Source organism: Prorops nasuta, unplaced genomic scaffold (assembly GCF_024137725.1).
Source record: "Prorops nasuta isolate Cenicafe-Biocafe unplaced genomic scaffold, Cenicafe_Pnas_1.2 PNAS00030, whole genome shotgun sequence".
In the NCBI taxonomy this organism is placed as follows: Eukaryota; Metazoa; Arthropoda; class Insecta; order Hymenoptera; family Bethylidae; genus Prorops; species Prorops nasuta.
In genome coordinates this window covers 1,173,244-1,226,956 of record NW_027116827.1, presented here as the reverse complement: position 1 = coordinate 1,226,956, position 53,713 = coordinate 1,173,244, and the positions used below count along the sequence as shown (strand labels likewise).

Here is a 53,713-nt window from a genome sequence, read left to right as displayed (position 1 = left end):
AAACGTGAGTAAGATATCAATCAAGAATAGTACAGTAGAAGTATTTCATTAGTGCAATACAACAGTAGGATCATTGGTTAAGGAACTGCTCTAGGTGCTAATATTTAGTATTATTAAAATTGATCACATAACATTACTTGCTAAGTTATACAGATTTCCTATATACTTTAGAAATTTGTCTTTATTAATAAAATATATTTCTTTACATTGAATCGTTCAACTTAAGATAAACACAAAGTATGTTATTGAGTAGAAAGTCAGCCGATAATAGTTTCTATAGTTATTGGGTTGCTTATAAATATAGCGAAAAATAACAGTGATATATTAGTGCTTCATTTGTCAAAGGACAAATTTTTTCTTGAGACTTTAAATATATTTGTATTTCGTAATTAGGACTAAATCTCTAAGACAGTAAGGGAGCTGCAGCCAAAGCACTTTCGTTTGTCAGACAAGACTGCTCCTAGGAAAGTGCTCACACAACAAACACATGCAACACACAAACGAGCGCGCGTACGGACGATCAAAATGAAAGCGGTATTTGAAAATCTACCTGTTTATACGCGCAGATGTTCAATTACAATAAATATTTATACTGTAATTAAGAAAAATTATAAGTACGACAGCAAGGATTTTATTTAAATTATCATATACACAGTACGAAAAATATACTAAACGTTTAACAAAAATTTTGGAGAAAATAAATTAATAAACCTTTAATACATTATCAAGGTGTCGAATAACAAATATTAAGTCTTATAGGAATAAAATAAATATTAATAATGATTGACTCTATTAAACGAGTTTGAATTATTATAGTTATTAAAAGACCAAACGTGATTTACTGAAAAGAAGAAAAACCAGTAAGATAAATCGTATGATGATTGTATTATGTGTGTAACATAAGGAGGTCTAGTTATTGGTCACGTAAGTAAGGAGGATAATCGCGGAGTAGTCTCAATGGAAATATGTCATTTGTCAAATACGAAATGACCCTTATCTCACGCCTTTACCGCTACTTGTTTAACAATTATAAAACACGATTCATTAAGAACCCTCGTTTAGAAGCCATTAATGATCTGATCACGATAAATACGTGACCTTTAATTTCAAATTACGAGTAAATGTTGACAGATATAATCTGCTCGATTATTTGATTTTTAAATTTATCAAATATAGATTTCAAGATTAGAGATTACTAATATCGCGTGCGTTATTAAGTTTTTTTTTTATTATAATATTTATTATCAGAGATAATTACCACTCATGAAAAAAGTTATGATACTCTTTTGTTACTCATTTGCAAGTAAACGCGTGGATAATTCCAATTCTCATAAACTTAGATACCTGTTAACGAGTGAGAGTCCCTTGTACACAATTCAGGCGATGCATTTTAGGAGCCGGTTTATGGTAGCTAGGTTGAAATGGCGGTGTGTGTGCATGTGTGTATGTGTGGTGTATGCGTGAATATATATAGTGAATAGTCAGTGAATTGCTGCATCAAGCTGCACCTTCTACGATGATAGTCAATTGAAATTTTTACAAAAAAAGACTTTTTCGATTATTTTATTTTCATGTTATTTACAAAAAATACACAATTCTTTTTAAAACAAGTTTTTGATACTATTTTAAAAACTCTAAATTGTTTTATTCTCTTGAAGATACAGCAATATTCATGAAGTGAATCGACTCACAATATATTAAAAGATCCTTAAACCGTGATAAACGTAAAGATTATTTGACCGATTATCGTTCGTCACGTTACAGGAATTCTTTCATTTTTCCGCATCTTAGGAGTATTCTACAAACGGAAATACAGGAACATGGAAAAATAATTTAGAAATACCCGTAGTTTTCTATGATAGGTAAAAAGAATTAGGAAAAATATAATCGATAAGGAAAAAAATTACAATCATTCAGAAATGACAGATAACTCGATTGGATGATGAAGCAGCTGGAAAACAGATTGAAGTGCAGGAGCAGCTTTGGACTTCCCCGTTTGGTCAAAGAGATACAGAGAGTTTAGTGGTATAAGTGGATTCAGGTGAGTTCTTGTATGGGCTTGGTATGCCTGTGCGTCCAGCGAAGCGTGTATACGTGCGTTCGCTTTGCGTGTGTTGCTCAACCTTACCTGATTCGTCCCTCAGCCTCAGGTACCAGTGCGAGGCGAGAAACACGTTCAGCTCGAGACGAGACGACTCGCTCGGGTGTTCGCAGTCCGTATCCGATCTGATCCGAGCACTCTCCGTTTGCTTGCTTGATCTGTCTGATCCAAGCATTCTGGTCCACCGCACCGCCTCCTTCGCCTTTGCAAGGCAACGCACGGGCTCACACATATTTACGTCTCTCTCTCTCTCTCTCTCTTTCACGCACACACACATACACACGCACACACACACCTGGAAAATAAAGTTAAAGAGTGCGCCACCTAGTAGTTTGTGTTTTACGTGCCACCAACCTGCGATTATAATTGAATCATCCCGCCGAAAAACTAATCAAACGGATACGCGTTAAGTTACTACCACAGGGAAACTCTTGACGAATCACCAGGTTTGTATATATATACGAAATTACTATTTGCTCAGCTTCACTCTACCTTATTGCATTTCCATTGATATTTGACACTTCTGCGCAACACCTTTCACATTGACAGCAGCTCGATTCATTTCGCTTCGTTTCCCCCCGATTTCATCGTTACCAACCGTTCGCCAAAGATCATGCTCTTGGTCAGGAATTTTTATTAGTTTTAAATTGATGGATGTAAAATCCTCTACTTTAAAACGAGCGAATTTTTTTGTTTACAAACTATAGGTACGTTTCCTTAATAAGTCAATTTCTTTTTATATCAAGTAAATCAGATTTTGCGTTACGAATAAAAATTTTTACCCAAATGTAAATAAAGGATACGAATTACTCATCGAGTCGCTGGTTTCCACGAGTTTCAATTACGGTATTACTGAGTAAATCAAAGAATTCTCTCCCGTGTAGCCTTCAAGGTTCTTGCCTCGCGAACAAAGTACAAATGCTTTGGATATAATTACTACGACACAACACAACGTTTCACTGATTATTTTTTCCTCAATTTTTTCAAATCCTCATTATAAATCGTTAATTATATTGAAAGATCGGTCTCGAAACTGTTGCAAGGTTTTTTTAGAATGTAGAATATTGGAGCAATATTGCTTACCGAGATTTATTGGAGAATCAACTTGGTATAGATTTGTGCCAGTTTTCAAAACGAGTTTTTAGTGACCTATAAACACCTTTGTATGATACAGATCAGGATTTTTAACGATGCGTATACTTACACAATATAGTTGTGTACAGATCGAATCTTTAATATATTCGGGAAGAGACGATTCGCTGAAAAACTCGAATATAGAGTCAATCCTGTATCATCGAGTGAACATAACGGGTATCAAGCTGGACGAAACGAAAGGTGCCAAAAATTCTCAGTTCGTAACGATTCAGCGATCGAACGGTATTTTGTTGAAATTCTTGACCCGTTTTGACATTCTCCCTTCATGGCTTTTTGCTCCGTTCAACCAAAAGTCAGCTGATCGATAATATAATAGACACGCGCGTTATCGACATGTTTCTCTGTTCCCGCATTAGCTATTTTGTTTACCACGTATTCACTGTTTACTGTATTTACTTCACCTGCAATGGCCCCAAGAACTCATAGAGTTATGTACACACCTAGCCTTAAGGAAAACGTCAACTGAGCAATTTTGCAATATTTCAAAAGTGAAAATTGGTTCCTTTTCAAACTCACTTCTGTTCAACCTGTATAGATGGTCAACAAAACGCACATTACACACCAGCTAAATTAACAAGAGAATTAGGAAATTTAAATAAAATACTCTTTTTTATTATCACAATTTGAATACATTATTGTATAGTTTTACAACAATTATTAAAGTTTCGATTAGGTTAAAGCATTCAATTTATTTTAAATTGTATTAAACATTCGAGGAAACAGTAGAGTTTGTTACATATAACGTACTTGTATAATTGTCTTTAAATCAAGTTAAAATCATCTATTATTCGTGAAATTTATTGTTTTCGATGTTTTCCCCTTAAATTCAAACTAATTGAGTTAAAGTGTATAGTAATCAAACGTTCCAATTGGCCAATTTTATTGTAATTGCTATGCATCGCGCTTTCTTCGTAACAATCTTGAGCGTAGATAGACGTTTTGTGTGCCCAGGATACATTTAATGTACATGTGCTTATGTATTGCATATTTGTGATGGTTTCACTTTCCGTCGTGCACGTAATAAGGCTTTATTTCTTCCAATCAGTCGTGATGCGATATTTTAAACAAGCCATGCAACTCCTTTAAAAACGCATACTTCAATCAAGAGCTGATACCATCGAAATGCAATGCTATGATATAATGTTTAATAAGAAATCTTGCAATAGTTGCATCCGAGAAGTCTCGTGCAGATTTTTATGTAACCCCGTTACAGTAGCGTTGTAACGAAGCTTTGACAATTTTCTTTTCATATTTGAATAACAGTAAAGAGGATGTAATTAAAACGTAGTCCATGTTATATTTCAGTGACGAGTGCAGGAAAACAAATCACTGGGGATTTCCGTTGTAAGAAACTACAAAAAATATGCCGTTTTTTTAAGGCAGTGGAAATAAAACCGGGCAGAATTTTACTATAAACATTGAATATTTATAAACAAATCGATTGGCAATGGATTCTATCAAGGACGATCCAAAACAGATGGAGAAGATTAAAAAGATGTTCAGTTGGAGTACCGGGCTTGCTGCAGGGTAAGTTTCCTTTTTATTGAACTTTTTACTTGGCTTTCATATTGCTTCCACTCGTGATCACGATGCCTTTGGTATTTGGAACTATTCGTAATTATTTGTTTATAAAAGGGGAGCTAAATTTCCAAATTTGTAGGGAGCGAAAGATTTATAGGCGTTGCTCGAAAAAGAGATGAGACTTTTAGTGCATTCTAGGGTTGTCGTCCAAGGTTTTGTAACCTATTATTATAGGAAAGTGCGCGCGATGAGGAATCCACAAATCCGCCTTGAATACAGATCGGTATTTTATGGTAAACAGCATTCTCAGTCAGCTTCTGCAACAGATATATTAATAGTCTTCAGCATTCGATAACTGGAAACTTTAAGCTGAGTGCTTGGTTGCAGAACATAACTGAGGAACTCGAGTAAAGATGGAATCTAATCGTGTGCCGTTGAATGAGCGAATTAAACGAATAGCAGTATTTATAGAAACATTATAACGGTAGTTTATAAAAAATGAAAATATATAACATACGCGTAAAAATATGGTAAAGTGCAGGAAGATGACGGTGTGAAAAAATTTGAAAGTCGGTCGCTTCACGCGTGTGCAAGATCAGGAAAACGTGGAAGTCAAATTTTGCAAGATCTCGCATCAGAGTTGAGTTCGAAACAGTGCGTGAAAGTGGTCAGCATTGGCCAGTAGCTACCAGCCATTCAGTGGTCTGCACTTTACTCGGCTATGCAATATTGGACGATGCAAAATCGTCTTTAAACATAACATTGTGTTTATTTCGTTTTAACAAAATTCCAGGAACGTCTTTTATATACGTACAAAATTCACGAACATAATTTCTTTTAATGCGAAGCGCATCTGAATTTAAAATTTAAAAAGTGAACTCTTCCTGAAAGTATACATAAAATTTACATATCAAAGTATAGTTTGATATCGAAGAAAACAAAACGATATTTAACAATTATACATAAAACACCATATTTAAAACTGACAGTTTGTAGAGGGGGGTTTGACTTTTGTTAAAACTCCTTAGAAACTATTAGAGATCGTAACTGAATTAAAATCTTTTTGACTGTGATATGAAGATAAAATTAATACCAAATTCTTCCAATAATTTGCTTAATTTTGTTTACCATGGAGTAGCATTATCATTCATCGATAGGTCACTGCTTACCATTTCTCTCTTTTAAAGAAACTGTTGAGTAGTTATCGAGAGATGGCACCACGTTTGTTCATCTACTACTCAAATCCGTAAAAACCAACTTAACGAAGATATTCATATATAGGGGCTAAGCTAGTCACAGTCAATTGAATAGTTTATTTAAATTTTACCTGTCATAAGTCAAAATTACAACTGATTTAGATTTTATTAAACTTTTGTACAAATTTTTAACTGAAAATTCTCAAATTATTACAAAAGCATCTAAAGAGTCAGTCAATATTGGATTTGAACATTTCTTTTATATATTCGTCTGCCCTTAATTTATTTTTCAAAGGTAGCAATGAAAAAGAATTTTTTATACAAATTGATCTGCACTTACGAAAGATACTATAATTGAACTCTGAAAATTTACACTAATTAATTTATCTTAACTGACCTAGTAGTTTCGAATATAAGATTTTTTAGGAACAAAAGTTATATAGGTTTTAAATAATTGAACAAAATTTTAAAATTGACAGATATTAATATCTCCGTAGAAAATTTGGTAATTTTGAGATCTTTGGGACTAATTTTGCTGCTGGGGTATTTTTCATTCACTTTTACTCTTAACAAGAACCTTTCTCGTTTGTTTATTCTAACCAGTGATTGAATAACATATCTTTCTATTACTATATGTTCCTCGCAAGATGACTGGATTAGATAAACTTCCGTAATGCTGAATTCTGCAATTCTTTGTTAAATAAGAGGCTGGTATATGGTATAACACAAGCAACCTGTTGTGGCTTTCTGAAAGATGAAAATTAAAATAATATATGTATTTTGCGATTTAGTTGGAGAAAAGTCAATGGTCTGGAAATGTCGTAAGTGACAATTCTGTGTAACTGGAACAAGGCTGCAGGGTTTCAAGTCAATAAAAAATGGGAAGGGGGGCTCTTTGAATATCAATATCGCGAATCGACAAAGCTCCGATCGCTCTTCCTGGGCTTTACATAACCCAGCAGCCGGATTGACCGCTTTCACGTTTATACCATATCTTCGACCTCCTTTGCTCAGATGTTACCCATAATTAGCTAGCTCCTTTGATAAGAATTATTCACCTGTATCCTATTCATAACAAATAAATCCCTATGTTATCTCAACGAAAATGACAAAGACATTTGAAAGAATTTTCAAAAATTTATTTTAGGGTTTTGTTCCAAGTGTTCATTGGCTTTCCTTTAAACCAATTTTAAAAAAGTATTTATGGGAGAAGAGTAGGAGACGGTGTATGGTTTAAAATGATAAATTTCTTCGTGAAATACTCAAAGATTTTTCATCTCTTGTACATATGTGCACACATTCATAAGTATCGCCGACACTTTCGCTTTTACTTAAAAGACTTGTTTCGCTAAATCTCATATAGGTGGAGACCATTTCAAATCATTGATGTGGTAAGTGTAAATTTTATCGATCATCCTAGCCAAATTGATGTCTTGCCCTCTATTAATTGTACTTCAATAATCCGTTTGACACTTTACATAATTCATTTACATTCGAACATCAATTCTAAAATAAAATCGAAGGTTTTCTTCATTTCGCATTAAATCACACTTTCTTGTTTGGTGATACACTGAAAAAAATTGTCCATTATTTTTCAACCAGTTAACAATTATTCGTGATGTCAATAAACTACATTTATTAATATTATGAATATCTCAATAAATAATTAATTATTCATTATATTAATAAAATTAATTTAATGATATCACGAATAACTGTTGATAGGCTGAAAAATAATGAAAAATTTTTTTCGGAGTAGTTGCTATCAATTACATTAATAATTGTATGCCAACTATGGATGCCTTTGTTTTCTTTAAATATATACTATATAAGAGAACATACAAAGTATAGCATAACTACGATTGATTTGATTATGATAAATTTGACTTTAGAATATGTATAAAACTTAAAATTATCTAGCAAATGACATTATGTTAAGGGAGAGTCATTTGTAACATTTCGTTCAAAGTTGTTATCACTCGATATATTCCTAATTCTATTAAGTTAATTAGTATAATGAAGGCTTAATTACCTATCCTACTTAAATCAATTGAACACTATTAGTGTCCGTAGTGACCGTACACTAATCGCAAGGTTCTGATCTTTGTCTATAACTCGAAATAAGTAATAATAGTTCGGTTACTGTAAGTCTTTCTTATATTTCTTAAAGTAAGACTTTCGCTTTTACTACAACATCGTACAACATAAAACCCCCAATACTCTCTGCTGGACCTTGAAGACGCAATTTGTTGCTGAAAATTGAGCACTGGCATTTGTCCCGGTAGTTTTGCAACAATCGCCATCTTTAAAAAAGATTTTACTCATTTTCGCAGCACCTAAATACTCTATACGCTATAATTCAGTGTGCATAGCCTGTTATGTTTAACTTAATGATATTATGATAGTCGTTTATTAAAATTACATAATTGCTACGTGTACATATATAAGTGTTTTAGCTTTCATTGCGTCATCAATTAGATGAGTTTCTTAGGTGGGACGTTGGGAAAAATTGATATTGTTAATACTATTATCCGAATTATATTTAATAGAATTAGCAGGGACCACATTAATGTATCGAAAAATAGGATTTTTAAGTTATTGAATCTCTGTAAAGGTGGCAACTAAATGTTTGGCAAAAAGAACAATGTATACTATTGTCTTTACGGCTAGCCATGAGGTAAGTCAATTACATTTACCTTGCCACCGTCTCGCATATAAGTTTTTACCAGGCTTGTTTAAACTTCTAAGATCTTTCAAGGTTCCAATTTTTGTCGCACCTTTCGTTTCGCCAAACTACACATTTCTTATGTTAGCCAAGGAGCGATTGAGTCATCCGATCAGAAATCTCCAATAGCAACCTCAAGTTATCTGTGTTTTAGTGAAAGTCGGATTTATCTTTCTCAAGTACACGTTATATGGACGCTCCATTTATATTCACATACTATACCTAAAAGTTTTACTTATCAATGCAAGCTCCTAGCTTATATACTGTTACAATTGGATGTGTTTTTTTTTAATGTGCTATAATATTGTTTAACGACGACCATGATGCTTTGACGCAATACTTACATTAATTTAACACACTGATGAGGACAGATTCTAAGTAAGCTAACTAATGGATAAGACGCGTAATGCGATCCACATTCATTATACATATATGCAAATAAACCTTTCTGACTGACTACTGTATTCTATAGAATGTAATATCTAGATACGACGCAGAGAATTTATCATTCAGTGTTTCTTGTTGCTGCTTTATAGCTTCAATTTTTTGGTTACATGCTCTATTGTTAATGTTTTAATTAATTTTTAATTTGCTTCTTCATAAAAACTTGAGTTTTCTCTAAGATTAGGAATTAACAGTCCATTATAAGTTAAATGATTTAGTTATAGAATAAGTATAATGAATCAGTGGAGAAAAAAAAACTGAAGAGTTTAAGAGATTAGATGCAAGGAATAATGAAATGCAAGTGGCAATTATGCAGCAGTTCGCCTTATATGAATGAGAATGTCGACAGAGGAAATCGGTCTATCGACAGCTGAGACGGCTCCTCAGGGTCGAAAACTATCGAAACTCTTCGCGAGAATCACTTTCACTTTCCGGCGCGCGTCGTTAAATGAAAAATTCTACAAACCAATGTGAAATCTTTGAAAGATAATATACCGAAAAGTTAAGGTACCTTACGAAGTTGTTTACGTTCCAACATTTTAAACACCCGATGCATGTGCACGGCAATTCTACTGAACTGACAAGCTATCTGAAACATCATTTTTAGTTGGAGCAGCCGAATGTTTAGCAGAACGATAACCAGTCTTTCTGCCAGATAAGTTTTTTATTTAAATTTCAATTTCTGCAGTAAAAATCCCTGGTTAAAACAAGAAATCGTAAAATAGCTTCCTTATTGCTGCTGCTTTCACAAAACATTTGCTATGAATAATTAATAAATAATTATTATCGTTCTAAATAATTTTTGAATAAGTTAAAGTGATCGTGTTAGCTTACTTTGACAGATAATTTGTTTACAACCTGTTGTGGTAGATAATATTATAATTTAGTCGTGGCATCTATACTTACTGCATTATAATGCATTGATTAATAAAAATAATTGCAAAGACAATGAATAAAAAGGCATGGGAAAATTTGACGCATGAGAAACAAAATTAATCAATAATTCCGATTTTTTTATACGAAATGCCACGTGGCAAGGAAATAAATTTTTTAAAGACAGCTTCAATTTTTTAAGTAAATCAGAAACACACGTGTGTAAGATTACTATACTATTTAAAGGAAGTCATTTATTCAATTCATATTTTTCTGCATTAGTATTAAAATCTAACGGTTTCTTAAACTGGAATAAAGCGTTACATAGCCTGTTTTTTTTTTTTTGAGATAAAGCCGATAACATTGCTGTAAGAAGGACGCTGATAGAAAAAAAAACTACAGCTGGTTTACAAAATTCAGAAGAGTAATAAAAGATACGCGATATGGATGCAAAATTAATTCTAGGTCCATTCAGAGTGTTTACTCGAGCTTTTAATCTTTCGGGCGCAATGTACACCAGCAAAAATATCGTTTTGCAAATTTGCCTTTGTTCACAGATTCTCAGAGCCTAAAACCTCCAGCGGTCATAATATGTACATGCGCCTATTGTCAGCATCAGCCATGATATAGACTCTTGGTAATAATTATTGAAATGGTATAGAGCAAGGGTTACTAAAAATTAACAAGATTATTTTATCTTGGATGCTATTTATTTTATTTAATATTAAAGCTTTTATCTTTTATGTGCCTTCATAAATTTGGTTCATTTTGAATTTCTATCAACCAAAGATTGCATGTATTTTAAAATTTATTTCTGCTTCTTCGAGCTTCATGCATTTTTTGCCTGAATAAGCATATAATAAAAAATTACATAATACTACATATATTATTGCACTATTTGAACACAGAATATTATAAAGGATCTAGGTGCTTTTGTATATTTTTTCGGGAAAAAAATAAAGCTATGTCAACTCAAATGGTAATGGCATATATTAAAAATGCTACAAGCAGTTTTAAATCAGTTTAAAACTTTGAACGTTCTCAAGGCTATTATATAGGCATGGTATGTATAATCTATTTGAGAGAAAATGGCATTTTTGTCGAAATTGGCACTTGGAATCTTTGGAGAATTTCCATTCTTCCTATTCATTTAATTTTAGCGTTTTTACTTCAAATTTTACAGAACGAGACAGAATGACTAAAGAGATCTATGCGACATTTGCAATGGTAGAAACGGGCTAATTTGATTTATTTTTATTTTGAAGAGATGCATAATTTTGCGTTATTTAATCGAGCTCACATTACGTCAACGGCTGTATAGCCTTCTTGCGCAATGCTAGGGAAAGTGCAGACCGTCCTGACCGCTGTTATGGTGGCCATTTCTCGACCCAAAGCAAGATTATTATACGATTTGTCTTCAATCATCGGAAACGATCTACATTAAAGTTTCCACTTTTCCGCAATTGTGTCACCTGAAAGCTAGGCAATTATAATCAAAAAGACTTGGATGATTGGAAAGACACGAAACACTTTTCAATGGAATTATTATTTTGCCAAGTCATCTTAAATTTATATAAGTACATTCGTTTCAGTTGTTCGGTCAGCTAATATTAATAATAGGTACGTGATTTTTCCATTTACACTGATGCTTATTCAGTGCATATTTATTTTTATTAGAACGATCAATATATTGAGCACATATTGAAATTGATTTCTGCATTTTTAGTTTTCTATGTATCGTACAAATTTTTTATTTTAGCCAAGTTTTCTTTTTCTCTATTGTTCAGAATTTTGTAAATGATTACTAATAAAGGTACACGATCAACGTTCGTTAGATAAGCAAAAAGTGGCTAAAATTATCTTCAAAAAAGTCCTGAATGTTATACGCGAGATAAGCAAACATAAAATAAGGTACAAAGTGTAGAATGATATAATGTGTCATGCATATGATGATTTTTCTGCAAGGGTTTTTGTTATCGATATAGATATTCCTAAATACCATTTAGGTATTTACATCATTAACGATTTTGGCTCAGTTTGGCATTACTTATTCAGTTTTGGCAAATGACGAATTCATAGATAAAGCTTTGGCTGGAAATCTATATTGCAGATGAACCAAAAAACCTGAAGGCAATATTCATTAATATTAATTGAATGGATAATCAGCTACGCTTCCATCGTACGTTATTATGATCAGGAACACTAAAGTCTATATAATTGATCAAATATATTATAATAAACGAACAAAACAATCACATTTGACAATTTTTGCCCTACTTTTATATTATAACAAAATTTTTTAGGTATTAAGCTTAATTGTATTTGGGCGTACTTGATTTATTCTAAAGTTTATGTTTTCTAACAATAGGGGACGCACACATGTTTTCATTGTTCACGAAACATTGCGATTTATAATACACAAAATGTAAAGAAAAATATATATGGTCTTTAAGAAAAGATCTATAAACTTATTTTGTGAAACACGATAGTTTGTTTTAAATATTTTTTTTTGATACACGTGCATAAATTGATTAATGGAAAATATAAGAGCAATTTATGGATGATGAACGAAGTTTCGCGGAAGTTATAATGGAAAGATTTTTATTATTCCGGCTTCTTGTATCGATTACCGTAAAGTGACATTTCGCAAAAACGTGACGCGTAGCGTTTCCTTCACCTTCGTAACCTTGCCAACAAAAAAAAGGAGCAGAAGGCTGCGAAGGATGCTAATGCCTCGAAAGCAGCGTGGAAAAATGCCGGCGGCTTCGCGCAGAGTCGAACAACTTTTCATCTCTAAAATAGGAGTCATATGTGACCCCTTTAAATAAATTCTTCCTTGAAATTTGCTTATCCTTCATAATAGTATAATACAAGAGTAATATATATATATATATATATATATTTAGCTATGAAAAAGGTAGCGAAAAATAATCAATCGATCAAACATCTTTAATCGTTCGTTGGTTTTTTAATTATTCAGGTACTTTAAAACGTCAATGAACCAAAGCATATAATTTAAAGTGATACGTCGTCATCCATACAGGATGACTATTTTTTTTATTCTAAACTTATTATTAAGTAATTATATGTTGTTAAACTCGAAAAAAGTGTGCTCGTTATTTTTAGCATTTAATCGTTGTATAAAAACCAAAAACTTTTCGAACATCTTAAACAAATAATACATTATTAAATACTGATAATTCTTTTAACACCCTTCGATTCAGAAAAACACCATATTTAATTGTTTTTATATTACAATACTCGCTAAACATTCTAACTTTATATTAAAAATATTTTCCAATAACACAAATTGAAATATTTGTTTCTGTTTGCCTCCAAATATTGTTCTTGATTTTAATAATATCCTCTCATAAAAGCAATATAATTAGCTAAGCATTTATTTATCGATTCGTCAAGCGTTTACTCCTGAGGATGGCAATTGAATAGTAACGTGACAACTTAGCGTAAGTACCGGAAGAAGTCGAATTTAGCAAAACCCCTCTATTAAATTCATTGACATTAAAAACAAATACTCCTTCCCATAGTAATAATCTCGGCTAATGATTACCGCTTTTTATATATTTTCGAAACAATTATGATAATGATCAGGCATTTTTTTAGCAGCTTCAAAATTAACACGAGGCAAATCAGTATGAGCGGGTTTTGTATTCAAATTTCTTATATGATGCGAACATAAATTTTTTTATCCATGGCCTGCAGTAATCAAATTTTCCATCATCGGGGAGTTGTACCGTCCAAGTTTTTCTCAAGCAACTCATTCTATCGCTATTCATTAATCTTAAACTCTTCTTACACCTTCGTAATTAATGCAAAACGGAAAATTAGTAAAGAAATATATGCCTTATCTATGAAATAATAATCGCTATATAGCATTAAAATACTATAAAAGACAGAAGATTATTTGTGTATTTATATCGACTAAAGAATAAAGTATTTTAGGAACATATTGAGAGACTTACGCAGTGCCGGTGGTTCATTTTACTGTCTGTGTGACGTTCAGCAAGGTAAACCTGTCTCATGCTCCAGTACTTTTTTAAAGTCGAAGCGGTACTGAAAAAGAAACAGTGACTAAAATAACTGAGCAGCATCAATTGCTGCTTGAATTCACAGTGCATCGCATGCACTGTAAAGAATAGAAAAAAAATGAAGAATAATTTACAACCATGGCGCAGGACCGATTGAAAAGATCAAAAGTCGACAGGCAGAATAGATCAATCAATTGGTTCGAAGGTCGAATCATTGATGGTCGTAGTGAAACTAATGCTTAGAATTAATATATTTTAATGAATGGTCCGCACGGAACATGATGTTAATAAGAAGAACGAGAGAGTCCAGACTGAAGTAAATTTCACTGGTTAGGCATGATGTGGCACCGCAGTGACATTTCTCGTTGCGCGAGACAAAAAGAGAAGAAAGAATACAGAAGGATAGCCAGGAGAGACGCAATGGGAAATCCACATCCACCTGACTCACAGCTGCTTGGCAGCAAGGTGAACACGATTGGTATATAACGCATGGACCGCACAGACCGCGCGCGCACCAAGTAAGCACGGGTAAAAAGGAAGAAATATGCTCGATGGAAGACAAAGAAAATATGAAGAACGAGGAATGGTAAAAAGTCGGGCAAAACGGAAGGGGGCACGAAGAGTCGAGAGTCACAGACAATGGATAAAAACGAAAATTGGAAGATTGGTAAATTACGAGTAGCAAATTAACGCAATGACAGTGGATCTTCCTGCGGTGGAGAACAAAGTACGCCTGTGTACGAAAGTTTCGAATGTACATGCACATTTATGTTCGTGGTACGAGTGTACAGGTGAGCAGAAGAGAAAGAGAGAGAGGGGAAGCAAAAGAGTTGGTGGGAGGGGTAGAGAGAACGTCTGTCTTAGGAATGGTAGGGGGGTAGAAAGAGAGTTTTGTCTTGGAGGAAGGGGGAGAGAGAGAGAGAGAGAGAGAGTAAGTATACAGGTGGGGAATGTGAGTAAGCAGGACGAAGACGGACAGTGACTTACAAGTCTCTCGCTCGTAACTGATTCTGCTTGTGCTGGTCGGGTCGGAGCTGTTTAGTCTTGCGGCAGGACTCGAAAGTCGTGGTGGGCTCAGTCAGCGGCTTCGACCGAAATCCGCTTTTTTCCCTCTCTCTCTCTCTCTCTCTCTCTCTCTCTCTCTCTCCCCTTTCTCTCTTCCTCTCTTTTCCTTTCTTCCTCCTCTGTCTCTCGATCACTTGTTACGCGACGTGCTGTGTGTGCTGTGGTGACCCGTTATATTTCCGTTGACGTTAGTTTATCATTGGTGCCGAGGAAAACACATCGCTCCCGGATATTTTAGCACTCTATTTCAGCACCCATGGTGCCGATTTTACCTCGCGACCGTTCCACAACGTTCGCGATCATCTGTGATTACACCTAGCCCCTTTGCAGAAGCCGCTTCGCAGACTTCGCAGGAACTTAAGTTTCACTCCGTTAGCCGAGCACCCGGACATCTTCAAGGTATTTCATTCGAGTGGATTATTCTTTAACTCGACGACTCTTTCCTCTCTTTCTCTCCTTCATCCCCTCTAACTGTCTCTCTCTCTCTCTTTCCCTCCCTCCCACCCTCTCGCTCTCCCTATTTCACTCTATGTGAAATTCCGCACAAGTGAAACCCACACGCGCTAACTGACTTTGACAGATCCTATCCTAAAAGTACCGATCGTTCTTCGCTTCGTACATGTAGGTCCTAAATGAATCTTTTCTCCTCTTTCTCTCTCACACACACGCACAAACACGCGCGTACGCAGACCCGTCCTTCCGATTATTATCGAAACACAATTTAATTTGGAGCAAACTGCTGAGATTCGACATTACATCTCCCTTTCTGCATTCCTCTTATTATTCCAATCTCCAATCTATATTTAGCTTGCGTTTACTTAAAATAAACTTTGAGTTATACGTAAATTTAAGAATTTTGTATAATACTGCCTAACAGAGCGGGATTTATACTGTAGACAATTCGAAAGCTACGATGGCAAAGTATCATGGAATAGAGCCACGTGTTCGCTTAGATATTGCTCCGTTGGCTTTATTGCGACTTGAAAACTTGCTAAATGTATGAAAATTATCTTACAGATTTTATTTAGGACTCTGGGTTCCTTTCCACGACAAAATATGATTTTGATGCTCGAATGAGATTTTCAAGTAACTACAAAGCTTAAAGTTGCGCGATGCAATTCTTCGCTATATTATAATGCCTTTCTGACAATTGCAAAACGCTACGTTAGTGAAATCGAATGTAGCGAGGCACACGGCCAATTATTGCACCCAATTGCACGCTGCTGCGAACATTTTCCATTTCGTTTCGTATGAATTACATATTAATGTTTCACCGGCAAAGCAGGATTAAATTGTACGCATGAGAAATTCTTCGTGAAAACTAGGCCATTTAATGGTATCACGAATGAACATCGCGTCATTGAATCATTGGAATTCCTTGAAGGAGAGAACTCTTAAGGATAAATCGTCGCGATAGTCTAACGTGAATAGAAACGAGTGCTCGAAACATCCTGTTCCAATGGTTGGATGAAAACCAGTGAAAGGTTAATTACTCGTCCTCTTTGAGAACTTCCGAGCTTGGGACAAAAGCTCCTTTTTAAATTAGCTCCGGTATTATGTATTATCAATGCATCAATCTTCTTCCCGTATATACGATGAAAGATCGCCTGCTATAAAAATACTGAAAAGTCGCGTGACACAAAAAACATGCAGTATTCTTAACGAGAACGATGATATAGAAAAGACAAAGTTTCGTTTCTTTTGGAATTTTCCTTCCATTTCTCCTTCTTCCACTGCAAATTAATCGAGGTTGATGCTTCGCACGATGATCATCGACATTTTATTACCATTCGAGATGTACGATTGACTTTTATCACTAGGCAACGTCGCTAACAATGAGTTTTTTTTACACCGATCGTTGCCAGCTTTGACTTGCGACGGTGTAGGAGACGAGACTGCAGTGGATAGGCGCAATTACGATCTTCTCCGGTACATACACCTATACAGTGCATTTTCGCTCGTAAGAAATCGCATGACGCTGCTGACCGTCTGCGATGTGAAAGACCGGGAGAAATATACTTTCTCGACGGTACAAAAGAAAATGCAAGTTGACTGGTAGCGTCCGCAAAACTATTGTCTCGGTCATTGCTAGACTTCGGGATCTCCTTAGAAATTTCTCTGCCTTTGGCGTCAGCTAAACTCCAGTAGCCGCCATCGTCTTAAATTTTAAATAATCAAGTTAAACGTATGTATATGCCCCTTCTTGGTGCATGTACGAGCCTACTTAACCGATCGTTCTACAAAATGCCATCATATACCGTAAAATATAGGATAATGGAAGAAAAGAATGGCTGAAGCTACAAACACATGAGATTTTGATGCAGCTGGAAACATGTGAATCGTAATCGGTCTAGAAAGTGAAATAATACGTTGATCGACGCACCAAAATAAAACGAGAGTGCGTTACATACACAGAAACGCGTACGCATTGCAGGAATATTTTTGTTGTATAATAAAAATATCTTTCGAAATAATTCACATTGGCTACCCACTATCCCTTAATTAATGGTCTCTGATTGTTTCCACGCAAACATTTATTCACTTTCTAACACGAATTATCAATACATTCTTCACTTCCTCAATACATTAGATTAAACTCTTTTGTGCGCAATTCTATCTATAGAATAATTGAATCATTATTTCCATTAGTTTATGCAAAAATTTACTCTCCAGTTGTGCTCTTTCTCAGATAAACTTAAATAAGTGTACATTACAGTACACGTAATGCTTTCTAGGAAAAGGATATGAGACGGGACTATTAGTGGGACTATGACAATATTAAGAGAGGGTGTATGTCTATTCACTGTCAACTGAAAAATCAGAAAATATCGAAGAAATATGATAATTCGATGGCAGCAGTGCATTACGGTAGAAAAATAGGATATTTAATTAAAAGGGTCATTCAAGAAAATTCGTACGAACTGCTCCTCGATAATCGAAACAACGAATTCCAAGCGTCATCGTAAAACTTCAAACAAGGCATATATACTTCGTACGATTAATAAGCATTTTTCTCAATCGCCTTGCACGTATCGACAAAAGCGATGAATTTTGACTTACGTAATTCTCATATTACATCGGATCTTTCGTTTATCTGGCCTGCAGCAGGGAAACTAAACTTTCCATGGATTATTCTTGCGACACAAATCATTAAATTTATTAGTAAATGTCAGAAGAGTGTATGAAATATCTAATCTATCGTGCAGTGTGTAAATTCATTCTTGAATGAGAAAAATCTTTGCTCAAAGAAAGAACGTGCTTCACGGTGCGGCTATGGTTCAATATTGACAGGTATGTTCTTTTTATCAGTTGCGTACGGCTAGAGGGACATTACCGCAAGTAGGATTAAACTGAACAATGGCAAACTCAGCAAGCGTTCTTGCAAGACTTAAAATTGGCAATTTGTAAGGCACTGAGATCGAGCCAAGGTCGTTGTAAGGTGGTTTCAATTTGAAACAAAACTTGTGTAATGGTCACTTCGGATTATGACACTTTTAGAAACGAAAGGAATTCGATAATGGTGGAATTCAAATATAAACGCTTAGGAAAGATTTGTTGCAAGCCCATTAAACCGAAATGTTCGAAGGATGAGTTATCTATTATACTAGCTTAAAGAGGAAAAGGGCATCAGAGATATGCATCAGGAATATCGAAAAATTCCTCGTTTCCTGATAGAATCTTTTTGAGGATCCGATGAGTCTGCTTCGTAAAATCCACAGAGTTGGTGCTATACGCACGACCCCGTTTCAAGGAAGAATTTGGGTTACGACGTTACGTTATTGTTATTGCATATGCTGTATGGTGCCTGTGTTTTGCCAGCGTAGCTTTTTGGGGATGATCGTGTATCGACAGAACGTCAAGGCCGCTATGCGCGGTTAAACGTGCGCGGTCAGCATTTCGTATGATTAAAATCATCGCACGTACCATCAAAAGTCCGTCTGCGTAACGTAGCCTCTGACGCACGTGTCTGACTACAGCCCCTTGGATATTATACTGTACCACTCTCCGATGGATTAAACAAACGTGCTTTTAATATACCACCGATATATCCTTCAACCCTAAACAATCTCTTTGCGATTTTATCGTCTTGTCAGAAAAGCTTTGCTTTGACGAATCAAGATCTCCGAATGGCCCTATCAACGCGAACAATAAACAAATCCGGACGTCTTTTCATTATTGACATCACCAATTATGATAAGGGATAATGAGCAATTGATATAAAAAATGTGGCTTCAACGATTAGTTCCTTTTTTTACGTTTCAAAGAGAAATCGTAATTACATTGTTTTTTTTTATACTAATTTCTATAATAGTACTTGAATAACATAAAGCAAGTTATCGACAGTGGATACTGATATTACATAATATATTATATAGAGTTATAATGTTATTTCTTCCGCTCTTGCTGTTTCAATGAATCTTTTGTGCAAAGTTACAGCAGCTGGCCAATATCTATAGGCATAAATAGTATAATAGTTGAATAAGAGATTTACCTGATATATTAGGTGCTTTCTACTGTGTGATGCAACGAGGATAAGGACACGTAAAACAGTAATGGAGATGATATTAGACATCATTAAAGTACATTTTATTTGAAAAACTATTATCGTCGTCCATTATGTATCGTTCAATTTCCCAAAGACAACCAACCATTCCTGGCATGCTACCGTCATGGAGAAAATGACCAGTGCGTAAATTACAACTTTACTTGAAAAATATCATTAAAAAATATATATCTCTAGCTTTATTCAGTGACCGATAAAAGCACCGAGACAGTTATTAAATTCATCGCTTACTTCACGTATTCACAAAAAAGTGGAGCGGCTTGAGAGCATGCTAATGCGTTTATTTAAATGGACGAAAAGTTTGACTCTTATTATTCGTCACTCTAAAAAGAGCTGGACTTGTGAAATAAAACCGGCATAGTTTCTTTTAATGAGACGGATTTTTCTTGCGACTATATCCAGGTAACATTATTGTCATCGTGGAATTTCAAGGAAGCGCTAGGAAGGTAGAAGCGTGTGTCCAAACTTCACGAATTTCGGGGACCTTGTGAAATGCTCAATTTATACAATGTTGAAAATTTTTGCAACGCGTCATTGCAAATGCAACACGAGAAAAGAGTTGATTTTAAGAGAGCTGTGGGAAATGAAATAGTAAAACGTGTTTGCGGTAAATAGCAATAAACGGATGAGCTCATTATTGGAAAATTGATTTGAGTTTTGCCGATAGGCAAATGCAGAAATGGCAAGTTGAATTTTAGCGAGGATTGGGAGTGTGTGAATAAGTACTGTGAGTGCGTATCGATGCGCGGAAGTAGTATTGGAGAAAATATTAGGGGAAAGGTGAAAAGGGACTGGATGGAGTTTGGGAGGAAAAGGAAGGATTTGACCCTGGCCCAGAAAACACAGACTCTTTCCACACGCGTCCTCGCGGTGTGTCGCTGCCAGCTTGGAATGCCAGTGTTTGCGCAATAATCCATTTGCACCGCTGGACGCTGTCTTGGCCATCTTCAGTTTCGATTTTCGAATACTAAACATTGTTACGTAGTACTTGCCATTGATATTGGCAAATATCACAAACATCCTGTGATTTCAAAAAGCAACGGCACTCTTCTCCCTACATTCTCGTAAAATAACCAGTGCGGAATTGCTTTCCCGCACAAGCGTGCACGCGTACATTTTTTACGACAGTTTATAGTAAACTTTGAGTCACGCTTGCAGTTATTTTCAAATCGAGATAAAGTTGAATTGTAAACTGAACGAGCAAAGTCCCTCTTTAAACGAATAATCTTTTTACCCTTAATTGTTTGTACTATGTATCGTGTATATATGTCAGCACGTTTGACAAAGCTGTGATTTTCGGTAAAATACAGTTCAATTTAAGTACGTCATTTTCACGGAGCGAATCGGCAGACTAAGACTGAGAAAATAAATAGAGCACTCAATAACGTGACCGTGACGTGCGCTACGTTAAAGTTATATGGTGTTAAGTAATTATGGTAGAAAATTAGTTCGACTTGCTCGAGATCAACGACTTCTCATCCTCGAGAACATTTATATTTGGCCAATTTCGCCCATAGATCTCTTCGATTGTTAAATACGAGTCAATAAAAAGCTGCTTTTATTACAACGATTGTTAAACATTAAACAAATACCGAGTTGTGAGAGTAAACTATTCGAATAACTGCACTTTCTTAATTGTTTCAAGCATCAATTATTCTATAGTATGGAAAGTGCATTCAATTACGTATGAGTAAACGTAACAGCATCATTATATTCTTAAATTTTATTGCTCGTTGTGACTCGTACAGGGAAGCAAGTTATCTCACGAATATTATGCGAACACCAATATTACAGTGGCATTAGATAACCTGATTAAATCCTTTAATTTAGCTGCGAGACAGAAGAAATTGTCTTATAACTTCGTCTTTTTCAGATTATTGATGGCTATATAAAATTTATATAAAAAGCTTTAGTATCGATAAAGCTATAGTCACGAACTGGGTCAACCTCGACAGCTTATGCTTGCATGGATTGTCTATCTTTAATTTAATTTGTACTTTTCACATCATTCGCAGTCCTATATATAAGAGCCCCTTACGAATTTTACTTGTTCCAACAAATGAAAGGAAACTTTTCTTACCAGCGTTACCTGTGCATATAATAGTTCAGCCTATAGAGAAGCCAACGCTTGAACAATACTAATGAAGTGTTTGATTAGATATGACCTGTAAATATCTTTCCTGTAATTAAATTTGATTTATGAAATAACAGATCACTTTATGAATCGGTTATGTGAAAAATGACGCAACTTGAGCTATAAGTTTCGAATCTTTTTTAGCTCAATTTTTCTTATGTAGTTGTTTTATGTTCTCCACTTTGTAATTGCATACGTCAGCCATTGCTACTTCTCTACCAGAGTAGAGAACGTTTCGCGAAAATTATAAGAATCTCATAATTCAGGAGCATATTGCTCTGAGAAAGTATCACTATCTGACTATATATACGATATCGACCTACATTCGTAGGTAAGATCGAGACCTTTACCGGGGACACGTTCCAATAGTTCCAGTATGCAAACGAATTACCTTAACCAGCGCGCTAGCACATTTTTCTTAATAAATAAGTGGAGGAATTAACCAATCTAAATACGCGCCTATGAAAATGTTATTTTAGCCTACGTTTACAATTAAAAAAAAAGAAAATGACACGAAAAGGTATGTATAAAAGAAAATATATATATATATATTGCTTTCTCACTCAATATATTTTACTTATATAACAGCGTAAACAAAAAGTTTTGGGAATAAAAAATTACTTTTGCGTGCCATGTTTATCAATAATTCCAACGCTCCTTGCATCAGTAAAGTCTCATCACAGCCAATGACGTTACGTTGGTATACGTTCAATTTGAATGTACCATTATACCGTACCGTCGATTCAAATAGATGCAAGGCGAATGCAACAATAATTGCTCAACAACATATTGATCTTACGGTCTAGCGAGAGTAATTCTATGTCTCAGTATTAGAGTGACTCTGATTTCACAAACTCCAAGAAATAAAATTGTATATTTATTTCGTAAAACTGAATTCTGTTACTCTTGTATAAGAATTTAGTGTTTTAAAAGAATTGTCATTGAATTTTTTACACAAGGGAACATTAAGATTGTCAACGGTTTGACATCACTGAAAAGAAACATTACTTGATTTAAATGCATCTTTCGTTAATAAAATTTAAACGAATGCATTAAAACAATTTTTTAACTGAATCAGTGATTTATTAAGAGCAAACAGATATATTTGATTGGTATCAATCGAGTAAAGATTTACTAGAATCAAAGGCTTTTCGTTTTCTCATTGTATATACGAAGCGGAAGCAGCTGCGACAAGTGGAGGGACAAAAAGAAAGGAGCTTGGGTGAGAATAAAGCGTGGGAGAAGATTCGTATGATTCGACTAAATGATAAGTGGTGGCATTTGAAGGAAACCTTTCTCCGCGTGCGAAGAAAATCTGATTATAGATGTTCTCTCGCGTGAATTCCTTGGTCTAGTGGCGTGGTCAAACCGCAGTCGGTCAATGATACAAATGCTTCGCTAGTTTTGCGATACACGGGCTCCTGTACTTGCACATGTGGAAAGGTGTGCGTAAACGGCGCGTTGCCCAATGAACTGACGAGCGTCAGCGAAAAGAAAGCCGCGCGCGCACCTTACATAATCAAACCACTGACTCTTTCTAAGCCATGTAATCCGGACTCCACTACTCTACTGACGTAGCGTACGCAAGATCTATAAGATCGTTGCTTGACTTTGTCTCTAATGCCTAACTACTTTCCTCGTGTCTGCAAATTTGCAATTTACATCCCCCAATGTACTTTCCTTTCATTCTTTTTCCATTTTCTATTACGTTCACTATGTATAGCTGTTACTTATAACAATATTACACGATTGTAATGTTATAAAATAAATCTTAAACTATTATGTGTGTGTGTGTGCGCATAATTTTGTAGAATTTAAATTTCTTTTTAGAAAATATTGCACGTGTATACCTTATGTCTCGTTATTTAACATGTTCCACTTATAAATCTCATTGATTTAACTCGAGCAGTCGACGTATCATAGTACAAAATCTATTTTTTACTACGATATGTAGTTAAGTTCGACTATTTCCAAGTTACGTAACGCCTGTGAACTTTCAAAATTAATCTTTTTAAATTAATGACTGGATTATAAATTGATTTAATAATAAGAAAAAAACATCCGATCAAATGGGCAAACACGCATCATGCTATGTATCGGTCAAAGTTACAATGGTGTGGATCATTCAGCTGTTACCCCCATAAAATTGTTTGCAAAAATCAACATTTTTTACTAACAATCGACCTACATTGATTACATATCAATAAGGAACATTATAATTTTTTATATCGTCAAAGTCAAATATATTTATATTCGTAGCAATATGAAATAAACACAATTTCATAAATAGCTGTCCATACAACGATATTGCCTGAACAAACAAATATAATAACTCATTGATTCTTATGATGTTTGGTGTGTCCCTTTTTTATTTATTACACGATTTCTTAGTTTATATCTTTGTTATGAATAACGACAGTAAAATAATTTTGGATGCATTCTTTAGTTTATATAATTAGGATTTTATCATATAGTTATCAAAGTTACACTATATATTCTAGGAAAAAGAAATAAAACGGGACTTATAGTTGTAAAGAGATTTTTCGCCGAAGCGTTTTCGACAAATTCGAGCTACATGCAAAGTTGCATTATCGCGTTATGATATAATGCATACAACGCGATTGGTAAGATTACGAAACAGAGGTGAATCAATTGACCGATCAATTTTCTTTCACTCGGTTAAATGTGATTTTAGAAGGAGCACGCGAAATTGCATAAGAGAATATAAACACGTGGTTTCTTGGGAAAGGGGTGTAAACGATTGTTAAGCAAGCGTTACGAATAATCGAGATATGCAGGTATATATATGTATATACTGATGGTTTTTTCTGTGATTTACAGGGACGGCACGCTAGGAGGCGGAGGGGCAATTAGAAATTCCAACTCGCAGCACACAATGCAAAACAACATGGAGAGCAACGTGGAAAACGCGATGATGCCTAGCACAGTTTTGGCCACCCCCGGCCTCAACAATCCTGCCTGGAATCGACAGCAAGCTGTCAGCGTGAGACACGCCTTTAAAACTTATGGCAGCAGCAAAAATCCTAACCACGTAATACAAAACCTCAGCATGACAGTCGCCAAAGGATCGATGTAAGTTTTTGCGTCAGCAACGTGAGAATGTATCACTCCATTACTTAGTATTGAAATGACCAAATGGATTCTCCGACAGAGAGTCCATTATAAATAATAGCTTTTTTCCCGTTTTTTCTTTCGCTTGACGCGACGATAAGCATTGACTTTTAGGATCAAGCACGATCCATTTATATCGCTCTGGGAAGATTGTTGATTGCGATTAATGTCACGCTCGAGCCTATCGTAAATTCTTCCAAGCAATTTTACGTATGTTCCGTGTTGCCCCGCGACAATGTTATAAATTATCTTAATTATTTATCATCGAAGATTCATCTCTCTATCGGATAGGTACACATGTACCGTGCTGAATAAAACATATAAAAACTATCTGATATGCGTAAGAGTGTAAAGGTAATTTAAATTGTTATCGATGGAAAATAAGTCATTTGATATAGCTTTCATTGACAATCGAGGAAAATGTATAAAAGTAAAGTAAGGGTTTTTGTATAGATGCAACGTATAGAGCCAAGGAATACTTGTTTTTAACCTTCCACGTGTCGTTTGATTTATCCATTTGGAGCACTGCTCCACTTGACCATCGTTAATCACTCGTTTAGTACCACTCACGAGCACTTTTCTCGTTCGCATCACGAATTCAGATAATTCGTTACGGATAGAAACGTGTCAGGACTGTAGCGCGGTGTACGTTAAGTATAAGGATTTATTTCGTTGAAACGAAAATTGAGAATAGAAAAATTTATCCAGACTAATGAAAATAAAGAACAAACAGAGAGAGAGAGAGAGAGAGAGAGAGAGAGAGAGAGAGAGAGAGAGAGAGAGAGAGAGAGAGAGAGAGAGAGAGAGAGAGAGAGAGAGAGAGAGAGAGAGAGAAATGGACTCTATAATCGAATGCTTTTCCATATTCTTAGCTTTTTACGCTTACGTCATCGTCGCTGCAGTTACGTCAGGCATATCTCAGCAGCTTCGATTTATTTAACCTGCCGGTACAATTTGAGTTTCATTATGTCATTATTTCTCTTTCAAAGTACGCCATTGGACTTTTCAGTTTTAGACACATGCTTCCGTTCGTCCACGGGATTATACCCGCTGTCGTCGTTCGGTTATCAGTTACACAAATAAGTCTCGGTGTCCAATGACGGATTACAATTTCCAAGGATTCGAGGCTCGAGCCAAGGACCGAATGTTTATTTGGTTCGCAGAGAGGAAAATTATGACGCTATTCGCACGAGCCATTAGCATTTGCTTTTAAAATTAAATACGCACTCGATTGGCGTCATGTTAAACACAATTTCCGACGAGAAGCCCCGAGGAGGGGAAATGCTTAATTCGAGCTTCGCGGTGATTAGATTCATTGTGTACACGAAAGCTAATGCATCGCAATTAACATAAGACCCGGTAAATAATTCCTATGAAAAATGTGGTTTACCTTGTCGTAGAATTGTCATGATTCGCTCTGACGAATTGTACGACGATTATAAAGAGGAATCGTTCTTCCACCAATTACATTTCACGAATGGCAATGATATCATTAAGTAATTCGTGAAACAATTACTCGAATTGCCTTCTCGTATACAATCCTTAAAATTAAGGGACGAGAAGAAAATTTTGCATGATATTTATTTAGCAATTCCATTGTCGTAAATATACATTTTGCTGAGATGAGAAAAAAAGTGCTTGCATAGTATTAGTCTGCAACTATTATTTTCCTGTTTTATTGCGATGACTTTGTTTTTGAAAGCTCATGTATATAAAAGGAAACAAAGGTTTATAAAAAGCTGGAATGTTTTTCTTTACTATAGATACGGTTTGCTTGGTGCAAGCGGCTGTGGTAAAACCACCTTGCTGTCCTGTATCGTCGGCCGCCGGCGGTTGAATTCTGGCGAGATATGGGTGTTGGGTGGAAAACCAGGTACAAAAGGCTCCGGAGTGCCGGGCAAAAGGGTAGGCTACATGCCTCAGGAGATCGCTCTTTACGGCGAATTCACCATTCGAGAGACAATGATGTACTTTGGCTGGATCTTTGGAATGTGCACGTCGGAAATTGTCGAGAGATTGCGTTTCCTCCTACAATTTCTGGATCTGCCTTCTCAAAATCGTTTAGTCAAAAATCTTAGGTAAGATTTTATTACACGCACATATCCATATATATATATATATAAATAATAAATTTATTACTAAATTTATACAAGGATTCTAGTATATAACGATAATTAAACTTCACCCTTTTATAATTGAGATCAAATTGAAATTCATTTCTCTTTGTCAATGAAGAATCTTTGTTGTAAATGATGAATGAAGTAGCGTTATTATAATTGAAGTATAGGGTTGAGCAACTTTTAGCCTGAAGATTCTTAACGCTTGAAATTGTATGATTACATGATAATTTTTAAACCACAGGACTAGAGCCTTGAGTTAAAATTGCTTCTTATTCCCTGATGTCAAGTTTTCACATCTTTATCTGGTTTTCGGGTATTTAGCGGCGGCCAACAAAGACGAGTATCATTCGCCGTGGCGCTGATGCATGACCCGGAGCTTCTGATCCTCGACGAGCCAACCGTAGGTGTGGATCCCCTTCTCAGGCAAAGGTAAAACTTTTTTCTTCCTGACCTCGTGCATAATCTCTTCGCGCACATACACGCGCTCTCGCTCGTTTCTCTCGGTTTAATAAATTCTTCTTAGTTTTCGTCTTTTTACATCGCGTCAAAAACTTTTAATTTTAAAATAATGCCATATAATACACATATGAATATTTCATTCTAATAAGCATGCAGCGTATACAATATGTGTGCGTGTGTGTATAATATTCTATATAGCTGAAGCAGATCATTGAAAAATTCATGCCGAACGTTTAAAAAATAGGAGAAACCAGTCTTGCAAATAAAGCAACAGCGGCACGAAGAGTTCAGAGCCAATTTTAACCTTGCGAAATGGACAAACAGGTTTACATGTGCCCACGGCAGATGAAAAGAAAATGAGAATTTAAGATCAAACTGTAATGCGGATACGCGAGGACTCGCTATAATTCTGCGGGTTTCCCAAGCCGTCGCGTTACAACAGTGAAAGGATTACTACAATAAGAATGGATAAAAAAAAGCGACGATAAATGGTCCAGCCATTTGGAAGAAAAAGCAAGGAAGAGACGGAGAGGGGGGTATGGTTTAATTATTTATAACGATTGTTGATAAAGGTCACGCATACCATGTATCAGGAGCATGCAGCCACGCTTGGGAGTAGCTACAAAAGTGATACGTTGCATCGACGAGAAAAACCAGTTTCACGAATGAACCTTAACGAAACGAGGGTGTGATCAGGTATTTCCAAGTTAATTGGCTAGCGCGGAATGCCACGTAAAACAAGAGGGCCAGCCGAGGAAATTCAAGGCCCTGAATCGAGTGGTTACTGCAAAGGATGAGAAAGGAAGATTCTGAACTCGATCTCTTCTCGTTCTTCTCCGTTCTCGCGCGCGCTTTCGCTGAAAGCTGAGAAGCCGAGTGCCGAAGGATTTAATCGCGCGTACCAACAAATCGCGGACGTTGCACCGGACCATAAATCACGCTTTAGGCTTGACTTTGAGAGAAAGTATCGTCAACTGACCTGAACAGGAAAAAAGAAAAATTAACGATATGGAAATACGTCTTATTCTCAAGCTGCGTATATAACGTCGCTCTGCAATTCTGCATTGTTTTTCATTTTCTCCGAGCACGCAATATTTTTAACTAAAAGTTTCTATAAACATTTCATTACAAAACAGATTCTGCGAAAAAGAAAATTAATTAATACAACATAATGCTTTAACGGGCCGGCAAAAAAATCCTATTACTGTCGAGGCTTTAATGTTGAAATTAACGCTTGCTCTTATTTATGGTACACGAATATTTGATGAACAATATATCGTAAATTTTCATGATGCAACGAAATCAGCACTCTAATGGGTAATTAGAATAGCAATTGAATTAAAAAAGAATTGCTTTGCAGTAAATTTCTAAAGGATTGGAGTCACGATTAAGATACTTATTGGTATACGGAAAGATTTTTTTTGTTTTCAAACATTCTTAGGGAATTCTAAAAGGTTGCTGAATATTCTCTAATTAGATATTTAAATAATAATAATATATTAAAATGACATAACGGAATGTTAGGTTTTATATATTCCTTTCTGTACAGCCAATAGACATCTTCAGATTGGATTTTTGATTTCCTTCGTGCAAAACAGTATACCGATAAGGCTTGATAAATCGCTAATTAGAAAACAGACTTTTACTTGGGATTTTACAAGCCGAATTAGTTGAATATTGCTACAAAGATTTCAGTTGTATTTTATGATGACGATTATCTTGAACCGGAAGGTCATTTCACTACAAATAAAGCGATCTTTATGGAAAGTTTCGTTGGGTTGAATAGCATCTTGTACCTGAAACTTTCGATTTTAGTCCATTTATCGTGCCATTACACCCGAATGACCATGGAATTTCTAAAACACGGTCATGAACTCGGGATCGAGTGTAAAAATGCACGCATATATACGGAGAATATATATATATATATATATATATAGGATTGACCGATAAGAATATTCGCATAAAACGTGCGCGCAGCTTGCAACAAACGCGCAACGTCTAATTACGAACGAGAAAGTTTAGAGGTAAGAATGCCGTGTCCCTTTATACAACCGAACTCACTTGTCTTTGGTCAGTGAGCGCGTGCTGCTAAAATCTTTACGAGATAATAGAAGCTCTTCATGACATTTTCGAAATTGCAAGAAAAGTCTTAAACTGAAGTAATATCACTTCAGTCAGTTTCACTGGTAGCCAATATTGCAAATTGCGCACTTCATATAAATTATTAGTCAAAATAATGATAAACTTGCCTGTTTATAGGCTAATATTGTTTAATAAAATTTCTAACTACTACTTGTTTATATTATTTCCTCATACCAAACAAGTTTTCACAATTATTGTTGTAATTATTGTGCTACCTTGCGACGTGCATATGTGTTTTCTACGATTTTCTCATATATTCTTAAGGATAGGCTGAAATTTCGGTCGTTACACGTTCTCGTTTCCTTTTGCGTTAGCAACGAGAAAGAGAGATAAAAATACAGAGGAAGATCATCTTTGGTACTATAAATTGTTGGAAGCCAGCTAGCTCTTCTATGCAATTTGAATGTCAGCTGTTTTGTATTTTGCTCTTCGAGTCACTTTCTTATTTGCATTCTTCCCGCTGTGCGCCGACCATGAATACGTCTCAAATTTTTTTCAAGGAACAAAAAAGTGCAATTGTACTGCAGCACTGCAACTGCCAGGTCGATGGAGTTGCGTCACAGTTTCGTGGCTGACAAACTCAATACAAGATTATTGCAAGGATCAAGTGTCAAGGTATCGATGAATCGTTAGAAAGAAGAGCGACTGAAGAATCATGCCATATGAAAAATATAATAATCAATAAATTCCGTGTGCACATCAATAATATACTGTATAAGCTGTAAGCTATCGCGTAGAATATTACATTTATATGCATGAAAAATTATTAGCCACTACTGTTATTTCAGAGTTTCCATGCAAACTACTAACAATACTTTGATAATCCATTTAATCAACGATTTTTAGATGCAAAACTGAACTAACGAGTCTTGAATTTTCACAGTATCTGGAATCACCTGGTCCAAATAACAAAGGATGGCTACAAAACCGTCATCATCACGACGCATTACATCGAAGAAGCCCGACAAGCGCATACGGTAATATCTCATAGTAAATTAATAATATAATAATCGATAAAAAGGTGCACAACATCTTTGCGCACGGTTGAAATGAAAGCCAAAGATGAGTTACGACCTTACATGTAGCATATACTACCAAAAGAACTTAATAATCATAATTGCAGTGGGATAGATAATGCATATACAAGTATAAGCTAATTAGAATCGATTGTCTTTAACAACGTCGCTCATTTGATTGGCCACTGTTCTTTGCATATTGTCCCGTGTCATTTACGCTGATTCTTGCACGCGTAACGCCTTATGCAAATTATCCATTCTAGAATCGCCTTCCTCGCACTAAAAACTCCTTCTCAACTGCATGCAGCTCGAACTTTGAACTATGATTGCATATTTGCATTATTAGTACATTATACTGCTTATATCCTCCGTGGTTCATTTAAAAATATCTGTTATTTTAGCTAGTTCTACAAGCTGCATCAACATACTTGTAGACTGTAGTATGTTTTAAACAATAATATTACCAAAGATTGTGTTTTCTTCTTGCAGATTGGTCTGATGAGGAGTGGACGATTGTTGGCAGAAGAGTCTCCAAGGACGCTCCTAACCATGTACAACTGCCCTTCTCTGGAGGATGTTTTCTTAAAATTGTCCAGGAAGCAGGGACAATATGCTCAACCTACCTCGGAATTAAATATTTCGAATAATATTAGTCTAGTAAGTGTTGTGAGTTTAGAAGGTAAACAAAAAGCGAGGAAGAACGAGCTGGGTTTTAATTTGAACTCTCTTTTATTTTAACAAGGCTTCGTTAAACTGGGGCAAAAAAGACGAGCCAGTCTACGTAACAGAGGAATCCGGAGTTGTGGGTCTAAACTTTCATCAAAGTAAGGAGGTACTCATCCACGATACAACCAATGGCGTAGGCAACCACTATGATGTAAGAGACTTTTTGTTCATAAAACTACAGATGGGTGTAGATTTCTTATATTCTCCTTTCACCACAATCTTAAATTGTATCTACATTGATTAGATGAACGGAAGACCAGTGCCAAAAGCAGACTCTACGTTAGCATGCGACGACTGTGGAGATTTTACAGACTGTTATAAAATTACAAGTCCTGGAAAAATAAGGGCTCTTTTGCAAAAGAACTTTTTACGTATGTGGAGAAATGTGGGGTGAGTTTAAGACGAAAAGCAAAGTCGTGTTGGAAGAATGTATTATTTAATTACCAAAGGTTTTTCTTTCTTTACTTCGACCAGTGTGATGCTCTTTATCTTCGCATTGCCAGTTATGCAAGTAATACTCTTTTGCTTGGCTATCGGAAGGGATCCTACGGGTTTAAAGTTGGCCATAGTCAATCACGAAATGGATTACGAAAACATGTCCTGTCCAATTTACAATGACTGTAGTTTTACGTTCCTGAGTTGTCGATACCTAAAATTCCTAGACAATGAAACTATGATAAAAGTAAGTAAGAATAGCGTGGGAGTAAAGTGTTTATTGTTAGATTAATTCAGAAATATTAATATTCTCTTAACGTTTGCCGAATAGGAATATTATCCTGATCCGGGTTCTGCTATGGATGCGGTACGTAAAGGCGAGGCCTGGGGTACCTTGTATTTCACCGAAAACTTTACGGATGCACTCGTGGCAAGAATGGTTCTAGGACGAGATGCTGACGACGAGACTCTTGATCAAAGTGAGATCAGAGTATGGCTTGACATGTCCAGTAAGTATATTTGTGTTTGCACTGCTATGTGTAAGGACCGTGCATACCAACACAATGACAGTGAGATAAGAATGTGTATCGGTGTATATGCGTACTATCAGCATAAAATATCCTTCAATTTTTGCACTTTTTAGGGTTCACTTTATATATACGTATATAGAGTTACATATTGACACTTTGCTATCGTTTTATTTGCTGCACGTTCCCTATAACCTGAAAGTATAATGACAGCTGTCAACATCACGCTATTATAATTACAGATCAGCAAATAGGTCTGATGCTGGCAAGAAATCTACAGTATTCATACCGTGATTTTGCCAAAGACTTATTATCTACGTGTGACCAAAACACGAAGCTTGCCGATGTGCCAATACAATTTAAGGAGCCGATTTATGGCTCCAACGAGCCCAGTTTTACAGATTTCGTAGCTCCTGGAGTTATCTTAACGTAAGTACTTGATACAAATGTGCATATTTATTGTAAATACAGATTTTGTATACTTTAAAAATTGCACTGCAATTATTTATTCATAAACTGCCACTTGTTCGACTAGCTGATTATGAAGAAACAGAAAAATTCTTGTACACTCATCAATCGACTTCGACTGGTACATGTATAATGTAGTAAGACCGATAAAGTGAAAAAAAGAACTGTGGCGACATTATGCAACGAAAAGCTGTACCTACTGTTTATTATAAATATGAAATTTAATCAGTACGTCTACACTGACCAGACAAGATTGAAGCTTTTTATGTTTGTTTTTATCTATCTTCGTTGTTAGAATTTACTCTATTCGAACGAATTGAATGAAATTATTGGATTAATTATTCTGCTAGAATGTAAAGTACGTTCGCTACTTGACTATATAATTTTTTTTTCTTGTTATCTTTGCAGAATCGTATTTTTCTTAGCAGTAGCATTAACTTCGTCAGCCCTTATAATCGAAAGAATGGAAGGTCTATTAGACAGAAGTTGGGTTGCGGGGGTCTCACCGGGAGAGATCCTTTTCTCGCACGTCGTCACACAATTTGTTGTAATGTGTGGACAAACCGCATTGGTCCTCATATTTATGATCCTGGTCTTTGGCGTCGAGTGTAAAGGCGAAATTGGTTGGGTCATTATATTGACGATACTTCAGGGGCTCTGCGGAATGTGTTTCGGTGAGTTGAACGAAAAATTAGTAGACTTAATCATTTTTTTCTTTTAACAAAGTAACTATTTTCTTGTTTTGTTCACTTGGCTCCATAATTAAACATTAATTTTTCGCGTTTTCCGTATCTAAATTGACTCTTAAACCGTATGTATCATAGCAATATATATATATATATATATATATATAAACCTTCTCATAACTTTAATTACGATTCAATTTATTCCTTCAGTGTCTGTATATTTTAACTTACGAATAATAGCGTACTTATAAGCCTAAGCAATGTATCATTGGATAAAAATAACCCCAGGCAAGAATTAATTATACCTTTTTCTACCATAGTGATCTAAATATGGTATAAAGAATAATTAATGCGCCAGGCCGCCCATATACACGTAATATTATCATAGAAAGAATTTACATGCAATATAATTGTAATTGTGTATCTTTAATGTAGCTCATCGCTTATAATGCATAGTGTTATTGTTAACCAATTAATCGCTTTAGACAAGCGTTTAAAAGTAGAATGCTAACGAGAACTGAAATATTTATTTAATTACAGGATTTGTGATTTCGGCAATTTGTGAACTCGAGAGGAATGCCATCCAGCTGGCGCTAGGTAGCTTCTATCCAACACTCTTGCTCAGTGGTACGTATCGTTAATGCTTGACACAGATTTGACGTAGTCTTTGTGTGCATGAAACGCAATAAAGTAGAAACTGCCGTTACTGCTAGCACGTTCGTACAAAACGTATAGTAGCAAACAGTAAGTTTAATGGAAAAAATGAGGATAAAAATAATAATAATTTTTAAAAAATAACGGTACAGGTATTAAATATTGATTCTGCAAATTCTATAGATTCAACGTAAAAATTCATCCAGGTTTTTTCATTCGCTCCAACACTAATCTCTAACCTTGTTAAATAAACATTATATCACGCGTTGATTAAAGATATTTTTACGTATAGTAAAAATTAGTGAGAGGAATTCTGTAGTTGAGCTACAAGTGAAAGTAGCCACGCACGACTTTGTAATTGTGTGTCATATTACAAGTTTACGGGACGTGTTTAACATTAACTTTCAAAATAACCTGATCCGTGTACACATCCATTTTGAATTTAATTGCGTTTCTTCGGTGTGGCTTGTCAAAATAACGATAATTCCTTTGCAGGTGTGATATGGCCGGTGGAAGGAATGCCGACGATTCTGCGTTACATTTCGCAAGGTCTACCACTGACAATGGCCACAACTTCATTGCGCTCAATGTTGACTCGTGGCTGGTCAATTTCGGAGCCGGACGTTTACAATGGTTTTATCTCCACTATCATTTGGATCGTTGCGTTCTTGACGATAAGCATGTTGGTGCTGAAGTTCAAACGCGGTTAAAGAACAACGAACGATTGGATTATTTTCAATTTGCGTTGTGCCCTGCAGCTGCTATCGCGTGTACAGTGTAATGAAAATTGAGGAATTTGAGAAATTATAGAGCAGAGAGGGGAGTAGTGCCGCGCGAGTTGATTGCACGACACGTTGCTCGATGCCTCGAGAGAGATAATTAATCAAGTGGAACATACATTTTTCTGCGGGATATCACGAATAAAGTATGTAAAATAGCCAGTAGATACCTCTAAGGATAACGTTGCAACATGCAGAATACTGCAGTTCCACGGATCTAATTAAATTGTTGACTAACCACCATTAATTATGAACGCTCGTTGAACATTTATTGAGAATTGGTCACGACCCGAGATACATGTACCATGTTAAGAGGAAGGATGACCAAACGAGAAGGGCTACCGTTTTGCCTAGAAAGCTAATATATGTAGTATGTACATGTAGAATAATTATTGAAGCAGCCGTGACATTTAGATCAAGCGTTTTCGGCAATTACCATTTATACGTGGCAAGGAGCTTAGGTTTTGCGTCTTGACGTTGCCTGCAAAATGGTGCTAGGACTTCCGTTACGCGGTGGGGACTTCTGACACGAATTCGACCCTCTTCGAACGCGTCTGCCCGCACACTCGTCTACGTATCTGAAAATGTGTGAGTATGTGTGATGAATAGATGCGTGTGTACATGCGCGATTGTATACGTGAGACTGTGATTAAGTGCGCATAGGTATGCTTCATTGTATAAAAAATCAATCTTTTTACCGAACTTGTAAAATATCGCCGTGGAAACTCCAAATTCCCATGGGACGCAATTTACCACGAGACATTGTACTAGATAGGATTTTATTCAAAAGAACCGATGTTTTTTTTTTTTTAAAGAAACGAAACTTTTCTATAGAAAAAGTAAGTGCGCTATTGTTGATAGGTTTTTATTATCCTTTTATTATTGAAAAAACGGATGAGAATTTTAGGAAAATATATACGTACCTCTCTTGCACCTACTATTGCTCCTGATGATTCTTCATCTTACTTCTTACGATTACTCGTTCTAGGAGAAAACAAATTGTTCTTGCAAGAGGTAAAAAGTTTTCTGTAGTTTATTAAAAATATATGTAGCTCCTTTATTTAAATTAAATTTTTTGCTTTTACTGTATCACTTACTACATTAATCTATATTTTTAAAAACGAAAGCGATTTTTAAATTGTCGTTTAAAAAGTACGATTATACGTGTCTTTTTATTTTTTCTTTTATAATTATTTTAACTAAAGTGGGTTATTCCTAGGTTTTATGGTATTTATGTTAGCTAAGGTTTAGTCAGGATGAATACAGCTATCGTACAACAAACGAACTTTTTTTGACTCGCGTTGGATGTTTGCTAATTTTTCTGTGTATTCGATCCTACCTTTCGATGTGGTATACTCTAGCTCAGCGCATCATGCCCTGGTAAACTCGTCCCGGGACAGGATGAAATTGTAATTAGTAATGTTTTAAGTTACATCTGTTAGGTAATATAGTTTATTAGACTTAGGACAATTCAACTTGCCCATGACTTAAGCGTGTTATATTTTATTGAACTTGTAATAACGAAAGTATTGGAAGCACCTACACTTATATGTATTTCCGGGTATATCGATTTTATCAAAAATTACTTCTTTCGTACTTTTGTTTTTATCAAATTTATACAAAATTTATAAAAATAAAGCTAGAAACGGCTAGCTAAACCGTTCCTTAAAAAATAAAGAAAGAAGAAAACAAAATCTGTAGAATTACATCCAATTAATTACATCAAAAATTTCAACCAAAATTATTGACGCCTTATTTACTATATGTTCCGCATAAAGAACCAGTAAATGGATCTTTTTCTTCAAACGAATGTGTGCACAATAAATATTTAATTATATTTCAAGACTCAGGGCAAAACTTTAGTAGTGGAAGAAGATAGTAAACTTGTACCATTAAAAAATATATACATTTTTATTTTTTGTCTTTTTTATAAAGCAGTGTATAGTATTTTATCTAATAAATAGGAAAACATTGTATATAAGAAACAATTTACAGCATTAGGTCTTCGTATTAAAATGAACATAAATGAGCACCGTGACAAATAAAAAATATATTAAATACTTTTACTTTTGTTTCCTATTAAAACTAAAAGTTATTACTATAGCAACAATCATCGAGCAGCAGCCTTGTATTTTTCATCATCCATGAGCCATGTGCGATTCTCCTCTACTATTTGTTTCCAATAGGCTAAAAGAAATGATAGAAATCAACGAATTATAATAAATACTTTTTGACTTATAGATTTCCATCACTCACTGCACATACTTTTTAAATCTTGGAGAGTATCCTCGGTGCCTCCATACTCTATTGGTATTATTTCAGGTGGGAGTTTGCTCAAAACAGTTTTTACATCACTAAAGTGTATATGCACTCTTTGTTTCAATTTAGGCGTCATAAATTTCTTAAAAATTTTCAAAACAACGTTTACGTATAATGGAGCATTGACAAAATCCATCGATCGAACCCTAACTGGGTAACAGCCTTGCCAAGCGTGAACAACTTTCTTTATAACAGCTGGTGGTAGTTGTAGAGCATGGCCAATTGACGCCCCGCTCATATCTAAAATCGCTATTATTCCATGTAAGCTGACAGATTCATTTTGACGAACTGCTAACTCCAGTATCATCAAACAAGCCTGTGAGAAAGACTCAATTAATTATTCCTATTAAAAATAGCTTAGGAATGATAAACAAGAAATTACCTTAAATAGGTCATGAAATTCATGTCGCGATGGGTCGTGAGCTGTACACCTTATTATTATGACCATTCTTCCTTCATTGTCCGGCTTTTTTAATGGTAAAAAAACTCTACAATTAATTAGTCTATTTTTACAAGCCAATATATTTTTATGAGGAAATGAAACATTGATTTTTAATTCTTCTTATATGACCGATGTGATAACGTTAAAAAATCTTTTTTTATGAGTAATAAAAACATGCGTTTCTCACTACAAGAAAAACATTAACATTGAAGAGGCAAAAATAAAATTATAATATAAAATGAATTTCTTAAAATTTTCACTCATACACAAGTGTTTAGTAATGTATGCGTGTTCTGCGTATGATTTTCTCCGAGAATTCTTTGCAACTAAACATTAACTGGTAACAGTTGAGTAACAGGTATTACAAACAATTAATTCTTAATATAACCATGTGTACTATACATAGTATACTAAGATGATTATGTTTAATAGAGCAATAAACATAATTAGCTTCAATTGAATCCAATTGAATAATTCATGAAAATTTCTTAACAATTAAGACGATTAAATAAAAAGCAAAATGTCTCATTACCCCATATTAAAAAACTCTTGCATTTCCAATAACAAAGGATCTCTATTAAGAAACCATTCTGGTGAATTGGTCCTTTGCTCATGATAATTTCGTAGTCTCCTTTTAGTCCTTTCAATGTCAAACTTACATGTTCTCAAAAAACGAAGAATAAAAAAATCATCTGTGTAAAAATAAATCTTGAATATTATCGACCGATCAATAATAATAGACCAAATCTTTTAATAGTCATTAAAAAGAGTTTTCTCTATTGTTAACTAAATAAACATGTTAATTTAAAACGACTCACGGCTCAAGTTCAAACCGATTAATCGTATAATTAGAGTCATTGCAAAACGGTCTCTAAACTAATTATAAGATGTTCATAAAGTAGAGAATAAAAGTGACAATTTAAAAAATTGTATGTTTTGCGATGATTAATTGAACTATAAACTAAAATTATTATAAGATATAAAAATTATATGTATATATTGATAAAGTTTTATATAGTAAGGTAAGCACTATAAACATATTATACATCAATCGTTATAATTATCGCGTGATAAAACCGTAATTAGGCAAGCAATAGCGCGCGCCAAACGGAAACAGTCTGCAGTATGATCAAACCACTGATAAACCGTTTAAATTATTATAACAGTTTAGAAACAAACAATACATACCAGTGCGACTTATAAGATCATCGTTCTTATTAAGCCATTCCTTTATTTCAGCGATATTTTTCGCACGAGTTTCATCTTGCTCATTCAAATTAATTGCCGCATATTCCCTTTCCTCTCCCGTCAATTGACAGACGTAAGCTACGTCTTCCGTCATTGTGCAGTGAAAGACACAAAGGATTTTTACCGATAAGGTATCAGTAAGTGTGTGAAGTGCTACACTGCTTAAGGTACATTTATGCGAAGTAGATTTATTTATTTTTCTATATTTTCAATAAAACAAATATACATCATATAAGCAAACACACAATAAATCTCAAAGAATGAAACTATACCGACTGCTACTCTAACATGACTGCTCTACTGTGGACGGACGGACTACTGACATATAAATTAAATAGTCAATAGAGTGCAAACTGCAACTCTTCGGTTCTCCCAGTTTAGAAATGGACATTGCATGCCATCTAGCGGACACGTTCCAATAAACTTTCTTTTCAATATTATATATAATCTTATATCTCTAAAACATCATATTTTTGTGAATAAATTACAAATGAAATCAATGCATCTATTTAGAAATAAAATTAAATGTTTTTTTTTTATTTTATATATATTAGAATACATATTAAATGTATACATTACATAAAATAAACTATATTATTATATTGCATTACACACTTTTATCGGATTTGTACCCGTTAATAGCCTTGCTAACTCAACCTTCCCTTTCCACAGAGCATTAGTTAACAGGAAGCCTTGTATATAATACTGATTAGAATAATAATAACCTAATATGTCAATACTTACTACAAAATGTTAAATGAGTCTTGGAATTATAGGTGTACAAGTTTTTAGCAGAAAAATTGCACTTAAAACGAAAAACTGATATTTAAGGATTTTATTTAAAAGTATATAATTATTTTAGATCAATTTTCTTTTGTATTATTTTTATCTAAGCAGTTATCTATTTAAGATTTTAGTTCAAATTTATGATTTTGTAAATTTTGTAATTCGTGATACACCGACTGCAATGTTTCTGCTTCGCATAGATTGTTAAAATTTCTAGTTTACTCTCAATAGAAGCCTATACATTTTATTTATTTAGGCTTATGTAAAATATAAATAACTATTAATTTGACATATTCACTTCTAATTGTGATTAAAACCTTTCTACAGTAAGAATAAACTTTTACTCGTTTTCAATATTCAGATATTTGAATTATATATCAACTTACTTTTTATATTTAATATTTTTATAACAAAATAATTTAACCAAGTTCCTGACTCGAAAGACTTTCTGAATCCTCTAACGTAAATCTGAAAAGAGTGTCAGTCATTTTGTTGTAAATTAAAATAAATGAAACTGAAGATTACCTTTTATAAAGATCTTTCATTATCTTCAGCAATACTTGAATTTGTGCTACACTACATAGTGTTAAATCAGAAATGTTATCGTTTAGAAATTTTAATAAATCTTCGGTGATTTCGTGTTTCCTTGATTCAGATATATTGTTCGATGATTCTTGGTCAGATAACATATAAAAGAGATCGAGCTCTTTTTTTAATTCATGCACCTCATTCTGAAGTTTATGAATCATTTGTGAATCCTGAGGTAGTATGTTATATATCGTTTGGTTAGCTTGTATTTTTGCTACTTCGGTACCAAAATGTAACGTAGACTTTACAAAAGTATAGTCCTCTTCAGTTACACGAATGTGAGCAATGAGACTACGTAAAAAAATGGATTATTGTTTGACAAACATTTTTGCTTCTTGTAATATTAATTCATAGAACAATTTCAAAAGACATTCAATTTCTTACTTGATTAAAGAAGTTACTTGAAGCTCATTTCCAATAATTTTTAATAATTTATTAGACGACATAGCAATTTTAATCGCACTTTTCATTTTACTCAGGCATGCAAAGTATTGTCTAAGTTGAGTCATTGTTAAATTTGCTTGTCCTGTATCAGAGATTTGTTTAAAACAGTTGCTTCCTGGTATACCAGTACCTGCCATTTCAACGATATGTAGCTGTATAAAGGAATTATTTTGGTGTATATAGGTATTGTGATTATTCTTAAAATATTCATTAACTCGTTTGTCCGTATTCATAGTTACTTTCGCAATGGTTGCATCTCCATAAGGTGGTACTAAGCTTTTATTAGTAAGGTGAAAAGTAATAACGGCAGACCCTAAATGTGCAATGGGATACGACGAACCTTCCACAAAAGACCGGCGCACTTCCCCAAGAAAAAGTTTCTTAATTGCATCATTTTCGTTCGAAAGCTGAAACTTGTTCACGTCCTACAAGTCGTTATTTATATGAAAATTTATAAAGAGTTGCCAAATTGGTATATATTCTAAAAATACCTTGTATGGATCGTTCTCGTTGATTTTAGTAATATTGTTTAACTCACTAGTAAACAAATCAATTACTCTTTTACCATGAACTTCAATGAAAGTTAATGAACAGTTTATTGCATTAGTTTTACATTTATCGAGTTTTTCGGCAAATAAATCCGCTATGAGACGCACAACTAATCCCCTATTCTAACAAAAATATAAAAGTTCTAAAGTCTTATAGCCTGTTAAAATTATTCGATTACTTGTTAATTAAATAAGTATCATACTGGCCAATTTTGTCCGAAACCACCGACTGTGTAACTTTTCCCTGTACCAATTTGACCGTAACAAATTACGACGCAATTCACTCCCGATAGAGCTCTTGAAGTAAAATAGATATTAGTATAATTAGAGGGGGAAATTAATTAGTGTAGTGTTAGTAATATTTACTTTTGCAGAAGATCTTTTGTCGTGTGACAATATACCGATTCTTGCGGTGTTTCGTGAAAAATTCCATCTGTTTGAAAACTCCAGTAAGATGGTACTTTATCCGATTTGCAATCATTTTTTACCTTATCTCGCAAACTTTTGATATAAAGAGTCTATTGGTGATGGTAAAATTAAAAGCTATAAATTGAAGTAATTGATATCAATAACAGTATTTATTTAATTATTTCCTCTTACTTTAGTTTCATAATCAATTTTTGTATAAGACTCCAAAGGTTTTCCTAGTGGTAAAATTCTCACAAAGAATTTTATATTGCTTTTATTATCTTTAATTTTTTTATGATCTATCATCTTGCATTACGCAATTTTAAAGCATGAGTTAAATTGTGTAATTAGTTCAAAATCTTATTTTAAAATATCACTATGAAAGGTTATTCATATTTCCGGTTTGAATTTGTGCGCCATTTTGAGAAAAACAAACAAACAGTGTCACCAACATGCTGTTAAAAACTCTAGCGCCTGGTCGTTCAGTAAACAACATGATGTTTGGTGCCGTGTGAGGTCGCGGCAGGTATTAGTTGGTACATATTAGTAACTGGGGCCGAGGAGAATCGAGCAGCCGACGCAGTAATCGTATGCCTATTGGTTGATTTGCTTGCCTATCTCCCTCTTTCATAGTTCTCATCTCTCTCTGCTTTGCCGCTTTGGTGTTATGATCCAAAATGTTAAAGTCGGCACGCTGGGAATAGGTTATATGTTTAATACTTATTCGCGTTTATGTGCAAAAGATTTTAATTAACTTTAAAATAAAGCAAGATTTCAAAAATGGCAAAAGGTAAAAAGAATAATGTTTCTGAAAGTGCTCAACAGAAGCGTCATGAACAGACGAAAAAGAAACTTAACGTATTTGAGATACATATAAATAAAAATAAGTTCAATGTTTTGGGTAGAAAGAGTAACAATGATAGAGGTTTACCCGGTATTTCCAGAGCTAAAGCAATTAATAAGCGTAAAGGGACGTTACTTAATGAGTATAAATTAAAAGATAAAGACAATGTTTTCTTAGACCGCAGAATAGGTGAAAAAAATTATGGAATGTCACAAGAAGAAAAAGTTATGGCAAGGTTCACAGCTGAACGTATGAAAGCAGCTAAAAAGAAGAATATTTATAATTTAAATGATGACGAAGTTCTGACACATAGAGGTCAGACACTGGAAGAAATAGAAAAATTTGATGATCCTAAAAGTGATGATGAGTTTAGTGATGAAGAGAATAGAGGCGGTAGGCTTGAAAAATCTTTTGTCAGCGAAGCACATTTTGGTGGAGGTCTATTATCTAAATCAGATGCATCAATGTCTAGAAAAGATCTTATCGATCAATTAATAGCAGAATCAAAAAAACGTAAGGCTGAAAAACAAAAGATTCGTGAACAAACAATAGATTTGACAGAAAAGTTAGATAATGAGTGGAAGGACCTATTACCAATTATAACAGCATCTAGAAAAACTGAAGAGCCCACCGATAAACCAAAAGTTGATGATTATGATATGGCTGTAAGAGAATTAAAATTTGAGGCACGAGGTATGCCTACTGATAAGCTTAAATCAGAGGAGGATATTATTAAAGAAGAAAAAGAGAAATTAGAAGCATTAGAAGCAGATAGATTAGCAAGAATGAAAGGCAACATTTTTGAGTCAAATAATGAAATTCGACATAAATCGGCAGATGATCTTGACGATGATTTTGCAGTTGAAACCATCGAGGATGACATAATAGAAGAGAGAGATAAATGTGAATTTAGTAAAGAAGACAGTGATACTGATGAAGCAGATTCTGAAAATGATGAGAAAGAAGAGGAAGATGACGAAGAAGAAGATGGAAAAGAAGCATTAGTAGATGAAGGTGAAGGTAAAAGTGATGGAAAGACAGGTACAAATAATGAACTATCCGTTTCAAATATAGAAACCAACATTTCAGAATTGTATAAAGATAATTCCCTTAAGGACAAATCTGAAAGCGAGGAAGAAGTAGAAGATGAATCTGATAAAGACAGTTTATTAGATCTGAAACTTTCTGAATCATCTAGTGAAGATGAAGAGGAAGTAAAAGCACCAAAAGTAAAAGCTTCACTTAATTGTCAAAATAGTGTAGAAGGACGTGAACAAATTATTGAGTCTGAAGAAACTGTTAATAAAGTAAGAGAAGAAAATATACGAGATGATTTGTTAAAAAGGAAAGAAATTATGGAACAAGCTAGAAAAGAGCTACCTTATACATACAACGTTCCAGAGAGTTATGAGGATCTACAGAATTTATTAGAGAAACATAACTCTGAGTACCAATCTGTCATTGTACAACGTATAATAAAGTGTAACCACTGGTCATTAGACCAAAAAAATAAAGAAAAATTAGCTAATTTACTTGTCTATTTACTTCAGCACATAAATAATTCTGCTTTGGTTGACAATGAAGAAGATGTAGTTAAATGTTTTCAAATATTTGACAGGTAGCTATTATTAGCAAATATAATATTAATATTACTGCTTCTTGTCATGTAGAGTGAACTGCTTGAAACAACCTAGAGCAGAGATGTAAGAATGCATGTGTCTTTGTTACTATAAAAGATATCAATTTTTGCTACAGAAGTTTTTAGAAAGTCTTATTTACTTGCGTTTATAAAGTTCTTACATAAAAATTGATACTTAGAAGAAGATAAATGAATTTTTACATTCTAGCTCTTGGGCATGTTAAGTGCTTTACCTTATATATAAATTTATGAATATATTTTTAGACTCTGCCCCTATTTATATGACCTTGTTCAGGGAAATCCTCAAAATGCCAAGATTTGTATTCAAGAGGTACTTAAAGAGAAACATGAAGAATTTGAAAAGAACAAAAAAAAATATCCAAATCTGGATACGGTAAGCTACAGATTTTATTCATAAGTATATTAATAGAAATATGTGCAAGTAATAGTCAAATTGCAATAAAAACTTTAATATTCAATAAATTTTCTTTCAGTTAATCTTTTTTAAATTAGTATCTCTGCTATTTCCTACATCGGATTTTAGGCATCCAATTGTTTCTCCTTGCTTGGTTTTCATGTCTCAAATATTATTAAGATGTCGTGTAAGGAATAGAAGAGACCTTTCTAAAGGTCTTTACTTATGTACAATTATCTTAGAAGTAAGTACTTATTTTATAATATAAGATGTGTGTGTGTGCTGTAATAATGTCAATCTTCATAAACACATTTTTTTTTATTTCAGTATACAACTTTGAGTAAACGATTTGCCCCATCTGTAATAAACTTTTTACGCGGTATTCTGTACACAGCTACACCAAAGCATTTGCTACAAGCTGTAAAAGTAATTCCACCTTTTAAAACTTTAGGTGATTATAGTAATTTACTAATACTCGATGATGACAGAACTAATGTAGAAATTGAATTGAATGCTCCACACATGAGAGCTTATGATCTAATTGAACCAGATATCAATGATGATTTCAAAATCAGGGCAATATTAACCACTGTTAATCTATTGAATGAATTTAAAACTAATTTAGAAGAATTAGAGGCGGCATATTCGATATTTGAACCTATTATTAAATTATTAAAATTAAATAAATTTGATAATTATCCAAAACATATGAGAAGGCATATAAAGAAATTGTATAAAGCACTGAAATCACTCAAACAAAAGAAATTAGAATATATTGTGCTCGAAAAGAAGAGACCAAAACCACTAAAACTATACGAGCCACGGATCGAGAAAGTGTACGTATTATTTTTCTTAAATATTTTTTAGTATTTAAGTTGATTCTATAATAAGATATTCTGTTTTAGTTACGATGGCAAGAGGCATAAGCCAATGTCCAAAGAAAAGGCGGAAAGAGAGAAACTTCTCCATAAATATAAGAAAGAAATGAAAGGTGCCATTCGTGAGATTAGGCGAGATAGAAGTTTCTTGGCGAAAGTACAAATTAATCAACAAATAAAGCAAGACGAAGAACGCAAACGAAAGGTCAAGGAAATATTTGGAGAAGCTGCGCTTCAGCAAAGCGAATTGAAGAAAATGAAAAGAAAAAAGTGAAAGAGCTTCATTAGAAGTTTACAATTGTTGTATATTTGTACATTTATAATTGTTCAAAGCATCGTACAACTGTACGGTATTAAAGATTTTTCCAAGACTAATAAAAAATTTATAAGTACACAGCTGGTAGTAAGCGTATAATGCGGTCTTATTTAATTTGTTAATCAGATCGAAACACTATACTATGAATGCTGTAGCTTTGCATAAGAGCTTGATTATTTATCATTTTCTAACGAATCTTCAAAATTATTGTATGCTTTTGAATTGTTAAACTGAATTGATTGGATTCGTTGACCATCAAATTGATTATCTTCAGTATATGGATAGTATAATGGCATATTACTAAATTTATGACTCTGGTTCTTATACTGATTGTTCAACAAATATTTATCACTACTATATGAAAATTTTTGCTCCTTCATGTATTCAGGAAGTACCAAACCTGTTACTTTAAAATCAATTTGTTCACATGATTTTGATAGTTGGGGGGAACTTCCTAAGTTTAGAGGGTCGAATTGTAATTTCAGAGATAAAGGTTTGTAATGGTGTTTAAAAGAAACAGTGTTGATCCATTTGTTGAAATATCGTCTTTTAATATCGTAATGCTCCTTAGATTTTGCTGTTAATGTTGTTATCTGCTCTTCGTGGCGCTGATCGATCTTTTTTAATGCGACACGTATAATTTCCTGCAATCCCTCCTTCAAAATCATTTTGTTATGCATTTCTCGGGCTAATTCAAGTTCCGCTTTTTTATTTCTTTGTTTTTCAATATACAACATCCATAAATCCAAGTATCTTTTCAGTATATTTCTTTGTTCCATTAAAAATATGAGCTCTGCTGCCTTACGAGAAGCTATAATCTTGTAGCACATTTTGTGCCAGCTCATTATATATTTCTTCGCTAAAAAATTATAAGCAATTGTATTTAACTGTTCTTTTCGGACAGCTATAGTTTTATGTAATCTAATAAATTCTATCCATTTAAAATAATATTTTCGGATTATATTATTCTCCCACATCTTTACTGCATGAAAGACTTTTACTTTTTCTTGTAGTACATAATTTAAAGATGTCCTCCACTTTTCAATATACACTTTTTGAATTGTAAAAATAGTTTCCTTAGTCCTAGTCATTAATTCAGAAACTTTTACTTTCTTTTCTTTTCTATAAATACTATAGTTCAATAATTTACGCAGGGATTTAATTGTTAGCCGCTTATCATAAAAATGATCAGCTAAGTTCATTTTTCTTCGTTTACATTTTCTTTGTAATAAATATAATTTCCAATTTTTAAAAAATGTATGTTTAGTACGTTGCGCAATGAAAACCATTAATTTTTCTATTTTCAAACAATTGTTAACTGTATCAATATAATATTGCTTCCATTTACTAAATATTTTCAGTTTTATTTTAGTAACATAAAAACAGTGCGATTTTTCAAACATTTCTCTCTTTACACAAGTATGTATCACATTCTGGAAGAAAATGAGGTTTTCATAAAAATTTCTTAGCTTGAAACTAAAAATAGCTTACTTTCTGAAATTTTTTTATACAATGTTTTAATAATTTAAATCGAAAATGTAGATAAGCTTTCTCCAATAGATAAGCTTTTGTTAATCGCATTTCTACATATTTTTTCCAATTTGCAAAGCATTTTTTTAACATTCTTATTCCATTAAATTCAATAGCATCATTAAATTGTGCATGCATTTGAATAAAATTAGTGGATTGGGACCATTGTTTAAAAGAACGTTGGAGCAATATTCTTCTTTCAAACCTAATAGCCTAAAAATACATTTCTTTATATTGATATGGGCTACATGTAACCTTTGAGGAAGATGTTACCTTATGGATTTGTCGTCTACTGGTATGATGCTTCTTTTTTATAATGTAATTTTTCCAAAGTATCATTAGCCTCCGAAGATATAATAGTCTAAATAAAAACTCTACTCTTTGTTTTACGTTTCTTCTATTTTGCTTGAGTTTAACATATTTATACCAAGTGTGAAAATATTTCTTTTGTACGTTAGATCTCTTAAAGCTACTTTTTATTATTAATGCTTCAAAAATCTTACGCATCAGTTTACTTTTATAGTGGAAATCTGCTTTACTTATTTTTATTTTACTATCTTTTTTATGTGCTACATATTTTTTCCAATTCAAGAAAATTATAAGTATTAAATTTCCTCGATTCATGTTAAAACTATGTATTTATAAATAATCTACTTAAAATATCTATATTTTAGTAATAATAAAATGAGTACCCTGAAGTATGGCACATTTATTTGATCAGAATTGCAGCGTATGTAACTGGAATCGATAGTTAAATAATTGCTCCTAATTATTATAAGTATTCGTTTCGTGCTTATCAATATAGTAATATATATTATGAGAATATGTAGTATCACATATGTATGCATATACTATCAGCGTTATCCGTCGGAGTAACTATTGTCATTTTTTCCTATATACATATATGTATAAAATTACATATTCTCATGCCGTCATATTTGTATTGGTGTGTAGGGAGGAAATATGTGTGGCTTTGTGTATTAATTGAAGGAGCTTTAATATCTCGAGGAATAAAAAAAAGATATGAAGATATAAAGATAAGAAGCCTGCAGCATCTTTCACGCTTAAATAAACATCGGTAAGGTAGCTTCAACTTTATGGCTCGTATAACCTTTATTGTGCTCTAGGAGCAATTTTTGCTCAGACTATGAATACGAAATACGCATAATGGGGAGGGATGCGAGATTTAACAACACCATGAAATAGAATACGACGTATACAATAATAAATCCGGCTACCTCATTGAAATATTAAAGAATTCGACAGATTATACATTTTATTACATTGAAATAGGAATATATTACAGAGATAATAATTTCTCGAAACTTACGATACAGAGAAAGGTGTTGGTTAAGTAAGTAGATATCGAAGAGAGTATTTTCGAAATTGAGACGAGTGGGTAGAGGAAAGGGGAAAAGGATCGTGTGTAGCGTTGAGATTATTCTAATTATCAGCCGAAGACGAGGGTACCCTCGAGTGCCGTTCGGCTCGCTCCTTCGCCATCTCGCGCAGAGAAGCTCTTCCGGTGGGTGTGCGAGGCTTACGTACGCATAATCTTATGTAAATCCTGCTCTACCCTTATGCTCGCACGCCCTTACATCTAGGAAAGGCAGTAGCGTTCGAGGGCGGTGATAGCGCTGGGCTTCTCTCGGGTTACGCAGGGGAAAGGGACGCGTAGTGTCGGACGACGGTTCGCCAGTTCTCGGGGTTGAGCTTATATGAATGTTAAAATAAGTTTGAAATTGTCGCGGCAAGTTCGGCCCCATGAGAGGCACCCGCCGAGTAATTCTACAACGCCAGCACCGCATTTGGCCCTTGCTTCGCCGAGTTTGCGGCTAGGCGCGAAAATTCGCTGAAGCTGCAACTTCTTTTCGACCCGCATCGACTCGCTTACTTCCTTCCTCATCGCTTGCTTACTCGCGTTACACAGCGCGACGCTCTGCATATTTCCAAACTTCCATTCTCACCTTATTTATACCCAGGACGTTGTGCGTTCTTTCACGCGGTCGCTGCGACTCGATCGCTGGTATCGCTGTTACTGTTCGCGCGCTACATGGCTATATATATATATATATATATATATATAAATATGCGATATAACCGTTAGAACCGAGTTCCGAAGTGCTGGTGACGATTGCTGCGGAGACGTCGACGAGGGTGAACGGCGGCGCGGCGCGCTAAAGAAGGAACGCGAGCGATGTTGAGAAGGAGGAAAAGTCGTTGCTTGGTTGACAGTTGTCAGGGAACACGTGCGTCGCGGAGGGGGTGGTTGGGTCTGCTTGACGAAAGTTTAAGTCACGAATTCGAGTCGCGACGTAAACTGTCACGGTGGCTGGGATTCCGGTGAATTTGCAGGACTTGATGGCTTTACGCGATGCGATGTGAGTAACTGAGCAGCTAATTGAATGAGCTGCCTCCCAGGAACGCCAATCCGGTGCGTGTCACACGTCAGAATACGCCGTGAAGCGTTTTGGGACTGGGACCACGAATCTCCTACAATTGTGTGTGTGTGTGTGTGGGTGTACGCGCGCGAGCGCTATTTATGATTGCGGAATGAGGCATCACCGAAATTATGTCATTTTATCACCAAAGCTGTATATATAGCTGCTTTTGTTGCTCTGTTTGGTATTATCATATATAGCAAGGGTATATATATATATGTGCATCGGGTGCGTTGTCCAGGCGAAAATCAGCAATCGATGATCCATCGAGGGTGGATCGCGTCCAGATAGTCATGGATACGTTATCGCAAGGGAATGCACGAAAGGAAAGGATCGTTTGTCACTTTCTCTGCTGAGCAGTGCGAGCCTTTCGGTGATTGGTTTCCGAGCCGTGTCGTATACAACGCCCCGGCAGCTGCGAGCAAACGGTGTTAGACGATATTCGTTATAATATATTCACGCACATTAATCACGCATTTTACACGACGTTAAATTGCCAATTTGATATTATTATATATAAAAGCTGAAAGAAAAGTTATATTTCAGTAATTGTGTATATAGATTCGCGTCTCTCGGTGAAGTAACGTTGTGAATTTAGGGTTACTTCCTTTGGTGTGTTGGAATCGGAGTGATCGCAGCATTGCGGATCAGCGAGGATTTAGTCTGCTTGAGCATTCTTGGCGCGAAGGCAATCGTGGGAAGGTTGGGGGTGGGGGTCGAAGAAACCGAGTGAGAATCAGACAAGAGAACAATTACGCGCCGTCAGACCCGTGACCGGGAGGATGATACGGGGTGAATCAAAACTAGGCTTCCCGACTATTTCCGAGCCACGTCCATCTCGGTCTCAGCTCCGAACGTCCGGCATCTTACATCCTAGTCCACGTTCCACCTCCCACTGGACCTTGATCGAACCTTGATCGGCAAGCCAACTCTCACGAATCGACGAATACCCGCAAGGACCAATTTAAACAGTGTTCTGCAACGCGACGGAGCATGTACTTACATACCCAAATCTCTATACAAGTATCCTGAAATTTTCCACTTTTTCTTAATGTTGAGCATTGATCTTTCTCAGTCGCTTATAAATTTTCCAAGTCACTCTATATGTAAATTAGGGTAGGAAGATTCAGAAACCACGAATTTACCTCAAATTATAACACGAAAATGAAATTGACCGTAGAGTAATAAGATTCGTCCAGGGGTCACCTGGTCGCATTGAAACCTAGTGGAGGAACCCTCTCTCCGGACTTAAACGAGTTATGTCGTCATAAATGTTTCCTGTCCGATCTCGGCTGGTCCTGTAGGAGGGTCGCTAGTGAAAGTCCGGTAACCGATATGAAAATAGCATCGTAGGTAGGAATTATTTAGAGGCAAGGTGTGCCACTCTACTAAATATTGAAGCATCGAAAGTATGAATTTTCTCTTCGCCTCATACAGTGATAAAAAACTGAACATTTAAATTGGGATTTTCAGCAGCAGGCTGCTTCGTCTTATTTAAACGATACGATGTAAAATATACAAAAATAAAATTTTTCCATTTTTGCTTCGTAGCTTTGCCTAATGCTCTCGTGATACCATGATTGATAATTTAAAGAAGGTCGAATTCGTTATCCTTTGGAACGCTAGTTGATAATATTATAAATCTTTAATTTCAACACAAAGAAAAGTGGAGAGGGCATAATATGAAATAGAATCCAGCAGAAAGCAATGAGACTGAAACTCATAGGTGGAATACGGTTGATTTTTTCTCGAGAAAAAAAGAAAGCAGATAAGAGAAGAGGTTTGTTCCCCGAGGGACAGCGGTCGAGTCCAGAAAAGCCAATGCCATCCGAATTTCTCTAGCTCTTTCCTCTTTTAGCGCTCCGATCACGACTATGTCTCTCTTATTGTCTAACCGTCAAACGCTTTTCAAAATTTCATCGTAAAAATCTAACTTTTTACTTGAATCGTACAACATGCTTCAGCGACAAAAACCTGATAGACTTTATTTAATCCACCTTATACGTATGTATTTCGTTATATTCCTTTATGGTAAACGCGCAAAAAATGGTTCAAATGAACATTTTCATCCCCACAATCCAGCAAGACTATAGGAAGAAACAATTGGATTTTAAAGTTTTAAATTGCTTTTTTGTTTCTTCTTCGAAATAAGTTTGTCCGTCGAATCCATTTTCACTTCTTCCCCCTTGCACCCACATATTCCACTTCCGTCGGCTTCACTCGAGTACCAAAAGGAGGGTGGATATAGATCTGCGTGACTATAAGTTTAACCTTTATTGGCAACTGGTCCTGCGGTTGATGAATAATTACCGGTGAAAAACAAATTGACTCTAGCTGTTTCTTAATCTCACACTTTTTAATTTCATTCTATAAATGGAGAAACGAATGAATGTGTCCATTTAATATATATAATTATAGTTGCTATCCCATGTATAGAAAAATTGACCGATGAAATGGATCTAATCATTCTCTACGTTGGATTTATCGAAGCGTAATAATGCGTAAATAAATTGGATCTGAGTTAAGAGAGTAATTTATAGCTTGATAATGACACATATATGTCACTTGGCACGACGTCCTGAATACGGTTTAAGTGGGTACGTATTCTCTATCGTCGTACGTGGCACAATTACGAACAACGTTTCACGCTTGACTCGCGGTAATTAATTTTACGAAACGAGTTTGCATGAGATTATCCTTCTTCCGAGGAGTGGCTTGATACGTGGGGTTGAGTCTGGTAACAAGCATCCACTCTTGTTTCAAATCTTCCTGTAGCATGCCGTACGTTCGTCTCGCTCCTCCTGCGTCAAGTCAAATTTTCATCTGAAAATTTCAAACTCGACGATTCATCGCTCTTGATTCACCTACGAGTTGATCTGCCTGTTAAAATCTCTGGAAAATATATCCCATACGAATAAATGAATAAGTATAAAGCATGTTCTCACGTCCACAGGTTTCCCTAATACGAAACGTCAAGGTTAAGATAAATAACTTGCACCTCCCTTTCTACTCTGAAAAATCAGTGCAAATTTTCGATAACCTTGTCGAAGGTTAGATTGCGTAATGAAGGCAACTTTGAAAACCGACAAAGGTCTTACTATAATATTGTCGAAATTATTAAAAGAGTTATGGAGGGAAATATAAGAAAAACTTGTCGGTTTATTCCACATTTATGCGGAAGATTAACGAAGGGAGGCGGAACGATTTGCACTTTATGCAACATGAGCGACTGGCAAGTCTGGAAGAATTCGGAGCGAGCTCCGTCGTAGGAGAGTTTTATTGTATTTTTTTCATTAACAAGTCCGTGGCGTCCCCAAGAGAGCAGGAAAGTTGGCGGCGAGTTTTAGCGAGACTTTTGTTAATGTTCGGAATTAACGGAGTAAGGAGACTTTAAGTCATAAGGCCTCTCGGGATCGCCGGGTTCGACGCGAACTTTCGCGATTCTTTATTTCTTTATCAACTCCGACCCCGTATTTCCTCCCCTTTTTCTTCACCCGCAGTCTCAGACTCAGCCTTGGTCTCGGTCTCGATCTCTCGGTCCACCCCCACAACCTCCCCCCCCCCTCCACTATCCTCGCACCAATCCACGAAACCCTTCCTTCTCGCTATTCTTACGCTCCATAATTACTTTGTTCGACACAATTCTTTTATTTTCCATCCCCTTATGCCACCGATGTCTCGCCGCTGCCTTTGCAGTCTCGCGAGAGAAAGGCCCTACAGGCTACTTTCCCCTTTATCCTAACCACTTGCTCTTTGTTCAGCAGAAAATCAGATTTTATCCAAATCCACCAATTTTATAGCTAAATTACCGTAAAAGCGCAAAAATTTGTTCCTCTGCTTCAACATCAAGTTTTTTCTTTTTCAAGCAGATGATAATATGTTTGACTGTTAATAAA

General features: G+C 35.0%; 5 protein-coding genes and 1 long non-coding RNA gene across 10 annotated transcripts; 2 read left to right on the top strand and 4 right to left on the bottom strand.

Annotated features, from left to right (window-relative positions):
- Nucleotides 1–2,188: 2,188 nt before the first annotated feature.
- snu (snustorr) lies at nt 2,189–37,032 on the top strand. 4 transcript variants are annotated; one of them, XM_066742707.1, is made up of 15 exons: nt 2,189–2,547; nt 4,562–4,783; nt 24,666–24,917; nt 26,720–27,034; nt 27,398–27,505; nt 30,564–30,657; nt 31,186–31,353; nt 31,439–31,573; nt 31,667–31,812; nt 31,897–32,104; nt 32,189–32,366; nt 32,627–32,813; nt 33,261–33,526; nt 34,079–34,165; nt 34,688–37,032. In XM_066742707.1, exons 2-15 carry the CDS (start codon nt 4,704–4,706, stop codon nt 34,900–34,902), a joined length of 2,439 nt encoding a protein of 812 aa, XP_066598804.1. In that variant the 5' UTR covers nt 2,189–2,547; nt 4,562–4,703; the 3' UTR covers nt 34,903–37,032. The 4 variants fall into 4 exon arrangements, with proteins under 4 accessions (XP_066598804.1, XP_066598805.1, XP_066598807.1 ...); XM_066742710.1 differs by lacking the exons at nt 2,189–2,547; nt 4,562–4,783 and adding exons at nt 14,834–14,852; nt 15,457–15,525; XM_066742708.1 differs by lacking the exon at nt 2,189–2,547 and having other exon boundaries at nt 3,980–4,783.
- Nucleotides 4,801–14,835, bottom strand: LOC136782927 (uncharacterized). The gene is made up of 3 exons (XR_010824190.1): nt 14,196–14,835; nt 13,996–14,086; nt 4,801–5,094 (listed from the first exon to the last, which is right to left on the bottom strand). It is a non-coding gene; the product is annotated as an uncharacterized lncRNA (long non-coding RNA).
- On the bottom strand, nt 36,864–39,478 carry LOC136782926 (retinol-binding protein pinta-like). Its single transcript, XM_066742711.1, has 5 exons — nt 38,921–39,478; nt 38,265–38,424; nt 37,673–37,778; nt 37,237–37,606; nt 36,864–37,158 (listed from the first exon to the last, which is right to left on the bottom strand). Exons 1-5 carry the CDS (start codon nt 39,072–39,074, stop codon nt 37,082–37,084), a joined length of 867 nt encoding a protein of 288 aa, XP_066598808.1. The 5' UTR covers nt 39,075–39,478; the 3' UTR covers nt 36,864–37,081.
- On the bottom strand, nt 39,264–42,060 carry LOC136782923 (kinesin-like protein KIF9). Its single transcript, XM_066742700.1, has 10 exons — nt 41,947–42,060; nt 41,713–41,864; nt 41,550–41,643; nt 41,290–41,469; nt 40,739–41,223; nt 40,327–40,645; nt 40,153–40,234; nt 39,725–39,799; nt 39,596–39,672; nt 39,264–39,437 (listed from the first exon to the last, which is right to left on the bottom strand). Exons 1-10 carry the CDS (start codon nt 42,058–42,060, stop codon nt 39,264–39,266), a joined length of 1,752 nt encoding a protein of 583 aa, XP_066598797.1.
- Nucleotides 42,061–42,359: 299 nt separating this feature from the next.
- l(3)07882 (Nucleolar protein 14 homolog l(3)07882) lies at nt 42,360–45,821 on the top strand. 2 transcript variants are annotated; one of them, XM_066742350.1, is made up of 6 exons: nt 42,360–43,618; nt 43,688–44,216; nt 44,502–44,631; nt 44,732–44,896; nt 44,980–45,488; nt 45,558–45,821. In XM_066742350.1, the coding sequence occupies exons 1-6, from the start codon at nt 42,535–42,537 to the stop codon at nt 45,802–45,804; spliced, it is 2,664 nt and encodes an 887-aa protein (XP_066598447.1). In that variant the 5' UTR covers nt 42,360–42,534; the 3' UTR covers nt 45,805–45,821. The 2 variants fall into 2 exon arrangements, with proteins under 2 accessions (XP_066598447.1, XP_066598446.1); XM_066742349.1 differs by having other exon boundaries at nt 42,360–44,216.
- A 198-nt stretch (nt 45,822–46,019) lies between these two features.
- LOC136782922 (protein SFI1 homolog) lies at nt 46,020–48,000 on the bottom strand. Its single transcript, XM_066742699.1, has 3 exons — nt 47,650–48,000; nt 47,338–47,589; nt 46,020–47,279 (listed from the first exon to the last, which is right to left on the bottom strand). The coding sequence occupies exons 1-3, from the start codon at nt 47,998–48,000 to the stop codon at nt 46,020–46,022; spliced, it is 1,863 nt and encodes a 620-aa protein (XP_066598796.1).
- Between the last annotated feature and the right edge of the window lie 5,713 nt (nt 48,001–53,713).

Coding starts and splice junctions, on each gene's coding strand:
- snu (XM_066742707.1), top strand. CDS start 4,704: ATGGATTCTATCAAGGACGATCCAAAACAGATGGAGAAGATTAAAAAG. Junction 24,918..26,719: donor ACAGTCGCCAAAGGATCGAT/GTAAGTTTTTGC, acceptor TCTTTACTATAG/ATACGGTTTGCTTGGTGCAA. Junction 27,506..30,563: donor GATCCCCTTCTCAGGCAAAG/GTAAAACTTTTT, acceptor GAATTTTCACAG/TATCTGGAATCACCTGGTCC.
- LOC136782922 (XM_066742699.1), bottom strand. CDS start 48,000: ATGAATCGAGGAAATTTAATACTTATAATTTTCTTGAATTGGAAAAAA. Junction 47,590..47,649: donor GTAGACGACAAATCCATAAG/GTAACATCTTCC, acceptor ATGTATTTTTAG/GCTATTAGGTTTGAAAGAAG. Junction 47,280..47,337: donor GTATAAAAAAATTTCAGAAA/GTAAGCTATTTT, acceptor ATTTTCTTCCAG/AATGTGATACATACTTGTGT.
- LOC136782926 (XM_066742711.1), bottom strand. CDS start 39,074: ATGACGGAAGACGTAGCTTACGTCTGTCAATTGACGGGAGAGGAAAGG. Junction 37,779..38,264: donor CAAGAGTTTTTTAATATGGG/GTAATGAGACAT, acceptor AATTAATTGTAG/AGTTTTTTTACCATTAAAAA. Junction 37,159..37,236: donor TACTCTCCAAGATTTAAAAA/GTATGTGCAGTG, acceptor CATTTCTTTTAG/CCTATTGGAAACAAATAGTA.
- LOC136782923 (XM_066742700.1), bottom strand. CDS start 42,060: ATGATAGATCATAAAAAAATTAAAGATAATAAAAGCAATATAAAATTC. Junction 41,224..41,289: donor ACGAGAACGATCCATACAAG/GTATTTTTAGAA, acceptor AACGACTTGTAG/GACGTGAACAAGTTTCAGCT. Junction 39,673..39,724: donor GACTCATTTAACATTTTGTA/GTAAGTATTGAC, acceptor ATTATATACAAG/GCTTCCTGTTAACTAATGCT.